At 48.1% G+C, this 72,089-nt stretch overlaps 1 protein-coding gene across 1 annotated transcript; it reads left to right on the top strand.

The window, feature by feature from the left end:
* The first annotated feature begins 19,977 nt into the window (after positions 1–19,977).
* On the top strand, positions 19,978–60,269 carry LOC147678706 (phospholipid scramblase family member 5-like). Its single transcript, XM_086946629.1, has 7 exons — positions 19,978–20,044; positions 31,749–32,029; positions 38,440–38,467; positions 44,921–45,105; positions 51,971–52,135; positions 54,086–54,244; positions 59,859–60,269. Exons 1-7 carry the CDS (start codon positions 20,032–20,034, stop codon positions 59,937–59,939), a joined length of 912 nt encoding a protein of 303 aa, XP_086802755.1. The 5' UTR covers positions 19,978–20,031; the 3' UTR covers positions 59,940–60,269.
* Positions 60,270–72,089: the final 11,820 nt, after the last annotated feature.

Below are 72,089 nucleotides of genomic sequence, written 5' to 3'. Positions count from 1 at the left end.
AAGCCACTGCTAAAGAAACCATTCTCAGACCCGCTATTAGCTGAAACTTATAGACCAATATCCCTGTTATCAGGGATGGGGAATGTGCTGGAGGAACGTGTCAATCAGCATCTATCACCATTCCTAGAACTTAAAATTTTGCATCCCATGCAAACTGGATTTCGGCCAGGGCATAGTACTGGAACCGTGGTTCTCGCAGTGACGGAGGAACGTAAGCAGATCCTTGGCCAGGGGGTTCAGCAGAAGGTATTATATTGGACTTAAGGGCTTCTTTCGATACCGTGACCCACCCACTGTTGGTACAGAGTCTTAAATGTGCAGGCATAGCTGACCTACCACTACAGCGGCTCTCTGCCTTTGTCCAGGACAGGAGCTTTCAGGTGTATGCCAAACCATGTTATTCCGAGGTACGCCATCTGAAGCGTAGAGTACCCGGGGATCTTCATCAAGCCCTACCTTATTTAATCTTTATGTTCGTCCATTGGCTCAGATCGTGCAATCACACGGTCTGTCATTACTATCCTATGCTGACGGTACACAAATCGTTATGTCTCTTTTATTTTTATTTTATTTTATAAAGTTTTGCTCCAATCAATCGACCACAAGCACAACAACTCGGACCTTGTCTGAAGGAGGGCTCTGACTGGATGACAAACTGTTGCTTGAAACTTAACGGGGACAAAACTGAAGTGATGGTAATCGGCAATGACGTTAACCGGTGGTCTTCGCTTAGTTGACCAAACTCCCTAGGAGGTCTTCCTGCTCCTAAAACTGCAGTCAAGAGCCAAGGCATCTGGAGAGATAATAAACTCCCATTGGAGACACAGGCCAGGAAGGTAGCAGACAACTGTTATGGCATGCTGAGAATGCTTAGGAAGAGGTTAGATTTGCTCCCTTTTTGGCTCAGAGGTCCGTTGTCCCGGCGATTATTTTATAGCGCCTCGATCATGGGAACTCCCTTAACCTTGGTTGGCCACTATATGTGGAAAGGAGATTGCAGATAGTGCAGAATGCTGTTGTAGGAGAGTAGGATCTGCTTCTTATGGTTACCCACACTTTTTTGCTGATGTATCACTGTCTTTGACTTAGACTGGGGTCCTGAATAGCAGGATCCCAGTCAGGCTATCTGCTTTCTCCTCTAAATTGATTGCATGTACTTTAGGTACACTCCAGATTGGATTCTGGGGTACCCTTATCAGTCCCTAGTTTATGGTACACCATATACCCAGGACATTGGTACCCCAGAGGCCTCCCAGTGGCTGAAGCATGTATTGTGCCACCCCTGAGAGGCCATTCATAATGACACCACAGGTCTGCTACTGCAGCCTGCGCAAGGTAGTGTATGCACCCCTTACTTAGATATAGGTTACCTATATCTATTCTAAATCACTGCATATATAAACCTATTAGTCACCCCTATGGCAGGCCTTATCAATCCTGAAGGCAGGGTGCTGTTTTTTATGTGAGAGGGTGCCCCTGCATGAGCAGAGCACCTCTGCAGCCTTCGGAACCTATTTTCCGGGGTTGTCTGTGATGCAGCCAACCATATATATTTAAGTGCATTATAACCTCGTGGTAAATGCTAACTTTAAAACAGCTGCACAGAAACACATGTTTGGTGTCAAACATCTTGCAATCATACCTCTCTGCCAGTAACTGTCGGGGGAGGTATGATTCCACCCTTCTGGAGGGACTTATGTCAAACACCGTTACACCCAGTACCAGCTTTCTCAACCTGGGCATCCCAAAATTGATGTTGGCAGCCACAGACACGAGTCTGCCCTCCTGCTGCTGAGCCAACCTCGAGCAGTGGAAGGCCTGACAATAGGTTTCCTGTCTCAGGGAGGTGTGACCACCTCACAGACAGGCTTTAGTGTATTGGGGCTGGGTGGGTGCACTCTGAGAGTGCCAGAAGGTCTGCTCTGGGGGCACAATTGGTGTCCCTGTACATCGTCAACTCAAACCAATTGCAGGAGTCATTTGCTCCTGCCCTGGTGCGAAACTGGCAAAGGACATGGGTGTAGCCACCCCTCTGTCCTGACCGACCCATAGGTGGGTCCCCATAGTTTGTCCAACTCCTTCCTTGGGAATAAAGTTGGAACCCTGACTAAAGAACTTTAGATTTTACCTGGACTAAACTCTGCAAGCAGAAACAATGTACTTTGATGGTATAGACTTCGCTGGACGACAGAAGAATCTCCCTTGGAGTAAAGGAGTTACTCCCCTGCAGCAGCAGGCACCTTAACGCATCTGACTGGTTTGCATCTCTCGAGCTCCTGAGGACTCCGATGATTTCTGCATCAAAGAAGGTGGGTTCCCAAGCGTCTCTGAAGACGATCTGCTCTCTCAGTAATTCTGAGACCAGTATCCCTCTTGAAGACCTTGCAACCCGAACCCATATGCACTGTGTACTTTTGCAGCAACATATGCTTTTTGGCAATCCCTGAGGCTGTGCTCTGGGCTACGTGTAGTCCTGACCCTGAGCAGAATTTCCACTGAAGATTTCTGGCCTACACTCCACGAGTGTTCCGTGGGCTGGTATTTTGTGATTCAACTTGAGGTCCCTTCGCGATCCATGGTCTATAGGCCTGTGGGTCCCTGTGAAGGTAGCTTTGACTTTCCTTGGGCTTCTCTGGTTCCTCCAGATGTGCACTGACTCTCCATTTCTTGGAGAGTCCCCAGGACCTTGCTGGTCCTCACCGTATCTTGTTTCCTCTGCCCTCATGGGTTGCCGTTGCCAAGGCTTGTTGGTGATCAATCCAGACACTGACCCCCCAGCACTAGACATCCTTCATGGGACAGCTCACCTCCGGACTTTGGATGTCTTTGACATCTCCTGGTCCCCGTGGCTGCAGAGTCAAGCATCCTATCTTCTCACCTGAAGCACCCGGCATCGGTGTGCATTCGTCTACCGAGCTCCTGGTCACCCTGAAGTGACCCAGACTCTGTACCCTCTACTTTCAGGTTCTTCTCACCTTGGATCCAGGCTTGGATTCCACGGAATACTTTTCGTCTTCCCAGCAGAAGCACTTTTTCACATCTCGTCATTGAAAACGACAAGGGTTTCCGACACCACTTGACCCCTATGCACCCGGCTCCTCTGGGATAGGTAACACGGGTACCTCGGTACTCACAAGGGTGCTGGCCTTAGAAACTTCTACGTTCCAAAGGATTTGCTTGAAGTCCTCTCCGAAGTGTCCTTAAACTGTAATTTTCCAACTGCGACTTTCCCATAGAGTTATACGGAACTCGTGTCTGTGTTCTCACAAAGCACCCGTCCTACGTTGGTTCCCTGTGTCACTCCTTTGGGTGGTTCCTTGGGGTCGCAGCATTTCTACGTGCTCTAGGCACTGTGTCTAGTGAAGTCGTTGTTGTTATACCATTTGTTTAGTATATGGTTCGGTCTCCCCCTGGAGCCCGCTGTGTATTGTGCTATTTACTGTTGTGCTATTGATTCAGTATTGTGTGTCTTGTGCTCTAATCTCATAAAGAGGTTAGTAGAGAGTGTTTAGTACTAAATACATATATTTTATATAACACCTGTGTGGTTCTCCTTTCATTTGGTCATTCAAGAGGTTCTGATCTGGTAAAACAAGCTGCTTTACATTCCTTTGACACTGAACCTGAAGGCTGCTCTCCACAGCTACCACTAGGATAGCTTTCTATAAATGTTGTCTTTAACCTAATCATCAATAAGGGTTGTTTGGACAAGTAGAGGGTGCCCACTTCAATTAGTGGACAAAGTATACCAGGCTAACTTCTCACAGCCGCATCTTGGATGCTGTCACTGATCCCAAAAAATTCTTCAGTTCAGCTTATTACCCCCGCTGTATTGGTCACCAATAAAACAAAGGATACAATTTAAGGCCCTTTGTACAGGCTATGGAGGGTACCATAAAAAGGGCCCTCAATCGATCCCGCATTTGGTTCAACCCTATAATCCTAGAAGGACATTGGGATCTGCTACGTCAGCTAGATAATTACAAAAATCAAGAAACTTAGAAGTGGGGGTCGCTCCTTGGTTTATCAGGCCCCAAAACATTGTAATTTCTCACCTTTTAAGAGTCGCAGGCTAGAGAACAAATCCAAGTCCAGGAAAGCGTTAAAACTTTGGTTGTTTGTATAGAATTGGTGGAATGAACTTGCCTTGTTGTCTTGAGCGCTGCGAGGCCTCCTGGTAGCTATGCGCTCTACGCATGCGCAGGATAGATTAGGATGGAATAGTGCACATGAAACTGTGATAATACATATAGGCACACAGACCAGCAGGCATAGAGAAAAACCAGCTAGCATAACCAGACACATTTAACTTATTTTTCCATATACCTGTATTTTGTAATATTGAATACTTGTATTAAACAAGCATTGGCAAAGTCAAGTAGCCTCTCCTATGAGAGCTATTTGCTTTGGCAATGATTTGTAGCTAAGCTGCACAGCAGCATGACTTCATTACAGCAAGACTAAAACGAACGCAAAAAAAAAGCTCCAAGACGCAGTCAGCTGTAATGTGTTCTTTAAAAAAAAGCACATTAGCGCTTGCCGCGTCATAGCTTTGTTTAAAATTAATTTTAGCGGTGTGCGCCACCATCCTCTCTCGCTTCCTCTCCACCCCACATCCTTTTTTCACATCCTCCCTACATCTATATGGCCTCGGTCCCCAATTCAGTGGGTGGGAGGAGAGGACATGCAAGAAGGGATGGTGGAAACACATAGACAATGGAAGGTGGGCAGGAAGGGCTGAGGCAAGCACTCGGACAATGGAGAGTGAGTGGGTCTGGGGCAAGTGCATGTACGTTAGGCACGAGCGGATGGGGCTAGAAAATGGACAACAGTGGTGAGCGGGATGGACTGGGGCAGGGCCGGCTCCTCCATGAGGGCGGAGGAGCAACGCCCCACTTAAATGCCCCCCAAGCTCCAGAGATGAAAAATTAAATTGAAATAATGACCATTTTATTTTTCATCATCCCATCCTGAAGCGAGTGTCAGGGTGGGGGTGGACCTGCTGAGCGGCAGCAGCAGGGAGGAGAGGTGGCAGAGGGCTGCTTGTGCACTGTTTAAAGTGTGCATGTCTCCTTGGCCGGCCGTCTGCTACAGCCAGTCAGACATGTGCACTTAACACCTCTTCTGTGTTGAGAGCAAGAGCAGGCCTCCAGTACACTGGGGAGCGCTGAGTGAGGCTGCTCCCTCCAATCAGGGCACTGCTCTCATGCTGGTTAATGATGTATATCAAGAAAAAAGGTACAGAGGGACCAATCCAACATTTATTCTCATTCAAGGTGCAACTAATTACCCTGATGTTCCCAATTATTATTTACATATTCTATATATCCAAAAATGAAACTCATATACGTGTCTAATGACGGGGCAGAGCACACATAAACACAATTGTATATATACACTTCATATGTACAGGACATAAACAATCCCTACAAATCACATTTAAATCACATTCATATATATGATACAATACATATATACATTATATACAACATATACGTCTACAAAACATACAAAAAAGTATACAAAAAAGTACCCCTACTGAGAACAGAACTATCACGATGTACACTCCTAACTCAAAGTAGTACACTCTGAGGAAATCCCTATTGCGCCAGAGGCATAACACCTCTAACCAAATTATTCTCTAGGCGCTTTCTCTTTTCAAAAGAACTCAAAATGATGGGACTCCTCGTCAAAATGTCGACGCAGTCGCGGTCGCGTTTCAGCCAGTAATTCCTTTTGGCTTCATCAGGACAAGGGTATCAACGTCATTTGACACGTATATGAGTTTGATTTTTGGATATATAGGATATGTAAATAATAATTGGGAACATCAGGGTAAGTAGTTGTACCTTGAATGAGAATACATGTTGAATTGGTCCCTCTGTACCTTTTTTCTTGATAAACATCTTTGATGTTTTTGCTCAGGTATAGGAGGGTGATTTGTGCATAACCTCTTATTGATTTGTACCTCATGCTGGTTAACAGCATGTGAGTAGCCCCAGGATTGGTCAAGGGAGTTTGCTGGGGCTTTTTCCGCAGTTGACAGAAGAAAAGGTCTACAGCAAGGAGGACATGTAAGGTGTTTTTATATTTTTTTTCCATTTACCCTCCCCCCAAACACCCCCATAGCTGCCAGCTGCACCTGGACTGAGGCAAGCACACAGGCAAAGGAGAATGGGCAGGAAGGGGCGTTCTTTACAATGATGCTTCACTGATTCAGGTATTGCTATCAGTTAAGAACTTCTCAAGGCCACTTTCGAGGTGCTTATGCCTCAGTGAAGATTCCTAACCCATTGTGGACTTTTGTTAGTTCCGCTGGCGAAGACTGGTTGTAGGAATCTATTGAGTCAGAATGGCACCCAGTAATGGTTCAACCACCATATGAGCAAATTTACCTTCGCAAGGTAGACGGCAGGAGATAGCTCTGAGATGTTTACAACTTGCTCAGTGTAGAGAGACTTCTGGCCACCTTTTTCTTACTCCCTTATTCATAGCACGCAGTCACTCAGCAGTCCAAGACACACAAGATTTACTTCCTCGCTCAAGTAAGTGAGTAAAGAAGCAGAACCCGCATGCAGCCACAGGCCTAAGCTCAGGTCGCCAACGTCGACGCTTGTTACTCCTTGAGGTCCCTCACATATTCCAATCCATGCAGATCTCGTCCGGATGTCCTGAAAGTCAAGGAGGGCCAAGTGCCATGGAGCCATGGGGCTAGTAGATGGGAAATGTTTGTAAATAGGAGTAAAGATTGTACATGTACCTGGCAGGAGATAGAAAGTTTAGAAAATTATATCAGTCTCTGGTAAAATTGCTTGTTTGTTGAATTTGATGGCGTCGACACTGAGAAAAAGCTGCAAAGAAAAAATGCAGCTTAAGTAAATTGTTTTGCTAAATGGACTGCAGGGGTGGTGAATTAAAGGTACAAACCAGTTGCAAAATGTAGCTCTGGTTTCCTGATATATGCCATATAACCCCCACCCCCCCTTTCCACATGTAGCATATCTTTGTCTGTAGTGCTAGCTATTAAAGAACCAGGACCATGCCAGGTGTACATGTGGTACAGGTGATATAAACTGTCATAATACATGAACATGGTTAGAGCCCTGGCACGAGGCTTTTGGTCCGTGAAATCCTCCATGTGAGACTCACATTGGTGGTATCTCACAGTTGGCTGCACATGCACACACACTTGGAACCCCTTGTGTGGAGGCACTACCTCTTGGTACGACAAATATAAGTAGGTCTGGTGGCTTACTGGACTAATATGTCCACTGTAGGGGCTTGTCTTTGACCTCATGGTCAGCGCTTTAAATCACTGTGGGTCCATCCTTTCATCCTTCCGAGGTCATTAAAATGAGTATCATTGAGTTGGGTAACTTGAGTTGGGAAACAATAAACATCTGTTTTGCACCAAGATGCCCAAAGGGGAACATGTGATTTATAAATACCTGTTATGGTATGTAAGGCATCAGCTAGAAGATGTTGGCCTCAGGTACCCAAAATGTTGTCAGCGAGCAAGTCCTACCCCACGGAAGTGTCTAAGGATCCCATCCGGTGCCTGGGGTCAGCACCCTCAGGTTCACACAATGTTGTGAGCAAGTCCTACCTCATGTAAGTATTTCAGAATCCCACCCGGCACTTGGAATTAGCCCCCTCAGGTCCACACAATGATGTGAGCAGGTCCTACCCCAAGGAAGTGTCTCAGGATCCCACCGGCGCCTGGAGTCAGCCCCCTCAGGTCCACACACTGTTGTGAGCAGATCCTACCCCAAGGAAGTGTCTCGGGTTCCCACACGGCGCCTGGAGTCAGCCCCCTCAGTTCCACACAATGTTGTGAGCAGATCCTACCCCACGGAAGTGTCTCAGGATCCCATCCGGCGCCTGGAGTCAGCCCCCTCAGTTCCACACAATGTTGTGAGCAGGTCCTACCCCACGTAAGTGTTTCAGGATCCCACCCGGCGCCTGGAGTCAGCACCCTCAGGTCCACACAATGTTGTGAGCAGATCCTCCCCCCCGGAAGTATCTCAGGATCCCACCCGGCGCCTGGAATCAGCCCCCTAAGGTCTGCACAATGTTGTGAGCAGGACATACCCCACGGAAGTGTCTCAGGATCCCACCCGGTGCCTGGAGTCAGCCCCCTCAGTTCCACACAATGTTGTGAGCAGGACATACCCCACGGAAGTGTCTCAGGATCCCACCCGGCGCCTGGAGTCAGCGCCCTCAGTTGCACACAATGTTGTGAGCAGATCCTTCCCCACGGAAGTGTCTCAGGATCTCACCCGGCGCCTGGAATCAGCCCCCCCAGGTCCACACAATGTTGTGAGCAGGTTCTACCCCACGTAAGTGTTTCAGGATCCCACCCGGCGCCTGGAGTCAGCCCCCTCAGGTCTGCACAATGTTGTGAGCAGGACATACCCCACGGAAGTGCCTCAGGATCCACCCGGCGCCTGGAGTCAGCCCCCTCAGGTCCACATAATGTTGTGAGCAGATCCTACCCCAAGGAAGTGTATCAGGATCCCACCCGGCGCCTGGAATCAGCCCCCTGAGGTCTGCACAATGTTGTGAGCAGGACATACCCCACGGAGGTGTCTCAGGATCCCACCCGGTGCCTGGAGTCAGCCCCCTCAGTTCCACACAATGTTGTGAGCAGGACATACCCCACGGAAGTGTCTCAGGATCCCACCCGGCGCCTGGAGTCAGCGCCCTCAGTTGCACACAATGTTGTGAGCAGATCCTTCCCCACGGAAGTGTCTCAGGATCTCACCCGGCGCCTGGAATCAGCCCCCCCAGGTCCACACAATGTTGTGAGCAGGTTCTACCCCACGTAAGTGTTTCAGGATCCCACCCGGCGCCTGGAGTCAGCCCCCTCAGGTCTGCACAATGTTGTGAGCAGGACATACCCCACGGAAGTGCCTCAGGATCCCACCCGGCGCCTGGAGTCAGCCCCCTCAGGTCCACATAATGTTGTGAGCAGATCCTACCCCAAGGAAGTGTATCAGGATCCCACGCGACGCCTGGAATCAGCCCCCTCCGGTCCACACAATGTTGTGAGCAGATCCTACCCCACTGAAGTATCTCAGGATCCCACCCTGCGCCTGGAATCAGCCCCCTCAGGTCTGCACAATGTTGTGAGCAGATCCTACCCCACGGAAGTGTCTCAGGATCCCACCCGACGCCTGGAATCAGCCCCCTCAGGTCCACACAATGTTGTGTGCAGATCCTACCCCACGGAAGTATCTCAGGATCCCACCCAGTGCCTGGAATCAGCCCCCGGAATCAGCCCCCTCAGGTCTCCACAATGTTGTGAGCAGGACATACCCCAAGAAAGTGGATCCCACCCGGCGCCTGGAATCAGCCCCCTCAGGTCCACACAATGTTGTGAGCAGATCCTACCCCACAGAAGTATCTCTGGATCCCACCCGGCGCCTGGAATCAGCCCCCTCAGGTCTGCACAATGTTGTGAGCAGGACATACCCCACGGAAGTCTCTCAGGATCCCAGTCATGGTCTTAGTGGAGAAGTGTGGCTCAATGGTTAGAGCGGCAGACCCTGATACAGCGGTCTAGCCCGGGACCAGGGTTCAATTCCCCGCCTCGGCAGGTCTTGGGGTCAAAAATTCCACGGACCTGATAATTCTCGCCTCGTGCCTATTCCAATCATGGAGTCCCTCTCTGCAACTCTGGGCAATAGCTTGCTTAATCTCCACAATGGCCCCCACAACGCTAAGGATGCCTGGCCTCCACCTTGGGGGTGCCCAAAAGTGGACGCCTCACAGGGAAAGACAGGATGGGTTCCACAGCGGTATTCATACAAGAGCCTTGAGACCCTTGCGGGTGAGTAGTGCGCTATACAAGTATCAATTTACATTTACCCGGCGCCTGGAGTCAGCCCCCTCAGGTCCACACAATGTTGTGAGCCGATCCTACCCCAAGGAGGTGTCTCAGGATCCCACCCGGTGCCTGGGTTCAGCCCCCTCAGGTCCACACAATGTTGTGAGCAGATCCTACCCCACGGAAGTATCTCAGGATCCTACCTGGCGTCTGGAACCAGCCCCCTCAGGTCTGCACAATGTTGCGAGCAGGACATACCCCACGGAAGTGTCTCAGGATCCCACCCAGCGCCTGGAATCAGCCCCCTCAGGTCCACACAATGTTGTGAGCAGGTCCTATCCAACGGAAGTGTCTCAGGATCCCACCCGGCGCCTGGAGTCAGCCCCCTCAGGTCCACACAATGTTGTGAGCAGATCCTACCCCAAAAAGTGTCTCAGGATCCCATCCGGCACCTGGGTCATCCCCCTCAGGTCCATACAATGTTGTGAGCAGGTCCTACCCCAAGGAAATGTCTCAGGATCCCACCCAGCGCCTGGAGTCAGCCCCCTCAGGTCCACACAATGTTGTGAGCAGGACATACCCAACGGAAGTGTCTCAGGATCCCACCCGGAGCCTGAAATCAGGTTTGTGGTTTGATGCCCTGCAGCGGTAACGTGCAGCCTTGGCCACTTACTGTCTACAGAGGAATGAGTGGGTATAGACTCTAGCATTTCATCACCATCCTCTGCGCCTTGTGCGTTCTGAAGATGGGTGCCGACATGAATGCCCCTCGGAAACCTGCCCACTTGTGGCTCAACGTGTCCTAGTGCCAGAATGTCAGTCCCTGGATCCCAGAGATCCAGCCCTTCCTTTTGAAGCGTGTCCTCCCCAGTGGTAGATCTTCTGTGCTCCCTATCACCCATGCTGGGTCTGTTAGTGTGGAGACCCCACAGAGCTGCCCCACTCGTGGCAGTGTGGCACGAGTCCCTCACTCATAAGTCATCTGAAATCAGTTTTCAACCCCCTTCTGTGGAAACCTTCAGTCTTTACATCCAGTTACCCTCCTACCAAACCCACCAATCAGACTAGGCATTCTCTGTCAACCATCTTGGATTCATCCAGTAACATACCTGCTTACATCACCCTCCTTCATGGACTGGAGACTTATAGTTTAAGTTTCTCCAGGGCCTCCCGCTTGTGGCTTGCCCCTTTTTTGCTAAACATTGTACCAGTTCCATTCAAATAACATGCTGTGCCCTCACTTACATGCCAAGAAACACAGCCCCCTAATAACTGTACTAATTAGAATACAGTAGAAATAATTAATTATTGTTGGACTTGTCCCTTCTGGCAGGTTCACCCCTAAAACTTTTTGCTTATGAATGTGAATTGGTGGTAGTGATTTTTGGTTTCTGCGCACTTTCACTGTGTCCCAGTGAAAAGTGCGTGCGCACTCTGAGTGCGTGGAGTAAGGTTGGCCTGCCCTCCCATAGGAATGCATGGGGAATGTCTGTGTCCCTGGTAGTTCCTGATGCGTGAGGTGTGCAGGCTCGAGTTGTGCGAACTCGTGAGATTGAATGCTGCGCAATGATATGTGCGGCGTGTATGTGTCTAGTGTGGAAGTGCCACTTCTAGATATAGGTGTGCATGTGCAGTGAGTGTGCTGGCACATGATTGGCTGGAGCTGGCTGGTGAGCCTGGCTCCAGGAGTCCAGATGGGTCGTCCCGGTGGTGAGTGTGGAGATTAGCATGCTGATGGCTGGGGAGGAGTGCACCTGGGTCCTGAATAGGGCTGGGCTTTCCCCACACAATGCTGGCTCCGCCCCCTGTGGTGCGTCTAATGTCCCTAGCCCTGCCAGTGAATAGAGTGAGGGGCTGAGCACATCAAGAGTGCTCACAAAACAGCTGCAACTGGTTTTTCCCCTCACCCTGACCAAAGACAAAGGAATACTGTGTATAAAAAGGGGCTGTGTCCCCTTACAAACTGCTCTCTTCCAGGATCCTATCTGAGGGGGGCTGCTGCTGCTGCTGGGTGCCAGGAGGACCGCCACTTGGACTGCCTCCCTGCCTGGAGGCCCAGTGACCTGGCTCTGGGCCCAGCCTTGCCCCCCCCCCCCGAATCTTGCTACAGTCCTAGGAGGACTTTGTTCTGAACTTGCTGAACTTTTTGTGCCCTTCCAGCGCTTTATCTGGTCATTAGCTCTGGGGAGCGCTTTGCTTTTACTCCTTTATCCCCGCAGCACCTGGAAGTGCGTGGTTTTCCTTGCCAGGAGCGCTGTGTGGCTGGCCCCTTGCTCGTGTTGTGTGGGGGAGAGAGCAGGTGCCTACCCTGCGTGTGGCAGCGCAAATTGCTGATCTACGGCGCGGGTGCCCAACCCGCTTATCTGCCGTTTTTGTACCCCCCAAGCGAGTGCCCACCTCGCATTTGTGCCGCTCGTGGCCCTTAGCTCTTTATTTAAATTAATGAGGGAGCCTACCCCTCGTTTGCCCGGGAGAATCGCCGCCGCCGGCCCGGGGATCCTTTGTGAGGTGCTGTCCCGCCTCCCCACCCCCGGGCCGCGCTGCTATTGGCCGTAGCCGCGACCCCGGAAGCCAGGCAAACTGTGGCGTGACGTGGGCCGGCCCACAAGTGAACCGGAAGTCCCGCCCTGCAGCCGCGGAGCGAGAAGGAGCCCAGTGTCTTGTCCTCTGCGAGGCTCTCACGAGGGAGAGAGCCTCGCCCGCTGCCCGGCAAAGAGAGAGAAGCCCGGAGAAGTGCTGCGGCGAGGCCCCTCTGAAGGAGAGAGGGAGCCCCGCCTTCTGAAGAAGCGCCCCGGCGAGAGTAGTCCCCGCCACAGCAGCCCGATGAGTGTGGGGCGTCTTGGGCAGCATTTGGTCTAGAGCCCGAGAGGTTCCCGGGCATACTCACACTCTGAGTCCCCAGGAGGGGGACTCCAGCAAAGCAGGGGCATCCACACCAAGTCCCCCGAGCGGGACTCCAACGACGCCACATTTCTTTACTTAGAGCCGAGTGGGGCTCAGGGGGCAAAGTGGTACTACGAGCCCAGGGGGCTCAGGCGCATTGATGAAGAGCCCTGAGAGGCTCTTGAGGGCATTTGGTATTTAGCGCCCAGAGAGGCTCACAGCCCACATTGTGTTTAGAGTAAGCATGGGCAGAAAATCCGTTTCGCTCGCGGATTTTGCGGATTTTCGGTAAATTCGCAATCCGCGAGATTCGCGAATCTACCGCAAAATCCGCAAATCCGCGAGCAGCGGATTTTATGGCTTGCTCGCACTGTTCGCGTGAGTTCGCGGCTTCCCAGTACAACTTCGCGCCCCGCGAATAAGCGCTAAATTGCAGAAATACGATCTTAGCAAAACTGAAACTACTTACCAGGTTCAAAAGTTCAGGCTCATCATTAGTAGCCATTTCCTGTAGTGCTTCCTGAGGGGCCCCTCCAGAGTTCAGTTGCCAGTTGCAACTATTATGTGACCCTGCTCTGAACCTCAGAATAGTTACACATATGCCACAAAGGTCCTGAATTACAGCTAAGGGAGACAAGCAGGAGCCAGGCTGGAAGTTCAAATCCATTAATCAGCCCCTAATTCATTATTGTCAGTTGGGGCAGGGCAGGTGTTGTAACTAATTTTGCAACAATGAAAGCACTTAGCAAGTGCAAAAGATCACTAATCAGGAAGCACTAAGGAAGCAGGTGCCAGCTAAAAAAAATATTCTGTGACACATTAATCAGCCCCAAATTAATTCAGGTCACTTGAGGCAGGGAAGGTGTGCTTTGCTTTGCCACAATAATGTACACTGACTGGACAACCAGAGGGTGCTGTGATGAAACAGAGGGTGGCATGGGTGGGCCAGAGGGTGGCATGAGTAGTCAGAGAGTGGCAGTGGTGACAGAGAGTGGCAGTGATGAAGAAGAGTGTCCCAAACAGGCTGGACACGTAGAAACAACAAGTTCGCAAAACTTGCGACCCGACAGGTAAGTTCGCGTTTGCGAAATTGTACAAAACCCTCGCGAACTGGCAGAAACCGGCGCGAACACAAAAAAAAAAAATCAGCAAATTCGCGAGAATTCGCGGATTTTGCGGATTGCGAGTTCCCAAATCCACAAAATTCGTGAACGCGAGATTCGCAACATTCGCCCATGCTTAGTTTAGAGCCCAGAGAGGCTCAGGGGGCAATCATTTGGATCAGAGCCCCGAGAGGCTCTTGAGGGCCCAGTCAGTGGCGCAGAGCCTGCAAGGCTCCAACCTTGGCCCCAGCATTGTCTTACACAGCTGACCAGCACTTAGTGGGCAGCTGCCACGTTTAGGCCCCCCTGACTTCGGAACACAGGGTGTCCTAGCCCCTACGAGGCCAGTTGGCCTATGGACAGTCACAGGTGGTGACTTGTGTGAGTTCTGCACAATCGTGTTTTCCTGCACCTCTGAATGTATGTTATGCATCGTGTGTTTTCCTTCCCTACACCTCTGAATGTGTTGTGATGCATCATGTGTAATGTGCTTATACCCCTACAGGTATTGTGATACTTAGGTGGTTGTTTTTCTCCTAGTACAGGTGTTGCTAGTGAGGTCCTGGTGCCCTGCATGATATTCTCCTATGGTGGTTAGGGTTGCGTAGGTGGTACTTACCTGTTACCAGTAGTTACTGGTTGTGTGCTCAATTTTTTATATTTGATGCTACAAGTGTTCTATGTGCTAATTACTATTCCTACAAGTGCTAATTCTACCAAGTACTAAGTTCTAAAAGTGCCTATTCCTGACAGTGGTCCATGTGGCCCTGTCTTGTACATATCCCCTGTAAATTCTGCCTGTGCCTGTTGACACATTGTAAAGTGTGTGTTCTTATCTAATGTGTTTTGGTATAATACAAAGGCTATTTTTATATATAACCTTGTGTGGAGTTTCCTTTGTGGTGGGCCTTGGGTGTTGTTGCTGGGTGCGCGCGCAAACATTTAACCTACATAGCCTCCAAGTTTAGCCTTGCTGCTCACGTCACGTTACCTAGAGGGTGAACAGGGGTTATCTTGGCGTGTAACTCCCTTGCCCTGACTTGGGAATGGTGGTCTCTGACTGACTTTGGCGCAAGCCCTGGCCAGCCAGGGATCCCATTTCTAACATTGGTGGCAGGCGGTGAAGATCTGGATTTGTGTTTGCGTTGTACCGCAGTGGCAACTGGCCGCACTACAAAACTCTGCATTTTAAATGACCACATTTTGGGGATTATTGTTTTTTTGAAGTTCCATATTTTCTTCTCCTGAAGGTATCATTGTGTAATTGTGTCCAGTACATTTGTTCCCTGCCCCGCTCCCAGAGTTAGGTACCTGTGTCACGTGTGGTCAGGTTGAGGAATCAGGGGTGGTAGAAACTGCCTTACCAGTCCGAGGGGGGGGGGGGGTTGTGTGTGGATGAATGGTGTGTAGCACTAGACAAATGAGGGTGAGTTCTCTGGGATAGGGAGCTCGCTGAATTCTTTGTAAATATTTTGTACTCTTGCTTCAGCTCTGACAGTTAAGTCCCCTGTGTTGCACGTGTCTGTGAGCATCCTGCCAAGATGGAGTCTGCTTTTAATGTCTGGGGTCTGTTTATGCATGAGTTGAGAGAGTTTTGCGAAGAGAGAGACATTGCAGTCAATGAGTCAGACACCCAGTCCCAACTTAGGGGTAACCTAATCCAATGGCAGAAGGATGACTGGGAGCGTGTGCAAAGTGAGGAGAGGGCCCGGGTCTCATACCATGAGGGTGGTGGATCTGAGGGGAGCCCTGAAGAGTCTGAAGAGGAGGAAGAAAATTAAAGTACAGGGACGCCAGCAGAGAGTGAAGACCCAATAGATATGGAGTCCCTTGCTGGGTCCAGTGTCAGATGCAGCACCCCATCCCTTTCCCTGTCCCCAGATGAGTGGTTGGATAGGAGGGAAGAGAGGGAGCATCAGCTGGCTATGGAGAAGCTCAGATTAGAGCATGCCAGGGAGATAGCGCAGCTGGGTGTGCAGGAGAGGATGGCGGAGGCTGAGAGGGCCTTTGCCAGAGAGAGATTAGCTCAGGAGGGTAGATTGTCCCCTGACCGCAGTTTTAATTTTCTGGATTCCCCAGGGAGGGTTGAGTCCAGTGGTGGCAGCTATATAGGTTTCAGTGTAGGAAATCCCCTCCCCCAGAGTATGGTACCTGTTTCCCCAGAGGAGTACTTAAGGTTGAAATTCAGGGGCAGTAGGAAACTTTCTCACCAGTCTTGGGAGGAGTTTGTGACTGAATGTGATGGAGCCATGTTTAATTGGGTAAAGGTTCACACGAACGTTTGCTTTTACACACTGCTCAATATGATTCTCACAGAGCACCTGCTCAGTAATTGTTGGTGGCCGGAGTTGCGGGAACACCTGTTGCGGTTTGGATACTCTTGTCCTTGGGAGCTTGCAAAAGAAGCAGACCGCTGGGAAAGGGCCATAGGTTCTGCAGAATCCTTAGTGAGTGATTCCAACAGTAGTGGTTCAGGTACCTTCCAGCCCAGCGAGGTGGAAGAGGCTCCGAGTAGCCCAGCTAGGTCCCAGAGTAGCGAGAGGGGTGGAGGGGCTGACTACCTGGCTCAGTGGAGCAGGAGTCAGTGGGAGGCTGAGAGTCCCCAGATGCCCGAAGCCCTATCTCAGAACCTGGGTGGTTTCTTGAGGGAACACCAGGTTGGGGACCTAGGCTGTCCTGTTAGTCCATTTGAGGAGGATCGCCTAGTGTCTAGGCATCTGTAACTAGAGATCCAGGGGTTCTAGTGTCCGGCAGTGCTACTCCAGTTGGAGGGCACAGGAGTCCAAAGTGAGGAGTGATTGGGAGGTGAGTTCCCCAGTGGAAGAACCAGTGGGTCAGGGACTACCCAGTTGGGCTAGGTTCCCGTGTAGTGACCAGGGTGACACCACTTCTGTTCTGGGGGATCTTCGCGCACTGTCAGATGGACAGGGGATGGGAGATCTGCGCCAGACATACAGTCACACGACACATGAGTCATCTGTCAGCCTCAGGGGGATGGAGTGTGAATCCCCAGAAGTCCTGGAGTGCCAGGCAGTTATTCCTCCAAAGGTTCTAGACCAGAGGTTGGAAGGTCAGGTTCAGGATCCACCTGACCTGGAGGGAAGGACGACTGTAACCAGTGTCCTGACCGGTTCTTCTTCCAGAGGTACCGCCCAGGTTGGTAAGGAGCCGGACTCTGGAAGGGGGTGCAGAGTGTGGGAGAGCCCACCTCAGACCCCGGTGCAACCTGAGCGGTTAAACCCTGGGTTGGAATGGCGTTCTAGGTGTATCCCTCGCCAGAGGAGGAGGAACCTTAGAAGAAGCTGTAGGGGGAGGAGAGCCTTCCCTGAGACTCCTGGTCTGCCTGAGGGTGTAGACCCTAGGCTGGGGAACCAGTGGCAGTCTAGCCCTGTCTTGCAGACAGGAAGAGTGGAGAGTGGCTACTATGTGCCAGGGGTTACTAACCCCGCTCTGTGATTAGGCAGGAACCGGTGGCCTAGGGCCTGGTCCTGGCCAATAACAGCTGTGGAGTACCAGTGGGGTAGCCCAGTTAGTCCCTACAGTAGTTTTAGAAGGAACCCCAGGGGTTCACCATGGCGTAGAACAGGAGGGAGTCCCTGCAGTTGCGGGCCCGCGTCCGTGTTCTATCGCCCCAAGCAGGGAAGTCCATCCCGGTGGTGATTGGCCTCCCCTGCGTTTTGGCTGGAAGGGGGTTGTGTTGGACTTGGACCTTCTGGCAGGTTCACCCCTAAAAAGTTTTTGCTTATGAATGTGAATTGGTGGTAGTGATTTTTTAGTTTCTGCGCACTTTCACTGTGTCCCAGTGGAAAGTGCGTGTGCACTCTGAGTGCGTGGAGTAAGGTTGACCTGCCCTCCCATAGGAATGCATTAGGAATGTCTGTGTCCCTGGTAGTTCCTGATGCGTGAGGTGTGCAGGCTCGAGTTTGGTATGTGCGAACTCATGAGATTGAATGCTGTGCAATGATATGTGCGGCGTGTATGTGTCTAGTGTGGAAGTGCCACTTCTAGACATAGGTGTGCATGTGTAGTGAGTGTGCTGGCACATGATTGGCTGGAGCTGGCTGGTGGGCCTGGCTCCAGGAGTCTAGATGGGTCTGCCCGGTGGTGAGTGTTGAGATTAGCATGCTGATGGCTGGGGAGGAGTGCACCTGGGTCTTGAATAGGTCTGGGCTTTCCCCACACAATTCTGGCTCCGCCCCCTGTGGTGCGTCTAATGTCCCTAGCCCTGTCAGTGAATAGAGTGAGGGGCTGAGCACATCAAGAGTGCTCACAAACCATCTGCGACTGGTTTTTCCCCTCACCCTGAGCAAAGACAAAGGAATACTGTGTATAAAAAGGGGCTGTGTCCCCTTACAAACTGTTCTCTTCCAGGATCCTATCTGAGGGGGGCTGCTGCTGCTGCTGGGCGCCAGAAGGACCACCACTTGGACTGCCTCCCTGCCTGGAGGCCCAGTGAGATGGCTCTGGGTCCAGCCTTGCCCCCCCCAATCTTGCTACAGTCCTAGGAGGACTTTGTTCTGGACTTGCTGAAATTTTTGTGCCCTTCCAGCGCTTTATCTGGTCATTAGCGCTGGGGAGCGTTTTGCTTTTACTCCTTTATCCCTGCAGCGCCTGGAAGTGCGTGGTTTTCCTTGGCAGGAGCGCTGTGTGGCTGGCCCCTTGCTCGTGTTGTTTGGGGGGGAGAGCAGGTGCCTACCCTGCAAGTGACCCTGCAGATTGCTGATCTATGGCGCGGGTGCCCAACCCGCTTATCTGCCGTTTTTGTACCCCCCCAAGCGAGTGCCCACCTCGCATTTGTGCCGCTCGTGGCCCTTAGCTCTTTATTTAAATAAATGAGGGAGCCTACCCCTCGTTTGCCCGGGAGAATCGCCGCCGCCGGCCCGGGGATCCTCTGTGAGGTGCTATCCCGCCTCCCCACCCCAGGGCCGCGCTGCTATTGGCCGCAGCCGCGACCCCAGAAGCCAGGCAAACTGTGGCGTGACGAAGAAGAAAACTTTTTAGGGATTAAGACAAAGCGTTTGCACCACTATTTAAGTACCGTGGCTAGGTCCAAAATGAAAGTGCTAGAACCAGGAATGTAATCCCTATACAGACCCAACAAGGAAAGTAAGGAAACCCTACTTCCTTGGCTCACTAGACAGAGTCTCTTGTCTATGTACTTGTTGGGAAAACAGTCATGATAATGTTACATGTGTTTTAACAAAAAGCTGAGACATCATACAACTTAAATTGTGTATTTAACTCTGAAGGGTGCTGTCCATTTTTCAAAAACTGTGGCTTGACGTGGACCGGCCCACAAGCGAACCGAAAGTCCCCCCCTGCAGCCGCGGATCGAGAAGGAGCCCAGCGACTTGTCGTCGGCGAGGCTCTCACGAGGGAGAGAGCCCCGCCCGCTGCCCAGCAAAGAGAAAGAAGCCCGGAGAAGTGCCGCGGCGAGGCCCCTCTGAAGGAGAGAGAGAGCCCCGCCTTCTGAGGAAGCGCCCCGGCGAGAGCAGTCCCCGCCACAGCAGCCCGGTGAGTGTGGGGCGTCTTGGGCAGCATTTGGTCTAGAGCCCGAGAGGCTCCCAGGCATACTCACATTCTGAGTCCCCAGGAGGGGGACTCCAGCAAAGCGGGGCATACACGCCGAGTCCCCCGAGCGGGACTCCAACGACGCCGCATTTCTTTACTTGGAGCCCAGTGGGGCTCAGGGGGCAAAGTGGTACTACGAGCCGAGGGGGATCAGGGGCATTGGTGAAGAGCCCTGAGGGGCTCTTGAGGGCATTTGGTATTTAGCGCCCAGAGAGGCTCACAGCCCACATTGTGTTTAGAGCCCAGAGAGGCCCAGGGGGCAATCATGTAGTTCAGAGCCCCGAGAGGCTCTTGAGGGCCCAGTCAGTGGCGCAGAGCCTGCAAGGCTCCAACTTTGCCCCAGCATTGTATTTCACTTGTGCATATATCTTAAAATTACACATCAATTAGTATTAGAACTTTTTTTTTATATGTCAAATTTTATAAATATGAAAGCTTGCCTTGCCCCTACTAGCTGGTATGTTGCACTTTATAAAAACTCATAATACAATAAGAAAAATGTATTTGTAAAAGTAAAACAAATAAGATATTTAATATTGTTGAAGTGCACATCACTTCTTAATTGTCTGCTTTGTGTATTGGACTAGGAGACCCTGCGTTTTGCACCCTGCAGTCGTGCAGAAAACATTCTGGCTGAATCAGACGATGGATTACCAAGGTATGTAAGATCCATCCATGGCACGCACTGGCAGCGAGCGGTTCACTGGTAACCAACATGGGCAAGTCCAAAGCTAGGATAAACCTAACAGATCGTATTATAGTTGTGAATGGTTTTATCAATCCTGATGGAATCAGTGTTTATGGCAGTGGTGTAGCAAAGGTGCCATGACTCCTAATGCAAGTAATAACAAGCATTGGCAAAGCCAATCAGTCTCACGTGGGCTGCCAGCCTTTTTTTGGCTTTTCCCATTGCCCAAGCTAGTGTTTCTTTGTCATGGCTTTTCCATAACTTTATTGTCAGAAAGCTGCCAAAACCTCATCAATCTAAAAATAAATTGGCTAAAGGCAAAGTTACTTTTTTGGGCTGAAAAGCAGGCATTCTAGTTAGTCCCTGAGACTTAAGGGAACAACTTGATGTGTTGATGGGCTCCTTTTGAAAAGACAAGATGTCATCTCTCTCAGAGAAGTTAGCTATTGGCTGAAGTAGGCACGCCTATTGCCCGGGTGTATACTTTATTGGTTTGAAGAAAAATGTAAACAATACAATAACAAACCAATGGATGATGAGAAGCAGCAGAAAGCCCATATAAGTAAAAATACAATACATATCATTTTAGTAAAATCAAAAGGTCATGGATAACGCCAGTTCTAAATATGTGTACCCCGTGGTTGTGTAGGATAATACACCCGTAACTATAGTGCAGTGGGCCCCTCACCCCACGGGCCACACTGCCGTTGCACTTTAGATGGCTATATGTCTGATAATGCAGCCACTGTTAATAATGTTGTAGGCATGGCCAGCATTTCTTTAAGGTGAGATAAGACACTCGTAGAGTGACACCCAGTGGTGATGTTGAATTACTTCAAAAGGCCCCCCAAAAACTGCTGTGTATTTGTATGTGGACAGTACTCCAGGAGCCAAAAATGTTGTTTTGTCTGGAAGACAAACATCCTTGTAATGCTCATGCATGTTAAAAGGCGGAGCACATCAAGAAGACTTGTTTTACACAAATAGCCTACTTCCCATGTTTATTTACACACTTCACTTGGACATCAGTGTGCAAAAAAGACATCTAGGCTTACACATTCATTGACCCTTATGCTCAAAATTATAAAATTGGGATATTTATGGCTGTGAAACTTTATACAGCATAAAATGTTATAGTAACTATATTCTTCTGTGGTATTAACTTTAGGTTTGGGATTGGGAGAGTTGTACGCCCGGTGCATTGCCTTGCAAAATGCGAATGGTTCTGGATGTCTGTAGGAGACCGGTTTGCCCAGTGTGGCAATATCTCCAACCGCAGCACAAAACTAGTTTCTAGTTAGCCTTGACACTCACTTTCCAGTTCCAAAAACAAATCTCCACCAAGTCCAGTGACAAACTAGTTACCACTGGTCAACTGGCCTACTTCACAGGAAGAGTCCATGGGTGCCCTTTGGTGGTCATCCGGTTGACCAAACCGGGTGATCAGTCTTGACTCTGAAACTTTTGTAGAACAAAACAACCAAGTCTGGTTCTGGTGGGTCGCATTCACAACCACAGGACAAGCAGATTTGATAGGCTGCCAAGCCCTGCACTATGCAGACCTCAGTGGGCCAGTTTGTCTGTGTCCTTAGATTTCTGGCTGTGTTCCAAGCTGGTCTAAGGAGCTGCCTTGCCGCACACAACCTCCCCCCCCACACACACACACTTATTGGGCTCTCAATCAAATGACAATCAGCAGCAGTGGCACACCTGTCCCCTGTCCAGTTCAGACTAATCTAATCCTTCTCACTGAAACATCAACAGGTATGTCACCAAGCAGAGGTGGGAAGGGATGCTGTTTTGTACTTCAACATACTCGCAATGTACGCTAGTCTGTTCTTTACAGTAAAGGGCCCACTTTATGAGTGGACGGTTCAAGCTTTTTAAAAGTTTACACCAGTAACTGACGCAATTCATAGAAGAGAACGCCATCCTAGACCTGTCCCAATCCGGATTTCAAGGCAATCACAGCACTGAGACCGTCCCACTCGCCGCCACAGAGGACATACTATCCTTCGTGGACCAAGGCCACTCTGCAGTCCTTATTCTACTCGACCTATCAGCGGCTTTCAACACCGTCTCCCACAGCACGCTAATCATCAGACTACATGACAACAGCATACAAGGAACATCCCTGGACTGGATTCGATCATTCCTCACCGGGAGGAGCCAAAGGGTCAGACTACCACCCTGCCTCTCGGATCCGACGAAAATCACTTGCGAAGTCCCACAGGGGTCGTCTCTGAGCCCGACCCTCTTCAACATCTACATGGCCCCCCTTGCAGCCATCGTCGGACAACACGGCCTCAATATCGTATTCTACGCCGACCACACCCAGCTCATCCTCTCCCTCACCAAAGACCTCACCACCGCCAGACTCAACTTCCAAAAAAGAATGCAAGATGTTTCAGTCTGGATGACCAAGGGCTGCCTTAAACACAACACCGAGAAGACAGAAGTCCTTGTCCTTGGAACTACCCCCTCAGCATGGGACAACACTTGGTAGCTGGCAGCCCTCGGAAGCCCACCTACCCCCTCAGACCACGCCAAAAACTTTGGCATCGTGCTCATCTCTCACCATGAACAAACAGGTCAACGCCGTTGCCTCCAGCTGCTTCAACACCTTCTGCGCCCTCTGCAAGACCTTCAAATGGATCCCCCCTGACTCAAGGAAGACAGTCACCCATGCACTAATCACCAGCAGACTCAACAAGTCCCTACTCAGCAAACTCCAGACAATACAGAACACCGCCACTAGACTCGTCCTCGGCATCCCCCGGCACAAACACATCAGCCAACTCCTAAGAAGACTCCACTGGCTCCCCGTGGAGAAAAGAGTCACTTTCAAGATCCTCACTCACGCCTACAAATGCAACAATGGACTCAAAAGAATCAACTTTCTAATAACCAAAAGAAATCTCCGATCCTCCAACTTCGCACTGGCCGAAACCCTGCGCATTGACAGAACCAGAGCAGGCGCAAGATCTTTCTCTCACATTGCAGCCAAGACCTGGAATGAGCTACTATCAGATATCTGAACACCTTCAGGAAGACCCTGAAGACCTGGCTCTTTGGCTAACAGATCTGCGGACCCCCCACCCCTCAGCGCCTTGAGACACTCAGGGGTGAGTAGTGCACTTATTGATTGATGGATTGATTAAGTTAAGTTCGAAAACAGCATTTCCCTTGTGTAACTCATTAGCACTGGTTCCCTCTCATTGAATCCCAAGCTTACCATCATCTAAACTAGTTTGGTGACCTCTGATCAGACGTGTAAATGGAGCACACCCTGAATTTATGTCTTTTCCCCTCTGGTATCACAGCCCAGCCAGTTCTTTTTTAGATTCACTGAAGGTTATTCCTCTCGTATCTCCTACGGGGGCTCCTGGGTTCTCCCCTTTCCTCCTCCGCAGACTTCTGTGGGGGTTTGCAAAGAGAAACCAGCCCTCCTGCAGTGCTTTCCTGCAAAGAACAGGCAGGTTGTGTGCCTGCGGCTAGGAAAGTGTACAGAATCAACTACTACAGTATAAAGGAAACACATGCACTGAGAAATCAACATACCAGCAGTATCCAGCAGAGAAAAAGGCCAGGAGCCATGTGGAAAAGTGGATATTCTACAGTGGCACACAGATTTTGCTGGGTGGTTCTCTGTGCCAAATCAACAAGCCTTGGAGTCTAACCGGCACACTTGGAATCAATAAACATCTGGATAACAAAATGAACACACAAGAAGACGAAGGGGAACAGTGGAAGGCAGATACCCAGGCACAGGAAATGGCTATAAGCAAAAGCTGGACTAGGATAAGAGTCAAGGGCAGGACTGGCATACACAGAACAGGGATGGAAATCTGCACACTAGTCAGAACAGGAACAGTGAATGCAAGACAAGGAATCTGCATATGCAAAACAGGCCTGGGTGTATGCAGTCAGAACCGTGAACAAGGCAAACACAGGTACAAAGAGGCGGAATAAACAGGAGAGAGGCAATAGAAACACATAACTAATCAGAACAGGAACATGGAATCAAACAACAATGAAAACAGAAATCAGAAGAGAGGCCTGGGATATAGTAACAGGATCAAACAGAGTGCAAGGAGGCTCGGCTGCTAGGTCAGCTGTGAGCCGCTGCACTGAAGGCGCACCAGGCTGAGATAGCAAGAGGCTTAGGATGGAGCACAGGTGCAGGGAATCCACCAGGTGCAAGGAATCCACCAGGTGCAAGGAATCCACCAGGTGCAAGGTATCCACCAGTGAAAGGAATCCACCAGGTGCAAGGAATCCACAAGGGGCAAGGAATCCACCAGGTGCAAGGAATCCACCAGGTGCAAGGAATCCACCAGGTGCAAGGTATCCACAGGTGCAGGGACAGAGCCAGGTGCAAGGAATCCACCAGGTGCAAGGAATCCACCAGGGGCAAGGAATCCACCAGGTGCAAGGAATCCACCATGTGCAAGGAATCCACCAGGTGCAAGGTATCCACAGGTGCAGGGACAGAGCCAGGTGCAAGGAATCCACCAGGTGCAAGGAATCCATCATGTGCAAGGAATCCACCAGGTGCAAGGTATCCACAGGTGCAAGTAATCCACCAGGTGCAAGGAATCCACCAGGTGCAAGGAACCTGAGAACCACCAGTGAAGAGAAGGCAGAACTGGGACTTGAAAAGGGGAAGACCAGGGAAACCAGCAGACACATGACAGGACCGAAAGCCAGGAAAGGAGCACTGGTCAGAGCCAAAGTGTGAAAACTACAGAAGGCAGGATTAAAGATGTCAGAAAGGCAGGGGGATCCAGGAATCAAGAGAGAGACTAGAGCACCACCACCTGGCGTGGTCGGGGGAGAGTTCGAAGACAGAAAGGACTACAGGGACCGTGATGGTGGTGGGAAAACCTGGACTGGAAAATGAAGTGGAGATGGGAATGTGAGTTCTTTACGTATATATAATCCTATTCAGGGAAAATGGGGGACCCCAGTGGGACGTCATGAATGCCACAGAGTGGCCGGGTGTAAAATCGTGACACTGTGTTTCCAGGGTGAAGGAGGAACACGACTACACTTTTCATGGAGATGTAGAATAGGGAAATGGTTGGTCCACAGGTAAAAATATATTTTCTCTGGAAGAAGTTTTCTGTGTATTGTTTGCCCAGTAGATGATCTTTAAATATGTGTGGAGAAGACAGATTCCTAGATTCACGCCATTGACATCTAGCATTGGCAAAGCCATTAGGGTTAGCCTTTGGGACCTATTGGCATTGCCAATGGTTATAGCAATGAGGAGCAGCATTTGTGATGCTGTGCTGCATGACTAAAGAAACAAAGGCTTTTGGCATTGCCAGTTGCATCATCTTTTAGGCACGAACCTACAACATGACATAGACGCTTTTTTTGTTAAGGATCTGAGCTGCATAGGTAATTAAAAAGAAAAAATGCACAAAATCATTATTTTGTTTTTTTTAAGTTGGCGGGGAAAGCAACAATGGGGAAGAAACCTGTGGGCATGGGTGGGGGCCTAAAAGAACATGGGGGGGGGGGGGAAGGGGCAGTAGCAATCTGGAATTAAGGTTAGAGGCGTGGGATTTTAAAGCAGGTGAGTAGATGCAACATGGGGCAAAAGCAAAATGGGTCACAGATGGGGGAAGCCCTATCGGGCACTGGTGGAAGGATAAAATGGGTGAAAGAGAGCAGTGTGGAACAGGCGGAAAAAACACTTGGACAAAACAACAGTGCAGGGGCATGAGGAAGAAGCATATGGGTGAGAGGGAGGAAGACAAAATGTGGTAGCAGTTATAGAAGCACACAAGTATGACAGCAAGAAAACAGATACACTCTGGTAGAGTGCTTAAAGAAAAAGAAAAACGTAAAAAAGTGAGCAGTGGAAGGACAAAGTAATGTGTCCATGCTCCAGGGGTGGGACAAAGACAGGAAGAGGATTGAAAACCCACACAGCTAACAAATAAAAAGCAAGCAAATGATAGTGACAATCAACCCAACCAATGGTAAGCAATGTGCAGGCTCTACGCTCACTCTAAGAAAATAGTATGTCTTGCAACAGACAGCGCATATGCTGACTTAAGACGAGACCTAAAATGTGAGTGAGTTTCACTGTGAAGGTATAAAGAGTCTGACCCTACTGTGACACATAGCAGTGCAGAGCTGCAGATACTAAAGGTGTCCATTAGTTCAGTCTGGTTCTGTTGAATGTAAGGCAGGGTCAGTTAGTTGGACGTACAGCTTCATGTGCGCAAAAAGTGAGTGCCATGATAGCGCAGTGTGAGAATTCCATCTTCCTGAGGGTGAAAAATCAGCAGTTACTACACTGTGTAGCCATTTGTGTAAATTCTGGAGTTCAGAGACATAAAATGCCAACCCTCCCCTCTTCAGTGCAGAGAGTCTGAGTCCCGAATGATGGATATAAGGATTATTTTTCCAAAAGATAGTAAGTAGGGGTCCAAGTTGGGCCCTCAAATTATGAAGACAATAAATGTGAAAAAAACAGGCTCTCAGCCTTGTTTGACGTGGATCGGAATCTTATAGAAACGGATGTAAATGATGTGAATTAAACACAGTTGGTCAATCGCTGGGGGCAGGGCCAAGATTAAAATATATGTGGGTAGTCCCTTGTCTGTAATGAATACAGAAAGAGTAATTACTAAGGGTTCCAATCAGTTCAAGTGTTACTATTCATCACCCTGTTTGCTGACTGATTCTTCCTGAGAAGATGTGGGTCCATAGGGCACAAACGCACCTCACTGATGAGGCGCAACAAGACCAAAATCATTCTGGGGCTGCTCGTGTTCACACTCGGGTGGGACATGGTCCAGAACAGGCGTCTCCAACTACTGGACCACAAGCTACCAGTAGCTCTCAGGCTGCCACTGAGTAGCTCGCAGAAGGTAAATGCCGGTCAGAAGACTTGAGAATATACAGCTTCTCACTTTACAAGGCAGCTTTTTAAAACACTTGACAGGTTTCTGTGAGTGCTCAAACTCTGACAGTTAAGGATGATGCAGCCTAGTTTCTTCTGAAAAAAACTCTATTTACTTTTTTCCTCCTTTCTTTCCTGCTACTCCTTCCTTATCCTTCCCTTTTCCTTGCTTTCATTCTTTCTCTCCATTCTCAATTTAATGTATTCCCTCTTTCTTCCTTTTTCCATATCTTTTGATACTACTTCTTTATTTCCCTATGTCTTCCCTCTGTCTTTGTTGTCTACTCTTTTTTAAGTTTCGTTCTCTTTCTTTTTTCTTCTCTTTATTTCACTCTTGCTTTTCTCAACTTTTTTCTTTGTTTCTCATGTCTTCCTCTGTTTCCCTTTGTTTCCATTTTAATTTTTTTTCTTTTAACATTTTCCTTTTCTTCCATTCTTTTTATTTCTCCTCTTTTTCTCTGGATCTTTTTCTTTCTGTCTCTCCTTCTTTCTCTCAATAATTATTTCTTTTGTTCTTTCACTTTTTCTTTTTTCCTCCCATTTCCGTCTTCCTCCTGTCTCCATTTATTTTTCTCTACCCTAGTCCCCTTTTTTTTCTTGATTTCTCTCCTTCTCTACTTCCTTTCTTGTGTCCTATGCCTTTCGTTATCTGCTTTTTTCTATTCGTTCTTTCTTTCCCTCTTTTCTTTCAGTCTAATCTTCTTTCTCTGTCTTTAGCTTTTCTTCTCTCTCTCTGTTATTCTTTCCGTCTTGTTCTTTTTCTTGTTGTATTTACGTATTGTACTTTTCTTCTTCTTCTCGTTTCTTCCTCCACCATTGTGCTTGTCTTTCCTATTTTGTTTCTTTATTATTTTCTTATCTTCTTTTACTTTCTATATTTAACTCTTGTTTGCCATTCACTTCCTTCCATCCTTTTTTGGTTCTTTTTTCTCTTTCTCGTGCTTTCTTTCTCTTCTATTTCTCTGTTTTACTCGTCCTTCCTTCTTTTTCTACTACTTCCTTTGTCATGTTTTCTTTTTTCTTTTCCCTACTTTCATTTATCCCACTGTTTCATTTTTCTTCCTCTTTCAGTTTCTTCTAAGTTTCTCTTTCTTCCTTCATCTCCTTTCTTTTGCTCCTTTCTCTGTATGTGTGTGTTTCCTCATTCTTTCTCTCCTTTCTTTTGTGTGCTTTCTTTCCTTGTCTTTCTCTGTGTCTTTCCTTCTTATTTTCCAATCCTTCTCTCTCACCTTTTTTCTATCAAGCTGTCATTCTTTTCTTGCTTTGACTCTTTCTCTATTCATCTTCTTTCTCTGTGCTTTTTTCTATCACATTCTTTGCCTCTCTTTCTCTCTGTCTACTTCTCTCTCTTTCTTGTATGAGCTGTTTCAAGAGCAAAGGGACAAAACTGATTATTAGAGACCCCAAAAGTAAACCTTTGGCGATAACACTCCTGTGCAATTCATGCTTTATGCTGTCTTTGTTTAAGTTATTTGATCTCAGTGTATATTTATCATATTCCAAGTGTAGGCAGTAGCTGATGACGGGTTTCAATTATAAGAATTAGCTCCACTATTTTAAAGGTTGGAGACCCTGGCCTAGAGGTTTGGACTGGACTTTTCCTGTGGGGTGGGACTAAGCCTGATTTGCATATGGTTTGTAACTGTTGGCAAAAGCACAGACAGCAACAAAAATGAATGGAATGGAATATCCCTAAAGTTATTGCCAGTGTTTAGGATTAATTCAATCATTTCTATTTTTCAAATGTTACTGTCTGGAGCCAATATTGCAATATATTTCTCAGGTTTTCTGAAAATGCAAGCTGGCTTTCATATAAAAGTGAACAAAATGCATATAGAGCAAGTTGGAGACGTAACGCGTTGTTAATAACGCGCTACCAGGGTGATAAATACCAGAGCTAGCCTGCGATAATATAATTATCGCTAAGCACGGCCAGCGATCATTATCGCTGGCCGTTGATAATATGTCCCCTAGTCTTCTGGACTTTTTTGTTCTCATTGGGACTGACAAGAAAAGCCTGGCAGTCTCGAACAGAAAATAATTACCTCTTACCCCGTGTTTTGGGAAAGCTCTCGGGGTGTCAGGGCCATTAGTATTTTGTTTTACATAAACAAACTCCAGCTTTAGGAGTTTGGTTTTGTAAAACCAAAAATGTGCTTAGCGGCCACATGAAACATGGCGGCTTCCTAGCAAACCTTTGGTGCCTTCAGAGGCAACGAGGTGGCGGCTGCTCCTTTGAGGGCAAAAAGATCCAAGCCAGGCCAGAGGAAATCTCACAATATGGCAGGCGTGAGTATGAATTCATGAATTGCACATTTTGCAAATTTTTCCCAGGCTGCTAGCACTTTGAACATAGAACTGTAAATATATTTTTGATTGCTAATCCTGTACATTTTGTACACTGTTAAGGCCCTAAAAGATTGTTAGCATTGTTAATATGATTATGAAGATGTATTTACATGAAATTCTCATTTTTAATTGTAACTTTTTAAACTTGCTTTTAATAACTTGTGTTTGTGCGATTGAAAGTGGATCTGTAGCATACTTTTATGATTTTAAAATAATCGAATAAAGTGTTTTTGACTCTGACTCTGACTCTGAGTCTGCCAGGGTGGCAGAGGTAATGCCTTCTGAAACCCGGACAGACGGCAGGAAGGGTGACACCCTGACAGACAGGCAGGCCGACACTCTGACAGACGGGTAAGCAGCCCGACACCCAGTGGCGGCTCCTATGCTAAGGCGGAGGCGCATTGCCCTACTGCTTTTCAGCAGTGTAAGTAAAGGAAAAATGAAATGATAATAACTCGATGTAGTTATCAGTTTATATTTTCCTGCCGAGGCAGGTTGCGGAGTGGGGCTGGAGTGCTCTGGGTAGGAGTGGTGAGCACTCAGTAAGTGTGCATGCTGGTTGGGCCGGCCGTCTTGAGTTGGGCAAATAGTCATGCGCATTTAGCATGTTCTCTAGAGCCTGAGTGGAGAACATGCACAAGCTCATAATTCCCGTCTGATCCCCGAACCACAGCTCTCACATCAGTTACAACGCAGTTACAACGCTGCTAACAGTAGCGTTGTGATGTGCTTAGGGGAGGCTGTATACTTCCTGCTTCCGTTCCGGCCAGATGCGGAGAGACGACGGAGGAGAGTTGCAGTGACAGATACATTTATTTTTATGTTTCTACACCTTGTGCCCCGACACCAGAGATCTGTGCCAGCCGCCACTGCTTTCACCCTGACAGACGGGCAGACAGACAGGCTAACACTCTAACAGACAGGCAGGCAGTCCAACACCTTGACAGAAGGGCAGGAAGGTTGAAACCCTGATAGACGGGTAGGCAGTCTGGCACCCTGACAGCCGGGCAGGCGGACACCCTGACAGACAGGCAGGCAGGCCAACACCCCGACAGCCGGGCAGGCAGGTGGACACCCTGCCAGACAGGCAGGCAGGCCAACACCCCGACAGCCGGGCAGGCAGGTGGACACCCTGCCAGACAGGCAGGCAGGCCAACACCCGACAGCCGGGCAGGCAGGTGGACACCCTGACAGACAGGCAGGCAGGCCAACACCCCGACAGCCGGGCAGGCAGGTGGACACCCTGATAGACAGGCAGGCAGGCCAACACCCTGACACCCGGGCAGGCAGGCCTACACCCTGACAGACGGGCAGGCAGGTGGACACCCTGACAGACAGGCCAACACCCTGATAGCTGGGCAGGCAGTATGACACCCTGACAGATGGGCAGGAGGCCAATACCCTGATAGACAGGCAGGCAGGCTGACACCCTGAGAGATGGACAGGCAGGCCGACACCCTGGCAGGGAGGCGGATACCCTGATAGACGGGCAGGCAGGTCAACACCCTAAGAGACAGGCAGGCGGGGCGACACCCTGACAGACAGACAGGCAGGCCGACACCCTGATAGACGAACAGGCAGGCCTACACCCTGACAGACGGGCAGGCAGGCCGACACCCTGACAGACGAACAGGCAGGCCGACACCTTGACAGACGAACAGGCAGGCCGACACCTTGACAGACGAACAGGCAGGCAGGCCGCAGGCCAAACTGTAAATGGTGCCCGTAGTTGCTTTTCTGTACTTATTAATAGGTGCAACTTATTATCATACTTTAAGGTGCTCATTTAATCGCCCTCAGAAAAATGAAGGTTTCAGTCAGCCTTGCAGTAATTCACCCCTAAGTGCTGCACATTACATGCAGGCCTTTGCAGCGGTGCATAACCCATTGAGCTGTCTTAGCCGGCCTCGAGCTCATGGTCTGAAGATCACAACTGGGTTTCCGTGACAAATACATGATCCCACAGTGCTCTCTTCTTAGGAGTCAGTCTTGTGTCCTGCAAATAACAGTGCACTGCAGCAGGTACACGAACCACCCACGTAGCCTACCAGTGCCGGGTATCGACACTTGCAAGACAGAGACATCGCTCTGCAGAGAGAGCCTCACCCACTGAGCGGTCTTATACTAGCATATACTGCCATTAACCTCAGTCAGAAGCAGCTCCTACTGAGGAAGTCTAAGTGTAACTTACTCAGCCTTTCATCCTTCCAAGATTCATAAAATGAGTACACCATGCCGCCTCATAGAGTGCTACATACCTGCAAATTGGAAGTAAAACATCTACACACAACACACCAAGGTTCTGTGCAATATAAGGCCAAACAGAGTGCCAGAGTGCATTTGTAAAAATGTGTTCACCCTGTTGTGGTATTACCGTGACTAGCGTTCTCCTTACCTCTTCAGGTCATGCCATGCGGTACCCGGGTCCTAGCGCTGAACAGTACCATGCCAACCCGTTTCCAGGCGCTGTGCAGTACCAGACCAACCCATTTCCAGGATCTGTGCAGTACCAGGCCAACCCATCTCCTGGTTCCGTACAGTACCAGCCCCAGTGCCAGCCTCAGGGATACCAGCATGCCAACGCCGGGCAGCCACAGGCACACCCAGGACCCGGCCCACAGAACTTTATGCCCGCGCCGTACATGGCAACAGACCTACCACCTGGACTGGAATACCTGACTCAGGTGAGGGCTGGTCCGAGACATGAGCATTTTATTTACAGTACTTCAGCTGCACCCTGGAGGTGGCATGGTGCCTCAGTACCTCGGGTATACTCTTTCCATGTGAGTTCTGCGTCTTCTGTCTGTGCCACTTGGTGACCATGTGTTGATTTCCACGCGCACAGCTTGTGCAGGTTTTTGCATCTGACTTCACTGCCACTCAGTGCCCTTCCATCTCCAGCTCTCCAACTGGGCATTTTTTACAAAGCGCCCACTATGGAAATTAGCCAGTTAAAGTTCCAGTTTTTTAAGACTAGGGAAGTGAAAGAAAGTTCGATAAAGAAGTGTTTTCTCAGAATAAAATCTGAACCTGGTCTCCTGGCTCCACTCAGCCACCCGGCTAAAATTTCCACAGCTCTCCCTACCTTGCTGCCCCCTTCTCTGTACATCTCTCCTCTTTTTGCCAGGCCAGAGGCAGGTAACGATTTAATGAGAAGGCATTCTTCGTAGAGACAGTCCAGCTTTCTGGGAGGTGTAATAGTGTAATGCAAATACTGGAATTTTGGAGGATGTGGGAAGGGGTCCCTGGGACTCCTGTATCTCACAGAAATTCACAGGCATTAGGCTGGATGGGGACCCACTAAAGATGGGGGACCCCCTGGGTAGCAGAGCCTGTAGGCGCTTGTGTTACATCCTTGGGGTTACGCCTGCTGTGACATTTCTATGCTGTGGTAAGTCTTCACCTGTGCACAGGCCTCCACACGCTGAACCAAGTTCCTCTTTACGCTCCCCATAACTTACATTTCTTTCTTTCAACCATTGCAATTTCCAGTTTATGCCAAGGATAACCTGAATGACTAAACAATCTGTCAAGGAATGTAGGGCCAGATGTAGGTAAATACTATTTACCAATTATAAAATACTGAATTTTACCGATTCGGTATTTTAGAATCGGTAAATGGTATGTAGCTAATGATTCGGTACATTTTACCGAATCGGTAACATTCGGTATTTACCGATTCGGTATTTACCGAATCAGTAATTCCCATTCATTCCAATAGGCCTGGAGGCCCATAGGAATGAATGGGAATTACCGATTCGGTAAATACCGAATCGTTAATAGGGGGAAGAATTACAAGGGTGTCAGGGCGTCACATTGACACCCTGTTGCACCCCTGAATAGTGCATGGCTGCACATGTAGCACACATACATGCCCTAAGGGCATGTATGTCTGCCACATGGCACTGTTAAACAAGCATTAGGAATGCATTAGGGCTCGGGTTTGTTTTAAGTTAGAGATAATGGCATTTTAAATGGCAATGTGTTTTAGGCACTCTGCACTACCACTCTGCACTCTGCACTACCACTCTGCACTCTGCACTACCACTCTGCACTCTGCACTACCACTCTGCACTCTGCACTACCACTCTGCACTACCACTCTGCACTCTGCACTACCACTCTGCACTACCACTCTGCACTACCACTCTGCACTCTGCACTACCACTCTGCACTCTGCACTACCACTCTGCACTACCACTCTGCACTCTGCACTACCACTCTGCACTCTGCACTACCACTCTGCACTCTGCACTACCACTCTGCACTACCACTCTGCACTCTGCACTACCACTCTGCACTACCACTCTGCACTCTGCACTACCACTCTGCACTACCACTCTGCACTACCACTCTGCACTACGCACTCTGCACTACCACTCTGCACTACCACTCTGCACTCTGCACTACCACTCTGCACTACCACTCTGCACTCTGCACTACCACTCTGCACTACCACTCTGCACTCTGCACTCTGCACTACCACTCTGCACTACCACTCTGCACTCTGCACTACCACTCTGCACTACCACTCTGCACTACCACTCTGCACTCTGCACTACCACTCTGCACTCTGCACTACCGCTCTGCACTACCACTCTGCACTACCAATCTGCACTCTGCACTACCAATCTGCACTCGGCACTCTGCATTACCAATCTGCACTCTGCACTCTGCACTACCACTCTGCACTCTGCACTACCACTCTGCACTCTGCACTACCAATCTGCACTCTGCACTACCAATCTGCACTCTGCGCTACCAATCTGCACTCTGCACTCTGCACTACCACTCTGCACTACCACTCTGCACTCTGCACTACCACTCTGCACTACCACTCTGCACTCTGCACTACCACTCTGCACTCTGCACTACCACTCTGCACTCTGCGCTACCACTCTGCACTACTACTCTGCACTACCACTCTGCACTCTGCACTACCACTCTGCACTACCACTCTGCACTCTGCACTACCACTCTGCACTACCACTCTGCACTCTGCACTACCACTCTGCACTCTGCACTACCACTCTGCACTACCACTCTGCACTACCACTCTGCACTCTGCACTACCACTCTGCACTACCACTCTGCACTCTGCACTACCACTCTGCACTACCACTCTGCACTACCACTCTGCACTACCACTCTGCACTACGCACTCTGCACTACCACTCTGCACTACCACTCTGCACTCTGCACTACCACTCTGCACTACCACTCTGCACTCTGCACTACCACTCTGCACTACCACTCTGCACTACCACTCTGCACTCTGCACTCTGCACTCTGCACTCTGCACTACCACTCTGCACTACCACTCTGCACTCTGCACTACCACTCTGCACTACCACTCTGCACTACCACTCTGCACTCTGCACTACCACTCTGCACTCTGCACTACCACTCTGCACTACCACTCTGCACTACCAATCTGCACTCTGCACTACCAATCTGCACTCTGCACTACCAATCTGCACTCTGCACTACCACTCTGCACTCTGCACTACCACTCTGCACTCTGCACTACCAATCTGCACTCTGCACTACCAATCTGCACTCTGCACTACCAATCTGCACTCTGCACTCTGCACTACCGCTCTGCACTACCACTCTGCACTCTGCACTCTGCACTACCACTCTGCACTACCACTCTGCACTCTGCACTACCACTCTGCACTCTGCACTACCACTCTGCACTCTGCGCTACCACTCTGCACTACCACTCTGCACTACCACTCTGCACTCTGCACTCTGCACTACCAATCTGCACTCTGCACTCTGCACTACCACTCTGCACTCTGCACTACCACTCTGCACTCTGCACTACCACTCTGCACTACCACTCTGCACTCTGCACTACCACTCTGCACTACCACTCTGCACTCTGCACTACCACTCTGCACTACCACTCTGCACTCTCACTCTGCACTACCACTCTGCACTACCACTCTGCACTCTGCACTACCACTCTGCACTACCACTCTGCACTCTGCACTACCACTCTGCACTCTGCACTACCACTCTGCACTACCACTCTGCACTACCACTCTGCACTCTGCACTACCACTCTGCACTCTGCACTACCACTCTGCACTACCACTCTGCACTCTGCACTACCACTCTGCACTACCACTCTGCACTCTGCACTACCACTCTGCACTACCACTCTGCACTACCACTCTGCACTACCACTCTGCACTACGCACTCTGCACTACCACTCTGCACTACCACTCTGCACTCTGCACTACCACTCTGCACTACCACTCTGCACTCTGCACTACCATTCTGCACTACCACTCTGCACTCTGCACTCTGCACTACCACTCTGCACTACCACTCTGCACTCTGCACTACCACTCTGCACTACCACTCTGCACTACCACTCTGCACTCTGCACTACCACTCTGCACTCTGCACTACCACTCTGCACTACCACTCTGCACTACCAATCTGCACTCTGCACTACCAATCTGCACTCGGCACTCTGCATTACCAATCTGCACTCTGCACTCTGCACTACCACTCTGCACTCTGCACTACCACTCTGCACTCTGCACTACCAATCTGCACTCTGCACTACCAATCTGCACTCTGCACTACCAATCTGCACTCTGCACTCTGCACTACCACTCTGCACTACCACTCTGCACTCTGCACTACCACTCTGCACTACCACTCTGCACTACCACTCTGCACTCTGCACTACCACTCTGCACTCTGCACTACCACTCTGCGCTCTGCGCTACCACTCTGCACTACCACTCTGCACTACCACTCTGCACTCTGCACTACCACTCTGCACTACCACTCTGCACTCTGCACTACCACTCTGCACTACCACTCTGCACTCTGCACTACCACTCTGCACTCTGCACTACCACTCTGCACTCTGCACTACCACTCTGCACTACCACTCTGCACTCTGCACTACCACTCTGCACTACCACTCTGCACTACGCACTCTGCACTACCACTCTGCACTACCACTCTGCACTCTGCACTACCACTCTGCACTACCACTCTGCACTCTGCACTACCACTCTGCACTACCACTCTGCACTACCACTCTGCACTACCACTCTGCACTCTGCACTCTGCACTCTGCACTCTGCACTACCACTCTGCACTACCACTCTGCACTCTGCACTACCACTCAGCACTACCACTCTGCACTACCACTCTGCACTCTGCACTACCACTCTGCACTCTGCACTACCACTCTGCACTACCACTCTGCACTACCAATCTGCACTCTGCACTACCAATCTGCACTCTGCACTCTGCACTACCAATCTGCACTCTGCACTACCACTCTGCACTCTGCACTACCACTCTGCACTACCAATCTGCACTCTGCACTACCAATCTGCACTCTGCACTACCAATCTGCACTCTGCACTACCAATCTGCACTCTGCACTCTGCACTACCGCTCTGCACTACCACTCTGCACTCTGCACTCTGCACTACCACTCTGCACTACCACTCTGCACTACCACTCTGCACTCTGCACTACCACTCTGCACTCTGCACTACCACTCTGCACTCTGCGCTACCACTCTGCACTACCACTCTGCACTACCACTCTGCACTCTGCACTACCAATCTGCACTCTGCACTCTGCACTACCACTCTGCACTCTGCACTACCACTCTGCACTCTGCACTACCACTCTGCACTACCAATCTGCACTTAGCACTCTCAATCTGCACTCTGCACTACCACTCTGCACTACCACTCTGCACTACCACTCTGCACTACCACTCTGCACTCTGCACTTTCACACAAGTAGCCAACATGTTTCGCCGTCATATTCTCCACGGACTTCTTCATGGCTACAAACCGAAAACAAATGCCACATATCACAAATCCGGCTCATAATCATGTATAAAAAAACAATTAATAATACTCAAGTGAGAATAATAAATTCTCCGCCCAATTACAAGAAAGATGTGAGAATCAACATATTTAAATGAACTGTGCACCCCACATATTGCAGTGAAATCGGAGTGCATTTATACAACATCATGCTACCAAGCCACTGTGTAACGTGAGGCACACAAAATAAGGAAAGGACGGGTTAAAAATATAGACAATCAATAGGGCATCTGATTCCTGTCAACATGCTCATGTCAAGTCTGTGACACGCCTGAGTGAAAACATCCCCCTCTCTGGATACCGCGCGCAGACTACTCATGCTAATACAAAGTGGTTCCGTGCAGTTACAGCCGAGCACAATCATTGTGTAACTCATTTGGTAATCTGTATTTAAATACTGCCTCTTTTTCAGCCCCAAACACGCTGCAGACGAACGCTCGCCCTATACACGCAATGCAGAATGGTGAACGCGCTCCCACCATCTGGATTGCATTACAAGGGCACCCTGACAGCTCCTAATTAAAATTAATGGACTGCCGTGCGCGAAACCGCACACAAAATGCCAAAAATGGCGGACGAAAATTACATATAGCCTATCGCGTCAAGGCTACTAAAAAGACAGCACAGCGAAGACGAATCACTATGCAGATGCCATAAAAAAAGCTTGCGCACTAAGGAATGTTTCTGGCCGAGCCCTAAAGAAACTTTTTTTTTTTTCTTTAACAATAGGAGCTCGGAGCTCCGCCCCACTTCGTGGTGACGTAGGCCGAGCCCTAAAAAGCACAAAATTGCTTTTTTAACGGTTTTCGTTATTTTCCACCAACTTGTAGTTGGTGGTAAATACTGAATCCTTAAATGAGAAAAACACTCACTTGAGTGCTTCCTACATTAAGGATTCGGTAAATTACCGATTCGGTATCTTAAGGATTCGGTAATTTACCGATTCTTTAAATTACCGATTCAGTAAATTACCGAATCCTTCATTTTGGCCTCCTACATCTGAAAAGCCTAATACAGGTCAGTAACGTCCGAAATTCGGTAATTTCGGCCGTTACCGACCGGTATTAGGCTACCTACATCTGGCCCATAATGTCTTTACTCGTACTTCAAAGCACTAGAAATGGACATGAGTAGTCAAAGCATTATTGAAAATGGTTCTTCTTTTTCACCGCACACTCTCCAAAATCTAAGTTCTATTGTTTTATCTGTTGCAGGTTGACCAGCTGTTAATCAACCAGAAATGTAAGTACGTTGTTTGATTGAACCCATCACGAATGTATACACCAAGCACAACACCTACACACAGACACTTATTCCTGAAGCACTGGTTTAAAGAACAAGATCTTGCCCCGCGCTGCTCCCACCCGTCTTACCAGGAACTATCATAATATTTACAACTATGCAGAACATCAACCTTCTCAACCACAACAGTTTGACGAACAATTGTTCAATAATTGTAACTATTAAAAGTCAGAATACTTTATTAGAACCAAAACAGATGGTCCACTTCTCTTAACAGTTTAGGAAACAAGCCACTTTTCTCCTGTGTGCCACCTCCTTATGTGTAATTGCTTCTACTGACAGATAGTCCAAGACCTTGGATTTCTTTAAATTCACTTTTTGATCTTATCCATGTATGGTTCCTCTTGATGTTGGCACTTGATTTTTCACCAAAAATATGTTTGTCTTAAGCTGGAGCGAACACGTGTTTCGTAGCTCTTTACTGCTTCTTCAGGGCACTAAAAATATTATCTACTACAGTTCTCAGTGTGGATAATGTATGGATTTGTGCCTCATAGCAGCATTTACCACATTGAGCCTACCAAATCAGCTGCTTGTATATATTTATGATTCAGCAGTTGAAGAGGTATATTAGATCTATACAAATACTGTATTTGATTGTTATATTTCAGTTACCAGTGAACATGTTAAGCCAGTACCTGCTGGTAGGGTATACTTCTCATATTAAAAATCAAGGTATATTGAAAAAGAAAGGAACACCATCTCTTCGCAGTCTCTTAGTACACATCTCAATGTTTCACAATTCAGACCATTCTTTCCTTAGAGGACCAGTGCATTCAATTGAGAGAAATATAATTTCCAAATTTGTTTTTAATCTAATCATAAAAACAAAAACATTATTAGAAATAGTAAAGTTTTCAAACTTCTCATATACATCCAAAGTACATCTCCTTTATCCTAAATGAAAACTTTGTACACAGAGCACAATAATTATACTGAACATTCAGACACCACAACACATGCAACTTAGTTCAGGTGTACACTTAAAGGCTTGGAAAGGCCGACACATGTCCTGAGGAGGCATACGTGTAAAGACGTTGAAAGGCTGCCACATGTCCTGAGGAGGCATACGTGTAAAGACGTGGAAAGGCTGCCACATGTCCTGAGGAGGCATACGTGGAAAGACGTGGAAAGGCTGCCACATGTCCTGAGGAGGCATACGTGTAATGACTTCTAATGGCTGGCACATGTCTTGAGGACGCATACGTGTAAAGGCTTGTAAGGGCAGGCACATGTCCTGAGGACGCATATTCGTAATGGCTTCTAATGGCTGACACATGTCCTGAGGAGGCATACGTGTAATGGCTTCTAATGGCTGGCACATATCATTGGGACGCATACGTGTAAAGGCTTGTAAGGGCTGGCACATGTCCTGAGGACGCATATGCGTAATGGCTTCTAATGGCTGGCACATGTCCTGAGGAGGCATACGTGTAATGGCTTCTAATGGCTGGCACATGTCTTGAGGACGCATACGTGTAAAGGCTTGTAAGGGCAGGCACATGTCCTGAGGACGTATATGTGTAAAGGCTTGTAAGGGCTGGCACATGTCCTGAGGACGTATATGTGTAAAGGCTTGTAAGGGCTGGCACATGCCCTGAGGGGGCATACGTGTAAATGCTTTTAAGGGCTGGCACATGTCCTGAGGAGGCATACGTGTAATGGATTATAATGGCTGGCACATGTCCTGAGGACGCATCTGTGTAAAGGCTTGTAAGGGCTGGCACATGTCCTGAGGATGCATATGTGTAAAGACTTGTAAGGGCTGCCACATGTCTTGAGATTTGTCTATTGCACTCCTGGCGTATGTTAGTCATACTTTAAATGGCCACTATTTGTCATCCTTTCTCCTGTATCCATCACAGAATTGGGCAGAGAGACATCATAGAGTCTGACAGGATATCTGAGTGACCTGTGGGAGAGCTGGCCCTCCTCTCCATAACACTGGCGGCCCAGCCCTCGAGGGCTGCAGTGTGGACACTATAGTAATATACCCCCTCCTTCTCATGGTTACATTTTGGAAGATCTGGTTGTTTTCCTGCTTAGGAGACCTGTGTCACGAGTCCTATGAGTGGATAAGCACATTTCCTTAACTTGACAACTTAAGTTTTGTGTGCTGTTACCATCCCCCTTTTTTAGACTTTGTAGCCTACCCCAAGATGGATTCCAATTGGTTGTTCTCCAGCAGTGTTCTAGACTCTGCTGGACTGTAAGGGTTCACAAATCGTGGATGACACCAGTCCCCATGGCCAGGCCATGACATAATTAACAGCTGGAGGTAGTTGATGTGCTGTGGACTGTTTTGCCAAAAACACAGTTGATGGACAGATCCTTGTACTGGGGTGAATGTATGACATTGTTCTACATTCTGTCCATCAACTGTGTTTTTTGCCATTTTCACCCCGAGTGTGCTGGGTATACTCAGACGTGAGTCCCAGGCTCTCCACATCACTGGAGTCAAGCTATCCAGGCTGAAGAAGGCTGATAGCCAGAAACCGGTCCTTGGATGCTTGATTCCGGTCTGGGAAAGACATGGCTTGGTAGTTCGGACTGAACTGTTCCCATGAGGCACAGGGTCAGAGCTGATTTGCGTATAGCCAGTGTCTAACCCAGGGTGGTGTGGAGTGCAAAAAAACGATGGATTTAGGCCCAGATCCTTGTACTGGGGTGAATGTATGACATTGTTCTACATTCTGTCCATCAACTGTGTTTTTTGCAATTTTCACCCCGAGTGGACTGTTTTGCCTGCACTGCCAAAAATAAATGGAGAACCTGCCTATTTGCTCTTAATGCTGGTTTAGAAAGCATACCTGTTTGAAGATGTCTTTGTCCCACTTTCCCTAGATCAAGTTCTGTCAGAAGAATCAGCCAGTGGCATGAGAGAAGGCACACTTAAAAAACATGACAGGTCAATGGCAAAGTCACTGCAAAACACCATCACAAGGGAGATAGGCTGCCTGTCCCTCCACCACACATCATCATGTGTACAGTCCTGGTAAGAAGAGTGAGGCCCAGCAGCCACTGCTGGCTGGAGGCAGCCTGGGTCAGATACACTAGTCGAGTGGGCGTTACTGGGCGCGGCATCACCAAGGAACCCAAAGTGACGGTGCATCGTTTTAGATGCGGTAATGCCCATAGCAAAATGTAATTGACACTGACTGGACACACAAAAGTGTTTGCGGTACCCTTTGAACTTGAGTGGCCAATTGTGTTGGCCCACAACTGCTGTAAACGCTTACCTTCCAGGGGCTCTGGCTAACAATGCAGTGGAAACGATTGACCCAGAGTAAGCAAGCTTTGCTGTTCCCCTGAAGGAGTAGACAAGATACTCCAAGACTGGCTAAAGACCTGCTGATACTGCGAATTGATGGGGAAGGACATAGAATGTGTGACATGCAGGTAAAATCCCTTACTCCGTTCCAGAACTACTGGCTCGCTCCACCATGTGTAGCAGAGGGGAACCATGCCTCTGAGTAGTAGACTAAAACCCAAGACCTATTGCCACTGCCCAGCCTGACCTCAAGTCCTCTCTTTCGTAGACATGGCAATAATCTTAATGTCAGACTGATATTCACCTATGGGTCTCCCTGTAATCCCATGAGTACAGGGGCTAGCAACATTTATTAATCAAGAGATTGTTCTCAACTGGGAATAAATGTATTACATTTTTGTTTCAACAGAACATCCAATCCCGTGACTGTGTTCCTTAATTACTTTGTCTATGTTAAGATGTTTGTGCCTCCTGCACTGCTTATTTGCTGACAGATAATCTAACACAATAATCTTGTTAAAAAAGTATTAATTTTTTGTTTTTGATGCTTCGAAAAATTCATAATAAAGAACAAATTAATCAGACATTTATTCAATTGATGTACAAGTAATATTTCTTTTCTTTTTGTGGCACAACTCTTCTTGTACATTGTTTTCAGATTGCAAATGAGGGATTTTTTCCATTTAAAGGAAGGAGTCTATTATTTTCCCATCTGTTTTTAAACTTAGTGCCAGCAAGTCTCATGTAAAACGTTGATGCGTTTCGGCCTTTAAGTAAGTTGCTATCTTCTTCAGGACATTAGAACAACGACCTTCTGGGACCGGACTGAACAGTTCTATTTCTTTTAATCTCCTGTCAGTTTCAATATGCACTATTCAACGTTTCACGCTTAACTCCACAGCATGCAGCTGAATCATCAAGTTGCAAGTTTTGTGCCACAACACAGAGTGCCTGTCCAAATAATGCATTCTTTTATATGAATTTCTCTAACATTGTGAATAAAATATGATGACTCTACCACATTTTTATGGTTCTAGGTTATCACGTAGAAGGCACAAGAACTTTTTTTTTCTAAGTATCTTTATTGCGCAGCTTGTAATAGCAACAAACAGAAAACTCCCCAAATTTAGGGCTCAACGAATCATCAGAAGGTACAAGATCTTTAACATAACAAATATAGGATGTTCTCTTTATCCAAAAACAGTATATTTATGCCCAGTAAAGACCAATCTCTTGATTCGTAAATGTTAGTAACTCCTGTAATCATGAGGCTATGAGTTACCCTAATGACTATCACCCTACAGTCTACACTAAAAATCACTGCCACTTTCCCAAGCAGATGACAGAACCATCACGCATCCCAGATGCCAGGTGAGCGAGGGAGGACTTCAGAAATATTTGGGGCAAATCACTGCCAGCAACCGAGGCTGTGGGGTAATCTTCCTCATTCCCACATTATGGTGCACCCCTGCAGGGGTGAGTCCAGCGCTTTATATATCCTCTCATTCATTCATTCAGCAGGCTCCTGGAAGACTAACCTTTCTATGTTTGACTTATGCATAGCGTCTGGCAGTGGCAGCCTGTGCGTTATGAAAGTGGTGAGGCCAACAGCACGGTCCAGCACTCTGCCTCAGGGCTTGCCAAACCCCGGGGCAGACTTTTAGTTCACACACAAGGAGACATGCATACATGCACACAGAGTTTCAAGCAAGCACACAAATACATTCATACATTTGCACACAAACAAACGAACTTAGACTTAAATTCAGAAAACCTTACCTGAGGCAGGCCCATGCCTTTCGACACTCCCATCTCTCTGCAGCAGCCGGACGCAGACCCACGAGCATCCACCCAATCGGAAGCTAGAATAGGGGTAAAGGTACCGAAGTAGACCTTTTTCTCTATTCTGTATTTTATTTTGGCAAGAGGGTGTGTGATTGACAAGCCCTGAAGCTCCATTATCTGACATGCGGCACTGAGTGACCCTAGTGCAGCTTGTCAGATATATTTTGTGTATGTGTTAGGCTGGGCTATATAATCTCCCGCCTGACACTTGCGCAAAACAGGTAGCGGAGCCCTCTTAACATAACATAACATAACACGTGTATTCGTAAAGCGCACTTATCACCCATGGGTCTCAAGGTGCTGAATAACAGATGTCTGCCAATGTTTGCCAACCTGACATTACAGCATTAACATGCAAAAAACGATCTGGGAGAGGGTTTGTTTTCATATAAAAGCTGTAATATGCCAGCAGCAGTGGCAGATGGTCAACGCCCTGGCACCCCCTAGGGGCAGCCGCTACTGGCATCTGGTGCTGCCAACCTTGGCTGCAACAGTCACATCGCATCTGTCCCTCCAAGCTTCTCACTATTTGCTTTGTGGCACCTGCCCATTTGAGATGTTCCCCTCCAGAGCCAGGCTGCCACACCCGCCGCCCCGTCTGCTGCACACCGCCAACTTGAACATCAACCTAATGGCCAACCGTGAACCACGGTCACATCCAAAGACATTGCTGTACTGTTGGGTGCCTCAGAACTGAGCTACAAAAATGTGTGAAACATCACCTTAGGCTGCTTTTGCTACCCTGAATAGAGTTCTTGGCGTATTTAGAGCAATTACCGTGCCTTGGCTTAATCTAAATCATCACATGAACACTGTACACCCTGACAACACAAATAAACTTAACATAAATAACAGTCTTGTCTCTTTTCTAACAAAATATCCTTAACTTGACTACACAATTTGTGTGTGATATTTCTGTCCCCCTTTATTAGACTTTTTAGCCCACTCCGTCTGCCACGTAAGCCTTGACAGACAACCTCGCTAATCCACAAAGTCGAAACATGAATAAGAGATGCTTAGAAATTCAGCTGCATTTGGTTCCTGTGGTTGCAGAGAGGATAGGTAACAGTTTTTGCCAAGGATGCTCAGGTGCCACCAATTTCCGGAGGATCCATAGAGCCTATCCAACACTCACTCCCTAGATCCACCTTGCGGGTCAGCCAATTGAGATCCAGTGTCAGTGGAAGAGGTGTTAACCAACCTCTAGCATGCTGATGGTATGACCCTTCCTGGGAGTGGTATGTGACCTCTCACCATTCACTCTGCTCTCATTTCAGGTCAAAGAACCTTCCGGACCCTCAGTGAGTATGAGATCCTGAACGCGGCAAGCCAGAAGATCTTCCACGCCAAGGAGGAACGGGAGTGCTGGGGCCCTCGCTTCGACATCAAGATCTACGACAACGCCCAGAGAGCTGTGCTCCACGCCCTCCTGCCCCGCAATTATTGCAGCTGTGAAGATGAGGTGAGTTACCAGGCCAGGACGCCCTTCTCTCTGGTGCGAGCAGAACTCAGTCCAGTTTGCAGTCCTGTTTGTCGTCCACAGTAGATATGCCTGGATCTATCACATTAAAAGTGTGGTGTGTGGTGAAATGTAGTATTTCCAGATTAGTGCTGCTGGAAGTCCATCTGCCAGTACTCTCAGCAGGCTACAAGAACGTTCACACAGGAGGGGGGGCATGGCCAGCTAAGATGGCCTCCCTTGAGGACCCATCTCCCTACTGCTTAATCCTATCAGCATCCTGCCCCTATCTGCAGACTACTAAGCCATCCATAAACCACATCCTTTCTTGACCTGCTGAAAGGGGATTCCAGCTGAGTTCAGCCACTCTCAGCCGCGTGGAGGCCTGGGAGGGCCCAGAGGCTAGCTCGCTAGCCAGCCACAGACCCAGCGTGGTATCGACGCGCCTCCTGCCTGCGGCCTGCTTTGGGGACACAGTGGGTGCTGTCAGAGGGCCTACCAATGACCAACAGTGGCACTAGAAGTAGACGCCACCGCATCCAACTGTGCTCCCCCTAAGACCCTGCTTCTTATGCCCCGGGGGCCCAGGGTAGAGTGAGCAGACCTGTGATGTGGCACAATGGCTCTTATCTGGGAGGGACTGCGGCCTGAAATAGCCCTTGCTTGAAGGGGGCTTGAGGTGGCTGCTGCGGGGACACTCTTGAAGTGTAGGGATTGGTGGCCTGGCTTGGGGGAACTCCCTGGACTGCAGCTTGACACTTGCAGGCTCTTTTGATGCCCCCTGGGATCAGGGGTATCCCGCTGCCAGAGGGGGGGCTGGAGGAGCCCTGAGGCCTGGGTGCTAAACATCCGCCGCACTATCGTCTTGCGTTAGGGTCCTGCCGTTGGGATTGGAGGAGCAGAAGTGCCCCTGCGGAGGCGCTGAGACCAGCCCCTGAAGCCAGTGGATGGGTTCCCTATGGTAGATCAATTGGACATCCTAACACTTCTGAAATCTCTAAAATCAGGCTCCCCCTCGGATCCTTGCCCGGCAAGAGTTCTGGCGGGAGTAGCAGACTGTGTAGGGTCTGAGGTCACTACTTTGATCAATTGGTCTTTACAATCGGCAGTGGTACCTAAGCAGTGGAAGCAAGCTAAACTCTTGCCTCTCCTGAAGAAACCCTCGGCAGACCCAGCTTCGGCAGCCAACTACCGCCCCATCTCCTTGCTCCCGGCACTGGTGAAAGTCTGCGAAAAGGTTGTTTTCGGCAGCTGAACGCCTTTGTGGAGGAGTCTGGTGCACTTCATCCAGCCCAGTCGGGCTTTAGAGCCTCCTTCAGCACTGAGACAGCCTTGGTGGAGGTGGTGGAAGCCATTAGGGAGTGCACGGACAAGGGTGGCAGAGCGGCGCTAATTTTATTGGACCTCTCTGCCGCCTTTGATACGGTTCCTCACCAACTCCTCCTGGCTCGCCTCCCTGATATTGGCATCACTGGGGCTGTGTGGTCCTGGCTGGAGTCTTTTCTGGACTCTCGCTATCAGCAAGTCTGGATGCCCCCGTACTCTTCCTCGGCCAGGCTCGTTCAGACCGGGGTCCCACAGGGCTCTACATTGAGCCCACTTCTTTTTAACATCTATATGACCCCGCTGATCTACCTGGCCGAGGAGCTGGGTGCAAAAATTATGGCCTACGCTGATGACACCCAGCTCCTGTTTACATGGGGTAACTCAACATTAGAAACGGATGCAGCACAAAAATGCCTGGCAGCCGTTTTCACCTGGTTAGCTCATGCCAAACTCAAATGCAATGAGGGAAAATCAGAGATTTTACTATACGGTCAATTTCCAAGCCAATTCACTGAATTGATTTGGCCCCCTGATTTTCCCCGCCCCCTCTCTGAAGGTGGCCCAGCCAAGAACCTGGGCATATGGTTCAACGAAGATTTGAGGTTCGCAGAGCAGATCAAGCGATTGACGGGTGCATGCTTCGGGACCCTCAGATCTCTGAGTAGATTCTTTCCTCTCTTACCCCAGCCAGCTAAAGAAACGGTCGCTAGAGCCCTCATATTGTCCCGCCTGGATTATGCTAATGCTTTGTATCTGGGTTCCCCCTCCTTTTTGGTAAATAAACTCCAGCTTATCCAGAATGCGGCCGCGAGACTCTTGCTGGGTATCTCTAGACGAAATAGCATAAGATCGCAATTGGCCACACTTCACTGGCTGCCGGTGGCCCAAAGAGTCCAATTCAAGGCTCTGGTACTCACGCATCGAGCCCTTCATGATACTGGCCCTGCCTACCTCAGGAAAAGAGTGACTTTCCATGTCCCAAGTCGCCACCTTAGGTCGGCCTCCCAACGACGGATGGTAGTCCCCCGCTTCCGGCGTACCAGATTGGGCGGTCAATCCTTTTCGGACAAAGCCCCTGCCCTCTGGAATTCCCTCCCATTTACTCTCAGGGACACCAGAGACCTTGGCTGCTTTAAGAAGCTCCTTAAGACTCATCTTTTTAATATAGCCTATTAAAGTTGTTATGTTCTGTTGTTCAGCTCTCGACTTCTCTGTGGTTATGCTTCGCGCCAGGATACTCATGAGTAATTGTGCGCGCAATAAATATCCATATAACATAACATAACATAACATAACATGGAACAACGCGACTCGCCGTGCGACATCCTGCAAAGGAGCAGGGCTACCGAACTGCACCCGCTCCCGGTAAAACCTTCCTACAGAATGACAAGAGCAGAGGTGCCCTCGAGGTGAGTGGACTGAGGGCCTGGCTTTGGGTCCGCACCATGCTCTGACCCTTCTCTCCCCCATACTCCATCTCTAGCCTCCTCAGGGTCATGATACACACATCCAAGAGGAGATAGTTGACATGTTCAAATCCCATTTGGGGCAGGTATATCACCGTCCTGGACCTTGAGGCGGATCTTACCCTGGAAGTAATTAGAGCGGGGAAAGGCACAGGCAGCGATGGCTTTCCTGCTTAGTTTTATCATTCCTTCTTCCCCTCTATTACTCAGCAGTTACTAGAGGTTTACTTAGAAGCTAAAACCACTGGTGTACTCCTGAAGCCAATGCGGGAGGGTTGCATCTCTAGGATGCTAAAGTCAGAGTCGGATAGCTCTGACTTATCAGCATATAGACGACTCACGATGATCAACACAGACATGAAAGTGCTCTGTAAGGTATTGTTCCTTAGGCTACGCCCAGTTATTACACAATTAATACATGATGACCAGTGTGGCTTCATCCCCGGTCACAACACCACTATTTGATTTTAGGTTTTACATAGCGCTTGAATGCCCAGGGGCGTCTTGGCGCTGTGAACATCCGGAGGCTAATGTGTGTACTTCACGAGGTGGAGGGTCAGGACGAGGAGCTTGCCATTGTTTCCTTGACATTGACAAGGCCTTTGACATGGTAGATTGGTGGTACTTCATAGAGTCCACAGTTTTGAGGTTGGGTGAGACCTGCGGCCCACATCTAGAGTGCGGGTTGGTAAATTATGCTCCGATAGTTGGCCAGTTAGCAGGGGAATGCAACCGGGCTGTCCGCTCCTTCAGCTTCTATTCCCTGTAGGATTTGAACCACTGGCCATTTGGATTCATCAGGAAATGGCATACTGGGGAATCACAGTAGGTTACGCTAGTCATTTGGTGTCTTTATTTGCTGACAACACCCCTTTTTGTATCTTACACACCCAGAGGCTCCCTACCACTGTTGTTGGGGCACTTGGATGAGTTTATGGAGGTGTCTGGCCTCCGGAATAACTACAATAAATCCCTAGTGTTTCCCTTGGGAACACCTCTCTTTTGAGCCACAGAGACCCTGCCAAGGCTGCCTTTGTGATGGGAGACTGATAGCTTCTGCTATTTGGACATGATGGTGGCATATACGGTAGAGAAACGTTTACAATACAATATCACCAGGGTACGGAGGGCCTTCGGACCTCCATTCAATTCTCAAACGCCCTACCTTTTTCCACAATGGCGTGCGTTGCCATTTCAAAGATAGTGGGTTTGTCACGGCGTCTCTACTCCTTGCAACACTCATTTGATCGACTCCCTCAGAACGTGTTCAGGCGACTGAATTTCTTGCTAGCCTCACTGATCTGGGCAGGTGGATGCAGTAGGGTGGCGAGGGAGTTTGGTTTTATCCCATTGGAGGAGAGAGGACTGACAGTTCTGATACAATTAAGATGTTTTACTCTCATATTGGTCGTATTTTACTTGACAATATGTTAGCATTCATGTAGCTATCTTGAAATAGGTTCTTACTGTATTCATACATTATTAGTAAGTTCAGATGATATGTAGGTTAGGTTGACATCTGTGCCACCATTTTAGTTGTTGAAGACACCATTTTGTATTATAATCAAACCTGTTACTTGATCACTTACGAGAAATGGTCCATGGTAAGTTTTGTTTCTCCAATGTTGAAACTTGCTCATTAACGCATGCCTTTTCTTTTACATAGAGGCCTTCTCCCACCTTTCTAGAGGGGAGGATAAGCCAGAGGACCTTGAGCGGTAGATAGCTTGTAACAGGCTGTGGAATCAACACTTATGTTCTGTACCCCCATTGTATAACGACAGGTACCAGTATTTTTCCATAGTAGGCGGGTCTTTGTGGGATCCGCAACATACATAATGTAACTTTATGCTTGTTAGAGTCAGTCCCTCGTCAGCCATCACAGAAGGCTGGTCAGACGGGACTCCACTAGAGTGTACTTTGTGAGTAAACTGGTTTGCTTGTATTCTCTACTGCGTCATCAACTCTTCATTCTTCGAAGGCTAGAGGAGGTCGAGAGTGACCGGGGTGGTCCTAGTTGGGTCACTTCCTTCAGTCCCCAACCTGGAACAGTATTACCTGGCTTCGTAGCTTCAGCACGCCACACATTAGCTCACACAGGGGAGTAACTGGGAGCAGAGGTTATTTGAGGACCCCAGTTGCGGCCGGCTTCTACCTCCCTCAAATCCTGATGGCAGGTGGCAGAGGCATGGGACATGTATCATATCTCATTAAACACGCAGCTTCCTTATGTGAATGAATAGTGAAGTTAGTATGGCGGGAGGGTGGTTGTGAGACATTGGGAGTTCTGTACCTCAGTGAGGAATTTATCGCATTTGAAGATGCCCAGAGCAGCTTCAATTTGGGTATGGGCCTATATATGCAACATGCAAGCCTCACTGCTATAGTTCAGGAGATATGACTTCATTCCCTGCAGCCCTGTGCTCCTCCTGTGTTTTCCCAGGGCTTGTTGAGACTGGGGTAAAGGTGACATATGGTCTCCCTGCTCTTCAAGGCCATGATAGCCGACTGGACTGGTACACCCCCAGCACATGCAGCTTGCAGCAACGAGCTAGGGACTCAAATTGAAGACGCAGTGTGCGATATTTTGTGTGCACTAGTAACAATGCATGTTGAGTAATGCTAGATTCATGCTATTCCACTTTCATTTTCTGAGCGCGACCTACATAACGCCTGTGACCGTGCATAAAATAGACCCAACTCGACCACCAAACTGCCCCCTATGCTTTGCAGCTTATTTTCTGCATTTTGTTTTCAAAGAATCAAGGTACCCTATTAGTCAAATGGACCTAGGTTATGCATAACATTAAAAAAAACATTGGTCCCTTCATGAAGGTAATAAACAATGAAGAACAGAACTACAATGAGATCTATGTGAACCTTCTGCAAATGGAGAATCTGTTCATTTATTTCAATAATAATTCAAAGCCATAAGACAAACAAATAAGTCGGCAAAATATTGGAAATCAACAGATTTTCAGACCTCAGGCATATATATTAAGCCTGGGCGGAGTTCGCGAAGTCCTGCGATGCGAAACTCCACGAAGTGACAAAAAAACTCTGCAGAGTTCCGCAAGGGGCTGAGTGCTGTGCGAACTGCAGTTCGTGATGATCTTCCTGCTGCTCGGGTAGAAATTCTGTTCGCTCAAAGATTTCTGAAGACTAGATTTACAAGTGCAGATCAGGTGGTTGGGAGGGACAATATTTATAGCACTGAAATAACATAGAATGCTAGCCCTTGAGCTTGTACTCGCACCACCACTCTCTTCAGTCTTTCCACCACCCTGGAGCAGGCTCTCCGCAGCCTACTACAAGGCTTCAGTGGTATGGATGGATGCTCTCTCACTACACCCAAGTACAGATCTAAGGCCTTTAGGCAAATTCACTTCATAAAGGGAACAGCTCCCAAAAACAAACATAAGTTTTGTGTGTTTTCATTTCACAAAGGACCCTCGACCGTCTGTCAGAGGGGCAGGTAGTGGAATCCAAGAAGGTCCGTTTAACCATCACACTATTAGGAGAGGAGCATAAGATAAGAGCAGCATTTAATGACTGTTCTGGGTAACCTCGTTCTCAGAAGCTAAGAGCCTCAGGTGGAAATCTCTAACACAACTTCCCCGTTGCGTCAAGTGGTCCCATGAGTTAGTGTTGAGTATTAGACGTTGAGTGCAATGTACTCATAGTCTTACAGCCCTTCTGCCCCTGACTTCACCAGCTGTGGAGGCCCTCTCCCTTGTTATAGGCCCTCACATGTGGCTGTGACTGAGATCAGGGGTCTTTAGTGACTGAGAGAGCCATCACCAGCATTGCAATGCATGTTGAGACGGTGAAAGACTTCTAGTATATTGACACGACTAACCAAAATACCCTATTTTCACTTTGAAATACCTTTCTTTGGTAGGGGGATTCTCTCTATGCCCTCCCCATCATTCTGCCCTCAGAAGAGTTCATGTCCGTTCCTGGTGCTTCCTCTATCTCTTTCTCCTCTTTAGTTTCTCAATCTATGGAACTTGTTCTTTGCGAGATTGACGTGATCGCTGGTATGTGGCTCAAGTGTTGAATATCTATGATTGCAGCTGGGAGTCTACTCGCCTACATCTGGGGGTCTGATTGGTTCCGTCATCAAGAGATGGGATCCCTTCTCCAGCAGCTTCTCCATCCTAAACAGCGCCAAGGAGGTGGTGCTGAAGGTCGTGGGTCCCGGCTCCACCATGGCCGCCTTCAGAGACGTCAACTTTGAGGTATGGTTAAGGGTGCTAACTCTATTGGTTGTACATCATGAGGTGAGAATCCCTGAGCGAACCATAGGTAACTAGCCATATAGTTTACTGAGAAGCCCTGTACCAACCACAGAGTTTGAGATGCACTGCACTAACCATAGAGTTTGATGAGACACAGGGCTTGTTTTAAGGCAGTGTGACCGGTGCGGCCGTACTGGGCGCTGATCTGTGGAGGAGGCACTAACTTCAGGGTGGCTGTGTTTAGCAATAACTTATTATTGGAGAGATGAGGGGCACCTTTGCCTGGTGGTAGTGAGAGAATCCGAAGAGGCGGTTTTGGGGTATGGGGCCGCCAAAAAGTATTGTCGCACCGGGTGCAACAAGCGCTAAAGCTGGCTCTGATGAGACACCCTCATTGTGCTAATCCTAGAGCACAAAAGAGAGCCGAACTCTACCATTGTGATGTTGAAGAGAGTCCTCATTCAATCCCATGATGCTTTGCACCAAGCATATGTGCAATGAGGGCCAATCTCATCTTGTGTGTAATGTTGCATCAAAGTATGCCATTATGTGCCTTAAAGAGGCAACAAACAGCTGAACCCTCAATCACAAATGTTACACACAATAATCAACAACCCTATCTACAGTGCAGAGTCACTTCACAACTTCATGACAACTTATTTATCCAAACACTTTATACATAATATTAAATCAAACAACAGTGCCATTTGCAGGGTAGTTTTTTTTGTGTTTTTTAAAACTTTAGTAAGCAAAATACAAGATACAAATATTCTGCCGTATGTTGACAAAATGTCACTGTGAATCTCTGAACATATAAGGAAAGCTTTACAAAGAAACAATGTCACTTTCACAGCAAATAGTAGTATGCAATAACTAAACTAGTATATAATAGGTAAACCACAATTTTAGCAAATTCTCCTACGTGGGTATTGACAATTATGAGGCTAATTTTTAGAATGATCCATAAAAATGATTATGAAGAATTATCATTTTAATGTGAATTCAAATAACTTACTTATTTGACCGTCCTTACAAGATATATTGGGACGATTCTGGAAGTGAATTTAGATAAGAGAGGCAAACACCTACCCTTGGACTTTGAAAAGTGGCAAAAATAAAATCTAAGTCCATGGAACAAGAATAATACACGTAAATGATTATACTACCAATGATACAGTATCTTCTTTTCATATCTTCATCAGGTAAAAATTAAATTTACTTCACTTTAGAAAGCTGGTTAAAACATGTTGTCTGGTCACCCACACACAAACCCTTATTTTCAAAAAGTAAATGTAAAAATGTATGTTTTGGTCTCCCTAATCTGAAAGTGTTGGTTAACCTTTGCTTGCTAGGCCCTAGTTTACTCCAACCTCCGAGCCCAGACTGAAGTGGGTAGAACTGAAAAGATGCACAACTGACAGAAAGACTGTTTCTTTCCTTTCTCAGACTAAGAAGAGTGAAACAGTGTCTCACTTGACGTTATAACTTAACCATCAACTATGTTATTCCTTGCATGCTGTGTGTGGATAGAAAAATATAACCAACCTAAAAGCATATTTTAAGGAACTTATTTAAAACAAAATAATAAGGAACTGTTTGCAACACATGACATCAAAAAACCTTAAACCTAACTGTAAGGCCTGCAGCTCAGTGGCCCTCTCCCTACAGAAAGTATGTGTAGGGCGAGCGGGCCGTTGAACCGCTGGTGTAGGTTACCACCCCTGTAGGGGGTATACCTGGGAGGAGCAGACTTGTTACACACTGTTGTGGGTCACAATAGAGAGCATGTATTGTCTCTGTAGTGTATGCTTGTGAGGGACAAATGTGGCCACCCCTCACACTCTGCTAAGTATTAACAAATTATGCTAAATGACGTCAGAGTCCAGGGTGGAAGGCATGTACCAAGCATAGATGGCAGACACCGGTGTTAACATATCTGTTTCTTGGCAGGTGAAAACCTCGAAAGAGTCCCACACTGTGGGCCGCATTGCGAGGGTATGGCGAGGCCTTCGCAACGAGCTGCTCAGCTACGACCACTACTCTGTGCAGTTCCCCCTTGACTTGGACGCCAAGGTGAAGGCCCTTTTGTTGGTGACAGGCCTCTATATCGTAAGTATAGTCTTCGGTAAAGCTTTTACATTCGACCTGGAGGGAAACCTTAGCTCGCGTGCAGACCCTGTATCAATAGATTTGGAGCATAATCCTGCCGGATGATAACCCTGTATTAGATAAGGGTGCCTACAAGGAATTTTCTTCGCTAATCTTATTCAAATTTTATACAGACTCTTTACTTGTATGTTATGCTCAAATTGGTAACTAAACCTTGAAAAAATCTAAACATCAATGTAATTGTTCATAACATGAATATTCAGCAGAACACTTACAAACACAGATATTTCTTTTTTTCATAAGTACACACTTTTTGATGTGAACAGAAATGCAAAGGGTACATTCAAAGACAATAAAACGCCATAATAGAGGGTACATAAAAGAGCTTACAAATCATAGGTGTAAACGTCTATTCCAAATGAATACAAAAAAGGAAATGAATCAAAAACAATAGAAAGCAATTCCTCAAATGCCTCAAATGCTAGGGAAATAGATGTGACAGTCGACATTTCGGTCTGTTGCGGCCATATCATCCATCAGACCATCTTCAGGACATACAGTCAACTGTTAAAAGACTCCCCTGTATAAACATAATATATAAAATTACTTAAATAGTCTACTATGACGATTTTTTAAAAGAAAGAAAAGATATCCCGTGTGAAGTAGAAAACAAAGGCATCATTTAGAGTCTGCCATCATTGATGGGTGATAACACTAGCACTTTGTAACTAAACAAAGCGTTAGAAGAACCCATGTCCAGACTACAGTGAGAAATAAAGGTGACCAGCCCTGCCCAGGTGGGTATATGACTTGTCCTAATTCAAAATAAAGTCAGAGATAACCTTTTAGAGAAACAATGAAAAGGTTGAAGAGCTAACCCTCAAATCTGATTGATTTATTGATCGATTGATTGATTCATACTCCTGCCATCTAGTGTTGGGGTTGGACGTTAGCAAGTTATTTCTCTTCAAAGAAGCTCTTGGTCTTGAGATATCTCGTGACTCCTCCCTTACAATGCATCAGTACAAAGACTCCACCTCAGATTGCTTTTATCCACCGTCAGGTTCGGACGTTCCAGCTTGTGCTCTTGGACAGCCGATGACTTTTCTGCTCCTATGATTCCAATCACTGTATATCCTGATCATTTGTCGGAAGATTCAATGAGAGGAGCACGGGTAAACCTTCACTTCGGTTCTGAACCCATTGGAACAGCTCCATTCCAGAACTCGGGTCATATGAAGAATGACCGGTAGGTGAAGGAGGTATGGAGAATACACCCTTTCAGCTCTGTCCAATATGTAAGACCGGAGACAATTGATCAGACCCCCACCGGGTCTGCAACCTCTGCCTGTCTCCAGAGCATGAGGAGACGACCTTCTTAGCACACCAGGAGTTTAAAACAAAGAGATGATTGGATATCGTAGAGAATTCCACTGGGTTCATTACAGAATACAGCATCAATGCGAGAATCCACTGATTTGCCTGCTGCAGTCAGAAGCAAAGAAGATGAAGGAACAAAAACAGAGAAAGAACCGAACCGTGAGGTCGCCTCTTCTGAGGACTCCAATGCCAAGGAGCAAACTGTAGACCAGCAGGTACCCCCAGAGCCCAGGACAAAGACCACTCCCAGAGCCACCATTCCTCAGCCCATTTCTGAGGATCAACCCTCTGGTGATTGACCTTCAAAGTAGTCTCGGGAAGAAGCCAAACACTGCTCTGATGGGAGTCAGCAATTGAGCCCAAAGACTATTCAAAAGAGGCACCGACCTTCGGGTCCAGCCTCCAGCACTGATCTCTCAGCTCATCGAAGGACCTCTTTTGGCTCCAGAGAAGCCTTGGCCATAGGGCCGACCCCGAATCCACCAGTGATCTCAGATTACCTGCCTTCGAAGTTGAAATCGACTTTGAATCGGACTCCAAAACCAATTCCAAAGTGGGTTCCAAAAAAGACCTTGACACTAAGGCCAGAGTCGAGTGATCCCATCAGCGCCATTGAGCTCCTAGAGGTGAGGGAGCATGAAATATATATTCATCTCTCCATGGGACAGACCCTTGCTAAGACCGCAACCTTTAGAGAAGCCTCACACACCTCAGCCAATACCTGTCAAGAAAAGGAATTTTACTTCTGAAGAACAGATATCTGAGGAAGGTCTAAAGATGACAAAGGCTATGAACCCTTTACCACACCCGCCTCCACACACTTCCGGGGCATCCTCTGCGAGCACCCACGCAACCACCACCAATATGCTCTTAACACACTCCTGCAGTCCAGCAGAGTTCCTTTTACAGTCAGAAACCTTATTTTAAGGCAGAACCACCTATAAAAGGGAATAATCCATGAGAGGATAATACTGTGAACCCACAAGAGGATATTAAACTAGAGGTTGATCGGTCACTGCATCATCTCGATGACACAGAGGCATATCATGTAGCGATACTAATGGCAGAAGACCACCACAACCACATGAAAACATACATGTTGTAGAGGAGAAGAAGGACTTCCTCATGGAGACACCTTCAGAAATGAAAGGTTGGTCCAGTACCTTAAAAGCATGTGGAAATGTGTGCCACAGAAAATGTCAGGGGTGCAATAAAAACCCTGAGAGTTGAGAAAAGTATAAACCTGACCAATATGACTCTCTGTACCTCAAGGGTCATGTACTCTGTGACTTACCCTTCATCTCCCATCACATAACATCTGTCGGGTGAGAATAAAGTTGTTCCTTCCTCAAGAAATAACCTCAGACAAGTTTTTACTCTCTGTGATGCTGCATGGGTCTTGCTTGGAGGTCTATACCACACTGCCAAACATACCATCCCAACATCATGCAATGAGACAAGAACAGTTGCAAATCTTGTCGCAGGAGGTGCATGCACTTCTCATCAAAGGCACCATCTAACCTGTACCCCCAGACCAGCCTGGCCTAGGGGTGTACTCCCTGTATTTCTTCATTACCAATCAGAATGGAAGCCTGCAGGCTAGCCAAAACCTCGAGCAACTGAGCCACTACATCCTGTGTGAGCACTTTAAGGTGACAACACTTCACGCTCTGCACAGGCGATGAAACTACACCCCTCAGTACTCCTACTTTCACATCCCGATACACCCGAGACAACATCATTACCTCCACTATGTGGTAAGTGTACAACACTTACTAATTCAACGTTCTACCATTTGGGGGTAACAACAGCCCTAACAGTGTAACATATGTTTAGTGGTTGTAGCTGCATATCTACAAAGAAATATCTTGCGTGTCTACATATTTATGTATATGTAGTGTATTTCTGTTGTACAACTTAGCCAAAAGGCAGCGGAGCCCTATACAAAGTCAAAGACAGATGTAAAGGCAACAAGTTATAGGAGAGGTAGGTGGGTTGTGGATGGTTAGTACATTGTGATGGAGTGTACTTTAATGAGAAACGTCTACAACTTTTTTTAGAGTTTGTTACACTAACGTTGGGTTCTGGAGCCACGTGCTGCCTGGCGTAAAGTACTTCAACGTCTCATCAGGGGTAGTTAGTGATAAATAAATGTAATTATGATTTACAATTACAAGTGTTGTTTAGCGAAGTTACACCCGGGGCTATGTATGGAGAGGATTCTATAGCATCACTGTTATTACATAGATCACGCGCTGATTGCGTATGTATCACACTGCAGTGGAAAGAACATATCCAGTAAACAGCCCTGGTCAGTTCAGCCGCAATCCACCCCAATCACAAACCGCAGAACCATCCCTCTCTTACAGTATTCCTACACACACTAAATATACATTCCTACCTATATTAAAGATTCTTCCTACATAGCAGAAGAAATGAAGGTTTGACCCAGAGTCAGACCAGAAGAGAGGAGTCTGTCTCAGCAGTAGCTCAGAGTGAAACAGAAGTCTGGCCCAGCAGTGGCCCAGAAGAGAGGAGTCAGTCTCAGCAGCAGCTCAGAGTGAAACAGAAGTCTGGCCCATCAGTGGCCCAGAAGAGAGGAATCAGTCTCAGCAGTAGCTCAGAGTGAAACAGAAGTCGGCCCATCAGTGGCCCAGAAGAAGGGAGGTCCCAGGCCCAGCTCTCCCCGTGCTGCCGCATCGCTCTTGCTCCTGTCTTCTCCTTCTTTTTACCAGGTCTTTTGAGTGCCTTCTCTTGCTGCACCCTTGTTTTCACTGCTTTCTCCTAGCTTTTTCCCCCATTCTTTTAGTGCTTTCTCCTCGCTTTTCCGTTTTTTTCACTGCCTTCTTGCTTTCCCCCCGTTTTTGAGTACCTTTTCTTGCAGCACCCTTGTTTTCACTGCTTTCTCCTTGCTTTTTCTCCTCTTTTTGAGTGCCTTCTCCTCGCTTTTCCCTTGTTTTCACTGCTTTCTCCTTGCTTTTCCCCCTGTTTTTTGAGTGCCTTCTCCTCGCTTTTCCCTTGTTTTCACTGCTTTCTCCTTGCTTTTTCCCCTGTTTTTGAGTGCCTTCTCCTTGCTTTTCCCTCGTTTTTCACTACTTCTCTTTCTTTTTTCCCCAAATTTTTGAGAGCCTTCTCCTTGATATTCCCTCATTTTTTGCAGTCTTCTCCTTGCTTTTCCTCCTGTTTTTGAATGCCTTCTCTTGCTCTACCCTCGTTTTCACTACTTATTTCCTGCTTACCTCCATTCTTTGAGTATCCTCTCCTTGCTTTTCCCTCATTTCTCACTGCCTTCTCCTGCTTTTTGCCCCATTTTTTGAGTGCCTTCTCCTCCTTTTCCCTCGTTTTTCACTGCTTTCGCCTTGTTTTCCCTCATTGTCGCTCGTGCGTGCCACCAGTTTTGCCCACCTCCACCTAGCCCTGCCCACCACCTCCCAGAGCCCCTCCCTCTTCCCAGGACCTACTTACGGGAGTCTGCAGCACCCTCATTGTGTGAGAAGGGTTAAACGCTGTAGGGATATCAAGGGGCTGGAGTTTCTGATTCCAGCCACCATCCTTGCACCAAAATCTAGCAATGGCGACTTTTGTCTCAGGAAAAGGGAATAATTGCATGAACCTTGGACCTAGAAATACAAGTCCTTTGCATTGGTCATATGGTGACTTCCTGCTTGAAGTAGATGGAAAATGTCAGCAGGAGAGCCAGAAGGGGTCAAGACAGGGTAGGGTAATTCATGAGATAATGTCTGTCCCTCGTGCTCTGCTCCGAGCAGGTGGGGGCCCTGCCTGGCCTCTGCCTTGGGGCTGTTGATGAGACCAGGTACATACTTGTGCCTGGTCTTGCTTCTTGAGATGGGACCCTTGGAAGGCCGAGACCTGATTGGGATCTGTTGTATGCCGGCTCCATTGTGGTGCTTGGGGATCGGCAGCGCCAGGTTGTGCTCCTCCCCAGAGACCCTACCCTTGTCCCTGCTGTGGTCTAACCAAGGACACATCTGGCCTCAGCGGACCCATGCTGGGTATCCCTGGGCCCGGGATTAGGGGGTCTGGTACTTGTGGACACGATAGTTCCCGGCACAGAGACTGTGGCCACTTGATGGAATTTTTCCACTTGTAGTGAGGGCCATAGACTTCTAGTGGTGGAGGTTAAGATGGGGTGGACCAGGTATAATGGTGATGGGGAAGTTGTTTATGCATCTGTGGTGCAGATACTCACTGCCTCTGTTTCTGCTCTACACAGGATTACTTGTATTACGAGCCAAGTAGCCAGAATAACAACTCAGCGCCTTCGCCTGTTCCAGGACTCCGGTTACACATCTAAGGACATTCAACTCTCAATGCTGGAAGTGTCCCTGAAGCTGCAGCCTGTCGCATCATTCATCTTTCTTCCCTGTTCAATTTATCTTACCTGTGTGTGCATAAACCCTATCATGTGTCATGGCTACCGCAGTGCTGGACACTGTCCTACGAAGCAACGTCAAAGGGTTAGAGCTCCCTGTGTCCATGGACCACCCCTTCTCTGAACACTCATACCTCATCCATGGCCTTTTATGAGACGCGTACAACAGAACGATCATCCTTGGAAATTATTAGCCACAGGGTCTTTGTGGGCGGGTCGGTGGCAGCGTGCAGGAGTACCATACCGCTCAATGCGCTCAGTCTATTTAATATAACATTTAGGGCCTGATGCAGACGGGTTACTCTGTAAAACAGAGACGGATATCCCATACACCTAAATATAAATCCCATTGGATATAATGGAATTTATATATTATATTAGCGCTGGGACGCTCACGGGCAGCCACGAGCTCTACAAATTGGTAAGATAAAAAATAAATAAATAAATATCCCTCTTGGCTAATGCATAGGCACCATTATATCGGATATAAAGCATAATCCATTGTAATCCATGTGAATCCCTTTTTAAACATTAAATGCCTGTAATTTTACAATATATTAACTTGTATATAAATATATTTGTGTTTAGTTCCATTTAATAAGGCTGGTGTTAGCCAAGATTTTTGGATTTTACTAAAACTATAATAAAAATAATAATAATAAATGCAGGCTTATTATGATGTCAGGTGTAGACAACGGCTCGGCATGGGACCGGCCGACATCCGGTCGGCAGTCCTGACCTATTGATTTCAATGCGACCAAAAACACTTTGGTCGCATGGTCCCTTTCCTCAATGGGTGCTCGTGTTACGGCTGTAAACCGACCGTAACACAAGCTCCCATTAAACCGGTTGCAACACAAGCTCCCCTTGAGGAAAGGGAGGTGCAGTTCACCCCTGCACCCCCTGGAACGTACCTCAAGGTGCCTCCCACAAGGTGCAGAGATCAACAGGGGGTGCCTCAAACCGGAGGCCGTGCACCAAAGGGTGCCCTGCCGGGGGACCCGGAACATGCTTGCTGACATGGTTTTTATGTCGGACAGGCTAGCATGGAAACCATGTCGGAAACCATGCATTCTGATCTCAAGGGCGGAAAAGGCCCGCCCTTGAGATTACAAGGCGGATTCCGACTGGCAGATGGTCTCTCCGAAAATGTCTCAATCCAGCTAGAATTACTGGCCAGTTTACTGTCCAACTGCCTCCAACATAATGAGGCGGTCAAAAAATAAACCGAGTGACCCGTTACTATGCGGCCGTAAAGGCGCTGACCGAGGGCCGTATACGGCCCCAAAGTATCCTTTATTAGGTGGTACCCTGGATGTAAATAAAAAATACTATAAACTCTGATCAGAGGACATTATTGTGTGCCATGGCCCTTACATACCTCTAAGGTGCCAACATGTTTCTGCCCATAGACAGACTAACTAGGTCTCAGGCATTCGTCAGGGCTTATATATGGATCCCTATACTTAGTTAAGGTAAAAATATAAAAGTATATGGAGTGGACCTACCTCCCTCATAGAAGTCACAAGGTAAATTTACCTAGTGCGTTGAGGCCCTTTGCCTAATGGTATGTCTGACGGGGAAGGATAGGAATCCTATGGGCGATTCTCCTTGATTAAATTTTGACAATAGGAGTCGCCCACCCTGAACAGACCATGAGGCGAAATTTACCTAGTTCAAGTTGCACCATCTCTTGGCATCCCTTAGTTAATATGAAAATGAAATGAAATATCAGTATTTGTAAAGTGCACAGCTACCTCCAAAGTGGTGTCCCGGCGCTGGGGGCCCTTGGGAAGATTAAGCGAGCTACTGCCCAGAGTCACATGGTGCTGGGCTAACCTGCCACCGGCGCCGGGGATCGCACTGTGAACCCCATAGTCCGGAGTTAGGCACCCTGGGCACTGCACCACACCTGGATCGCACTGGAACTCTAGGGCCCTGTGGCTGCGACAATATGTCTCCACAGGACACCCTCCATGTTGTGGTGTTTTGTAAATATTTTAGCTTGCCCAGGAAGTTGTTTATTCTCCCTGTTATTGAAAGCCCTGAATTTCTCATAAGCTCGCCTGGCACTCATGTACCTACAGCTGCTATCAAATGAACATATTTAATTTGCTGACTCATGCTTTTTACGTGCAGTTTTGATATTTAGCTGCTGCAGACCGGATTAATCCAGTTTAAAAAAGTAAGAACTTTTAATGTAATGCATTATCAACATAGTTTTATCTTTTTAAAAGATGTTTTGGTTCTCTAAAAATACATATCAATTTTCAAGTTTTAAGAAGTGCATGTTTTGTGGTTTTCTGCTTTTTAATGGTTATATTTATAACCGAATAAAGATTTATATGATGATGATGGCGTGGTAAATAAATAAAAAAGATACGGACGTATTGCTAATGCACCCTTTTAGGGCAGAGCGGCCAGCAGAAATTTGCTACCAGGTACTCCCCTACAAAAATAAAAATATAATTAAAAAAACAAAGATGGTGGGGGGCAATGGAGAAATGGGTGGGGGAAGAAATGGTCAGTGGCAGAGGGTAGGAGAAAAGCAGCCCATGAGGGAAAGTGCAAAAATAACAGTTGATGAACAGAATGCAGAACAATGTCATACTTTCACCCCCGTACAGAGATCTGGGCCTAAATCCATCGTTTTTTTTGCACTCCACACCACCCCAGTTCAGACATGGCCATATGCAAATCAGCCTTGACCCTGTGCCTCATGGGAACAGTCCAGCCCGAACTGCCAAGCCATGTCTTTCCTGGACCGGAATCAAGCATCCTAGGACAGATTTCTGGCTATCAGCCGTCTTCAGCCAGGATAGCTTGACTCCAGTGGTGTGGAGAGCATGGGACTCACGTCTGAGCATACCCATCCCACTTGGGGTGACAAATGCAAAAATAACAGTTGATGGACAGAATGCAGAACAATGTCATACATTCACCCCAGTACAGAGATCTGGGCCTAAATCCATCGTTTTTTTTTGCACTCCACACCACCCCAGTTCAGACATGGCCATATGCAAATTAGCCTTGACCCTGTGCCTCATGGGAACAGTCCAGCCCGAACTGCCAAGCCATGTCTTTCCTGGACTGGAATCAAGAATCTTAGGACTAGTTTCTGCCTATCTGCCGTCTTCAGCCAGGATAGCTTGACTCCAGTGGTGTGGAGAGCATGGGACTCACGTCTGAGCATACCCATCCCACTTGGGGTGACAAATGCAAAAATAACAGTTGATGGACAGAATGCAGAACAATGTCATACATTCACCCCAGTACAGAGATCTGGGCCTAAATCCATCGTTTTTTTTTTGCACTCCACACCACCCCAGTTCAGACATGGCCATATGCAAATTAGCCTTGACCCTGTGCCTCATGGGAACAGTCCAGCCCGAACTGCCAAGCCATGTCTTTCCTGGACTGGAATCAAGAATCTTAGGACTAGTTTCTGCCTATCAGCCGTCTTCAGCCAGGATAGCTTGACTCCAGTGGTGTGGAGAGCATGGGACTCACGTCTGAGCATACCCATCCCACTTGGGGTGACAAATGCAAAAATAACAGTTGATGGACAGAATGCAGAACAATGTCATACATTCACCCCAGTACAGAGATCTGGGCCTAAATCCGTCGTTTTTTTTTGCACTCCACACCACCCCAGTTCAGACATGGCCATATGCAAATCCGCCTTGACCCTGTGCCTCATGGGAACAGTCCAGCCCGAACTGCCAAGCCATGTCTTTCCCGGACCGGAATCAAGCATCCTAGGACCGGTTTCTGGCTATCAGCCGTCTTCAGCCATGATAGCTTGACTCCAGTGGTGTGGAGAGCCTGGGACTCACGTCTGAGCATACCCATCCCACTCGGGGTGACATGAGGGAAAGTGGCACTGACTAGGTCAGTGTCTGGTAGTGTTTAAATGGAAATATAAAAGTGCTGGCACTTACTATTTAGAGTACGTGTTTGCCCCCCTAAAAAGTACTGGTGGTCTCCCATTAAATTAATCAATCAATTAGGAGTTATAAAGCGCTGCAAATCCCCTGTGAGGGTCTCAATGTGCTGGTGTTACTAGCTGCTTTGCGGTGCTCTGTACATTCGAACAGCCAGGTCTAGAGCCCTTTCCTGAATTCCTGGAGCGATGGGGCGGTCCTGAGGTGCAGGGGAGGGTCGTCGTTCTAGGCTTTGGTGGCCACGTGGGAGAAAGAGCCTCCTCCGATGTTGCTTCGGTGGATCCAAGGGGTGTCTGCAAACAATGTATTGCAGCAGTGCAGAGAAGTGCAGGTACTCTCCCTTTCTAATTAAAGAAGTGCGGGTACTCAGTACCAGACAGTACCTGCCCATTTAAAGCGCTAGTGACTGGAAAGTGACCCAGCGACTTCTGGGACATTCCGTGCTTTTCAATCAATGCATTTGTGCAGGAATGTAATACATGCAATGTTTTCTGTAAAATATTAATCAATGACTTTTGTTGAAAGAGACCGATCTGTGGTTTTAAGTCCTCCCAATGTACAACTGTAGGCATCCTAAAGTCTACGCACCAGGTGCCATCTTGTAAAAAGCAGTAGTATATACTTGTGATAACTAGTAGTGCGTATCGCCTGCGTCTTTCGATTGATCCAACCATATTCTGTCCCCATTTAGGCGTTCTCGACAGTTCAACCCCAGTCTGTGCAAAGCAGTTTTAAAGGGCCATCGGCGGAAAAAAATACTAATCTTTTCCGCGAGTTCTGCAACTGATAATCACCAGCAATAGGCCTTCTAGAATGTACCTTTTTTAGATGGCGTCTGCTGGAGTTTTGAGATGTATTGTGACTTAATTCATTGGATGACCTCTTTAACCTTCTATTCCATTGAAAGATGAGGAGGTGGTTGGCAGGTACAATATCACAAAATAACATCTTGGACAGAGCGTTGAAAACTTTGAAACACTCACTCCCAGTCACAGATCTGGGTTTAACCCATCATCGTTCTTTAGCTCACTTTGCCACCTCAGTTCGGACATGGCCATATGCAAATCAGTCTTGACCCTGTACCTCATGGGAACCGTCAAGCCTGAACTGACAGGCCAGGTCATCCCCTGACTGGAAACATGCATCCTGGGACCGGATTTGGGGTATCACCCCTCATTGTCAGTTACAGTCATTTATGTGATCCATGTGCGGAAGTCCACCCTTCTTGACCAAGCGGTGTCAAACTAGTGCAAGCAATTTTGGATTTACGAGTTTGATCTATGCATTCTAGCCACGAGTGTAGTAGGTTAAACTGACACAGTCATAATTTGACCCCTCTCGACCACCGCAGACAGAAAAGCCAGTCAAACCGAAAAATTGCTGGAACGATGGGTAGGAGCTTTATCAGGGGCGACTCCTCCACTGTGGTAATATAATCATTTTATTATCATTTTCTTTTTCACTGCTGCCTCTGCTGGGCAGCTGAGTCGGGGGTCGGGCTGGGCCTTCCTCCTGAGCTTCAAGAGGAGGAGTTGTGGGCACTACTAAGTGCGCATGACGGTTTGGCAGGCCTTTTTAGGCCAACCTAACTGTCATGCGCACTTAGCATTTTACCACCCGGCTGTGTTGTACAGCGGGGTGGAGAAAAGCAACAGGCTTCCAGGCACTGACTGACCAGCAAACTAGTATTCCCAACTTGAAAGAAGCGCTGGGATTGGCATCTGGGACCTGCTCAGTGTGCACCAGTCAAGGATCGGGGAGAGGAGGAAGACATAGCGGATGCAGCATCAGGTAAGTGGTCAGTGTTGAATTTTTTATATGTAAGATTTGATCACATCCATCCATTTTATTGATGAGAACAATCTTTACCAGACTTCAGTTGGGTCATATTGACCCTTTTCCTAGTTGTAGGCGGTAAAGGTGAATAGTAGTGTTGAGTTTAACTCACTCAGGACCACTTCCCAGCCCAAATCTGAAGACTATTTTCCAGTCCTGCATTCTCCTCTCTAAAGGGGCCTCTTTACAAAATGTCACGCAGTGGGGTACATCAATTCACCTTGCTGCGGTGTGTCACAGGGATAGGGCAGAAACTGCGCATTTCTGTCTTTTTCCCTGCGCTGGTGCCCTTTTGCCAGCCTAGAGCCAATACAGACCCCTTGCACCAAGGTGCAAGGGTGCCTGCGATGCATGCAGGATTTTTTCATTGCAGGAAAGGACACCTTCCTGCACAAAAACAATCCTGAGAGGCGTATTCCTGCAGAATGCAGCACACATTGAAAGAGGAAGTAGAGAGGAGAAATAAAGATATTTGTCCTTGTTACGCCTCACCTGATTAGGTGTAGCATTTTGGCGCATTCCCAAGTCTACCAGTTCTGGTACATCTGAGGCAGGGTCATAAACCATGGGAGGTGTGTGGGAACACCCACGCAATGCCCATGGAACGCCTTCTCAGAGCACTCTAAGACAATGCAGTGATTTGCGCTGTGTTGCCTTACTCCAGGTGCATGGAGCCACTCAGTGCACACAAAGTGGCCTTGCCTGGCTTCATAAATCACATGTAAGGTGTGCGTCACACTTGCACCATGTTATGTGGTCCATGAAGCAATGCACACCGGCTCAAAAATAGGCACCCAAATTTTTCAGAGGTTCCATAGGGGACTGCCATAATCGAACCATGGGGTCCAGTATTGGATTATCTATACACAAAGGTGTGTGAGAGTGATCTAAGAATGTTCGAGGGAGCAAGTGGCTGGCAGTAACCCACGGTGGGAGCTCTTTGGGTGCTAGCCAATAATCAATGAAAGACTTAGAGTCATCGGCTGAAGAGTAAACGGAAACTGCCTTCTGCTTGCCTTTTTTTCAGCCACCATATCTCCAGTAAATGTATCATGTCCATAATTTGCCAACACCAATTGAAGCGTATCCAAAGTTGGGAAGCAATCGAGGGCTCTGTTCAAGACAGTGTTGAAATTGTGCGCAACATGATGTTATTGGCATTCATTTCACAAGACTGATAGAGGACCATGATAGAGGACCATGATAGAGGACCATGATAGAGGACCATGATAGAGGACCATGACAGAGGACCATGATAGAGGACCATGACAGAGGACCCTGATAGAGGACCATGACAGAGGACCATGATAGAGGACCATGATAGAGGACCCTGATAGAGGACCATGATAGAGGACCATGATAGAGGACCATGACAGAGGACCATGATAGAGGACCATGATAGAGGACCATGACAGAGGACCATGATAGAGGACCATGACAGAGGACCATGATAGAGGACCATGATAGAGGACCCTGATAGAGGACCATGACAGAGGACCATGATAGAGGACCATGATAGAGGACCATGATAGAGGACCATGATAGAGGACCATGATAGAGGACCATGACAGAGGACCATGATAGAGGACCATGATAGAGGACCATGACAGAGGACCCTGATAGAGAACCATGATAGAGGACCATGATAGAGGACCATGATAGAGGACCATGACAGAGGACCATGATAGAGGACCATGATAGAGGACCATGACAGAGGACCATGATAGAGGACCATGATAGAGGACCCTGATAGAGGACCATGACAGAGGACCATGACAGAGGACCATGATAGAGGACCATGATAGAGGACCATGATAGAGGACCATGACAGAGGACCATGATAGAGGACCATGATAGAGGACCATGATAGAGGACCATGATAGAGGACCATGATAGAGGACCATGACAGAGGACCATGATAGAGGACCATGATAGAGGACCATGACAGAGGACCATGATAGAGGACCATGATAGAGGACCCTGATAGAGGACCATGACAGAGGACCATGACAGAGGACCATGACAGAGGACCATGACAGAGGACCATGATAGAGGACCATGATTGAGGACCATGACAGAGGACCATGATAGAGGACCATGATAGAGGACCATGATAGAGGACCATGACAGAGGACCATGATAGAGGACCATGATAGAGGACCATGACAGAGGACCATGACAGAGGACCATGACAGAGGACATGATAGAGGACCATGACAGAGGACCATGATAGAGGACCATGACAGAGGACCATGACAGAGGACCATGACAGAGGACCATGACAGAGGACCATGACAGAGGACCATGATAGAGGACCATGACAGAGGACCATGACAGAGGACCATGATAGAGGACCATGATAGAGGACCATGACAGAGGACCATGACAGAGGACCATGACAGAGGACCATGACAGAGGACCATGACAGAGGACCATGATAGAGGACAATGATAGAGGACCCTGATAGAGGACCATGACAGAGGACCATGATAGAGGACCATGATAGAGGACCATGATAGAGGACCCTGATAGAGGACCATGATAGAGGACCATGATAGAGGACCATGACAGAGGACCATGATAGAGGACCATGACAGAGGACCATGACAGAGGACCTTGATAGAGGACCATGATAGAGGACCATGACAGAGGACCATGACAGAGGACCATGATAGAGGACCATGACAGAGTACCATGACAGAGGACCATGACAGAGGACCATGATAGAGGACCATGATAGAGGACCATGATAGAGGACCATGACAGAGGACCATGATAGAGGACCATGACAGAGGACCATGACAGAGGACCATGATAGAGGACCATGATAGAGGACCATGACAGAGGACCATGACAGAGGACCATGATAGAGGACCATGACAGAGGACCATGACAGAGGACCATGACAGAGGACCATGACAGAGGACCATGATAGAGGACCATGATAGAGGACCCTGATAGAGGACCCTGATAGAGGACCATGATAGAGGACCATGATAGAGGACCATGATAGAGGACCCTGATAGAGGACCATGATAGAGGACCATGATAGAGGACCATGATAGAGGACCATGATAGAGGATCATGACAAAGGACCGTGATAGAGGACCATGACAGAGGACCATGACAGAGGACCATGACAGAGGACCATGATAGAGGACCCTGATAGAGGACCATGATAGAGGGCCATGATAGAGGACCGTGATAGAGGACCATGATAGAGGACCATGGTAGAGGACCATGATAGAGGACCATGACAGAGGACCATGATAGAGGACAATGATAGAGGACCATGATAGAGGACCATGGTAGAGGACCATGATAGAGGACCATGACAGAGGACCATGATAGAGGACAATGATAGAGGACCATGATAGAGGACCATGGTAGAGGACCATGACAGAGGACCATGACAGAGGACCATGACAGAGGACCATGATAGAGGACCATGGTAGAGGACCATGACAGAGGACCATGACAGAGGAGCATGATAGAGGACCATGACAGAGGACCATGGTAGAGGACAATGATAGAGGACCATGACAGAGGACCATGATAGAGGACCATGACAGAGGACCATGACAGAGGACCATGATAGAGGACCATGATAGAGGACCATGACAGAGGACCATGACAGAGGACCATGACAGAGGACCATGATAGAGGACCATGACAGAGGACTATGGCAGAGGACCATGACAGAGGACCATGATAGAGGACCATGATAGAGGACCATGACAGAGGACCATGATAGAGGACCATGATAGAGGACCATGACAGAGGACCATGATAGAGGACCATGATAGAGGACCATGATAGAGGACCATGATAGAGGGCCATGATAGAGGACCATGATAGAGGACCATGACAGAGGACCATGATAGAGGACCATGACAGAGGACCATGACAGAGGACCATGATAGAGGACAATGATAGAGGACCATGATAGAGGACCATGACAGAGGACCATGATAGAGGACCATGATAGAGGACCATGACAGAGGACCATGATAGAGGACCATGACAGAGGACCATGACAGAGGACCATGATAGAGGACCATGATAGAGGACCATGATAGAGGACCATAACAGAGGACCATGACAGAGGACCATGATAGAGGACCATGATAGAGGACCATGATAGAGGACCATGATAGAGGACCATGATAGAGGACCATGACAGAGGACTATGACAGAGGACCATGACAGAGGACTATGACAGAGGACCATGACAGAGGACCATGACAGAGGACCATGATAGAGGACCATGATAGAGGACCATGACAGAGGACTATGACAGAGGACCATGACAGAGGACCATGACAGAGGACCATGACAGAGGACCATGACAGAGGACCATGATAGAGGACAATGATAGAGGACAATGATAGAGGATCATGATAGAGGACCATGGTAGAGGACCATGATAGAGGACCATGACAGAGGACCATGATAGAGGACCATGATAGAGGACCATGACAGAGGACCATGGTAGAGGACCATGATAGAGGACCATGATAGAGGACCATGACAGAGGACCATAACAGAGGACCATGACAGAGGACCATGACAGAGGACCATGATAGAGGACCATGATAGAGGACCATGACAGAGGACCATGATAGAGGACCATGACAGAGGACCATGGTAGAGGACCATGACAGAGGAACATGACAGAGGACCATGATAGAGGACAATGATAGAGGACAATGATAGAGGATCATGATAGAGGACCATGGTAGAGGACCATGATAGAGGACCATGACAGAGGACCATGACAGAGGACCATGATAGAGGACCATGACAGAGGACCATGATAGAGGACCATGACAGAGGACCATGACAGAGGACCATGACAGAGGACCCTGACAGAGGACCATGATAGAGGACCATGATAGAGGACCATGATAGAGGACCATGATAGAGGACCATGACAGAGGACCATGACAGAGGACCATGACAGAGGACCATGATAGAGGACCATGATAGAGGACCCTGATAGAGGACCATGATAGAGGACCATGACAGAGGACCATGACAGAGGACCATGGTAGAGGACCATGATAGAGGACCATGACAGAGGACCATGATAGAGGACCATGAAAGAGGACCATGACAGAGGACCATGACAGAGGACCATGATAGAGGACCATGATAGAGGACCATGACAGAGGACCATGACAGAGGACCATGACAGAGGACCATGATAGAGGACCATGATAGAGGACCATGATAGAGGACCATGACAGAGGACCATGACAGAGGACCATGATAGAGGACCATGACAGAGGACTATGACAGAGGACCATGGCAGAGGACCATGATAGAGGACCATGACAGAGGACCATGATAGAGGACCATGATAGAGGACCATGATAGAGGACCATGATAGAGGACCATGACAGAGGACCATGACAGAGGACTATGACAGAGGACCCTGATAGAGGACCATGACAGAGGACCCTGATAGAGGACCATGATAGAGGACCATGATAGAGGATCATGACAGAGGACTATGACAGAGGACTATGACAGAGGACCATGACAGAGGACCATGATAGAGGACCATGACAGAGGACCATGATAGAGGACCATGATAGAGGACCATGATAGAGGACCATGATAGAGGACCATGACAGAGGACCATGACAGAGGACTATGACAGAGGACCCTGACAGAGGACCATGATAGAGGACCATGATAGAGGACCATGATAGAGGACCATGATAGAGGACCATGACAGAGGACCATGACAGAGGACCATGACAGAGGACCATGATAGAGGACCATGATAGAGGACCCTGATAGAGGACCATGATAGAGGACCATGACAGAGGACCATGACAGAGGACCATGATAGAGGACCCTGATAGAGGACCATGATAGAGGACCATGACAGAGGACTATGACAGAGGACCATGACAGAGGACCATGATAGAGGACCATGATAGAGGACCATGACAGAGGACCATGACAGAGGACTATGACAGAGGACCCTGATAGAGGACCATGACAGAGGACCCTGATAGAGGACCATGATAGAGGACCATGATAGAGGATCATGACAGAGGACTATGACAGAGGACCATGACAGAGGACCATGATAGAGGACCATGATAGAGGACCATGATAGAGGACCATGACAGAGGACCATGACAGAGGACCATGACAGAGGACCATGATAGAGGACCATGACAGAGGACCATGACAGAGGACCATGACAGAGGACCATGATAGAGGACCATGACAGAGGACCATGATAGAGGACCATGACAGAGGACCATGATAGAGG

This window comes from Lissotriton vulgaris, chromosome 12 (genome assembly GCF_964263255.1).
Source record: "Lissotriton vulgaris chromosome 12, aLisVul1.2, whole genome shotgun sequence".
Taxonomy (NCBI): Eukaryota; Metazoa; Chordata; class Amphibia; order Caudata; family Salamandridae; genus Lissotriton; species Lissotriton vulgaris.
This window is presented reverse-complemented; position numbering and strand designations above follow the sequence as displayed.

Bases quoted from the DNA above. Each gene is read 5' to 3' on its own strand.
- LOC147678706 (XM_086946629.1), top strand. The intron at 32,030-38,439 runs GTGAGGGCTGGT...TATCTGTTGCAG, and splicing joins GACTGGAATACCTGACTCAG to GTTGACCAGCTGTTAATCAA. The intron at 52,136-54,085 runs GTATGGTTAAGG...GTTTCTTGGCAG, and splicing joins TCAGAGACGTCAACTTTGAG to GTGAAAACCTCGAAAGAGTC.